Genomic DNA, 72089 nt, shown 5'->3' on the forward strand with positions numbered 1-72089 from the left:
CACCAAATAAATGAATTATGATGATCACACCGAAGATTTGGTAGTGCAGCTCCCAGAAGTAATTGGAATAGATTACTTGCAGAAATAGTTTTAAAAGGACAGAGAGTGCAAAACCAAAATCTAAATATTTGTTATAGGTTTATTAACCAGTAAAAAACAATTCGAATATGCATTTGTAAATATATACAATAAAATACATTTATTACTCACTGGTGCCCATCTATTTAAGAGTGTGACTCTGTTAAATAAAATAAATAATGTATTTTATTGTATATATTTACAAATGCATATTTTAATTGTTTTTTTACTGGTTAATAAACCTATAACAAATATTCAGATTTCGGTTTTGCACTCTCTTTCATTTTAAAAATATTGTTGGTAACTTAATAACCTGAATATTTAAACCCAGGCAACGCTGGCTACTTCAGCTAGTGCAGTGATTCCCAACAGTGGTTCCCTTGAGTGCCACCTGACTCCTGCAGGGGTGTCGTCTTGCAGTAGGTTGGTGGTCAAGTTCCAAATCTAATTATTCATGGTTAAAACTATTGGCAAAACCAGCGCTAGTGGCTGCCAATGATAAAACATGTGGACAAAAAGATGCACAACTATCAACCACAACAGAACTAAATAATGACAGGTAGGCAAAATTTACTTCATTTAATATTTTTCCCAAATTTGTCAATAAAAACAGCTTTTATCCTAGGGATGCCATAAACAAAAGTGCTGATTCTCTAGGGTACAGTGATTCAAGTAAGTTTGGCAACCATTGAGCTAGTTTAATATATGTGCTGGCTGTCATACCCAATGAACAGCAGCACCGCTCTGCTTCGCTGACCTTGCCACAGCATAGGACACCGCGCTCAGCTTGCCTGTCTTCTATAAGCCCACCCCCAGATTCCGGTAGGCTACTTTCCCTGGAATCTGAGGGTGGGTTTATAAAAGATAGACAAGCTGAGCGCTGTGTTCCGTGCTACAGCAGGTCAGTGAAACACGGTTACGGTATAGATGATAGACAATGTCTAGGTTGGCAGTCACTAGGTCGACACAAGCTTATGGTCGACATAGGCAAGGTCAATAGTTAAAAGGCTGGTACTGTATAAGGTCTTACATGATTTTTTTGGTGTCTATGTAATCATACATCGACATGGAGACCATATATGTACCGCTTTGCTCGCCATACTATTATATTCCCACTTTATGCCACTTGGATAGTAAAGTATGAAAATCCACCTTTTTTTCTGAAAAAAATCATGAAAACCTCATGTCGACCATAAGTCACTAATCACTGTCCAAGGTGTCCATCTAGTCACTGTCGAACCATTAGTGGTCAACCTAGTGACCGTTGACCTAGACATTGTCTATCCACTGACCGGATACCCTGAAAAACACGGTGCTGCGGATCACTGGGTATGGTTGTCAGCACATATATATATATATATATATATAAAACATACAACATTACATGTACATATGCTAACTGGCTCCCCCATGCAATGTGTGGTCGGTACTCCAAATCAGGGACAGCAGCAGCCACTGCTCCTCGATCACCTTCCCCTGTAAGCTCATGACCCACCTGCTGCCTCTGCACCAAATGCATCTCCCTCCATTAGCCATTCTTGCATACACTCCAGGAACAACCGGGAGGCTCCCGAAGGTTGGGTAGCCCTCCCAGCCCCTTGGGGCAATAGACAAGTTTCCTGGGTCATGCCGCACAGGCCCCACCCCCAGGTAGCCCCTGCACCTGGCCATCGAATATTAAAATGGATAGATGCAAAAAAAAAAAAACATGTAGTAGTCAGGGGCGCCTGTTGGCGCCCCTGACTATTACATACATAATAACACCTTTCCTACATCCACTCCTCCAAAATCTTATTTTCTATATGACATTAGTTTTATTATTTTATTGAAAAATGTTTCTTTTTATTCATAAGGATAAAATTATGAGATATACTGTTGCAGTAATGGAGATCCAAATAACAAGATATGAAAAGATCAAATATAAATCAAATTAAACCTTTATTCTATAACTTTTAGTGTAAAACAACGTAAACTTCATTAACTATATAAAGAGGGACAAACTGTCAGCAAGGCACTGGTAGAGTTCTCTCACAATAGCTTGTGATGTCACAATAGCTAGTGATGTCACGATGGAACTTGGAGGGTAAAAAAAAAAAGCAGCGCACTGCACAGAGAGCATTATTGTTGCAGAGTCACGGAACATAGAAGCAGCTCTGACAGATTTTGTCTTATTATCTTCTCAAACCATGGCGGAAATAACCTGCAACGTAGCGGTATACAGTACCTTATGTTTGGATGACCAAAAGATCGACTTGGTTTATTCAGTTTCAAAGCGAGTATGTGATGATGGTGAAATAATTCACCCAGGAGATCTACAAGAGGACCAACTGATGGTGACTATCAGGGATGGCTCTACAGAGATTGAAATGGTTGGTGCTCCAAAAGCATGGAGCTATGATCGTTATTTAGGCTGGATAGAAGAGGCACATAACTATAGTGCCATGTGGACGCTCACAGAAAGTCTACTGCCTCATACTGTCAGCACGGACGTGACTGGCGATGATAGGAGTGACAGAGAAAGGAGCGTACAGCTGGAGGAAAACATACAAGAGACTCCAAATGACGACATGATGGACGCATTACAGCTCAGAAGAGAAGTGGAGGAGGAAATAAAAAACAAAGAAGCTGAACTTAGAGAACTCCATCAAGTGAAGGAAAGTTTAAATGACATTCTAAAAGAAAAGACCCCACGCTCAGGCTGGCGAGGCTTCGTCAGCAGCATTAGAGGGTCAGTGCGCAATATATTCAGAAGACGCAGCAGCACTTATTTCCTCACTACAGAGGGTGAAGCAGGCCCACAGGCTGAGACAGACATTAATCAATGTCTGGGAATGACATATTCCCAGCTCCTATACTAGATCAGATTTGTCCGTGGGATAGGCTGAGCTCATCTAGGTGCAGACATTCCACACCTGAGAGATGAGCATTGAAGTCGCAAGGCTGAGCTCATCTAGGTGCAGACATTCCACACCTGAGAGATGAGCATTGAAGTCGCAAGGCTGAGCTCATCTAGGTGCAGACATTCCACACCTGAGAGATGAGCATTGAAGCCCCTGCCCCTTACACACCCTCTGCTGCACCACATTATCCTGGAACAGAGATTCAACACCTGAGATCATCACATACAGCACCTGGGGATTAGGGCTACTGGCGAAACCCCATTAAAAAAAACGACACAGTGCAGCCACCTCATGGGTGTGTTGGAAGAGCTGCTAATTATTTATAAAATGTTGACAGTTACATCTAACTTGTTGATAACTTATAATACCAAAAAATCAGTCGCAGTTCCGATATGTCAATTAGTACCAAAATTAAAACAATAACACCAAATAAATGAATTATGATGATCACACCGAAGATTTGGTAGTGCAGCTCCCAGAAGTAATTGGAATAGATTACTTGCAGAAATAGTTTTAAAAGGACAGAGAGTGCAAAACCAAAATCTAAATATTTGTTATAGGTTTATTAACCAGTAAAAAACAATTCGAATATGCATTTGTAAATATATACAATAAAATACATTTATTACACACTGGTGCCCATCTATTTAAGAGTGTGACTCTGTTAAATAAAATAAATAATGTATTTTATTGTATATATTTACAAATGCATATTTTAATTGTTTTTTTACTGGTTAATAAACCTATAACAAATATTCAGATTTCGGTTTTGCGCTCTCTTTCATTTTAAAAATATTGTTGGTAACTTAATAACCTGAATATTTAAACCCAGGCAACGCTGGCTACTTCAGCTAGTGCAGTGATTCCCAACAGTGGTTCCCTTGAGTGCCACCTGACTCCTGCAGGGGTGTCGTCTTGCAGTAGGTTGGTGGTCAAGTTCCAAATCTAATTATTCATGGTTAAAACTATTGGCAAAACCAGCGCTAGTGGCTGCCAATGATAAAACATGTGGACAAAAAGATGCACAACTATCAACCACAACAGAACTAAATAATGACAGGTAGGCAAAATTTACTTCATTTAATATTTTTCCCAAATTTGTCAATAAAAACAGCTTTTATCCTAGGGATGCCATAAACAAAAGTGCTGATTCTCTAGGGTACAGTGATTCAAGTAAGTTTGGCAACCATTGAGCTAGTTTAATATATGTGCTGGCTGTCATACCCAATGAACAGCAGCACCGCTCTGCTTCGCTGACCTTGCCACAGCATAGGACACCGCGCTCAGCTTGCCTGTCTTCTATAAGCCCACCCCCAGATTCCGGTAGGCTACTTTCCCTGGAATCTGAGGGTGGGTTTATAAAAGATAGACAAGCTGAGCGCTGTGTTCCGTGCTACAGCAGGTCAGTGAAACACGGTTACGGTATAGATGATAGACAATGTCTAGGTTGGCAGTCACTAGGTCGACACAAGCTTATGGTCGACATAGGCAAGGTCAATAGTTAAAAGGCTGGTACTGTATAAGGGTTACATGATTTTTTTGGTGTCTATGTAATCATACATCGACATGGAGACCATATATGTACCGCTTTGCTCGCCATACTATTATATTTCCACTTGGATAGTAAAGTATGAAAATCCACCTTTTTTTCTGAAAAAAATCATGAAAACCTCATGTCGACCATAAGTCACTAGTCACTGTCCAAGGTGTCCATCTAGTCACTGTCGAACCATTAGTGGTCAACCTAGTGACCGTTGACCTAGACATTGTCTATCCACTGACCGGATACCCTGAAAAACACGGTGCTGCGGATCACTGGGTATGGTTGTCAGCACATATATATATATATATAAAACATACAACATTACATGTACATATGCTAACTGGCTCCCCCATGCAATGTGTGGTCGGTACTCCAAATCAGCAGCCACTGCTCCTCGATCACCTTCCCCTGTAAGCTCATGACCCACCTGCTGCCTCTGCACCAAATGCATCTCCCTCCATTAGCCATTCTTGCATACACTCCAGGAACAACCGGGAGGCTCCCGAAGGTTGGGTAGCCCTCCCAGCCCCTTGGGGCAATAGACAAGTTTCCTGGGTCATGCCGCACAGGCCCCACCCCCAGGTAGCCCCTGCACCTGGCCATCGAATATTAAAATGGATAGATACAAAAAAAAAAAAAACATGTAGTAGTCAGGGGCGCCTGTTGGCGCCCCTGACTATTACATACATAATAACACCTTTCCTACATCCACTCCTCCAAAATCTTATTTTCTATATGACATTAGTTTTATTATTTTATTGAAAAATGTTTCTTTTTATTCATAAGGATAAAATTATGAGATATACTGTTGCAGTAATGGAGATCCAAATAACAAGATATGAAAAGATCAAATATAAATCAAATTAAACCTTTATTCTATAACTTTTAGTGTAAAACAACGTAAACTTCATTAACTATATAAAGAGGGACAAACTGTCAGCAAGGCACTGGTAGAGTTCTCTCACAATAGCTTGTGATGTCACAATAGCTAGTGATGTCACAACAGCTAGTGATGTCACGATGGAACTTGGAGGGTAAAAAAAAAAGCAGTGCACTGCACTGAGAGCATTATTGTTGCAGAGTCACGGGACATAGAAGCAGCTCTGACAGATTTTGTCTTATTATCTTCTCAAACCATGGCGGAAATACCCTGCAACGTAGCGGTATACAGTACCTTATGTTTGGATGACCAAAAGATCGACTTGGTTTATTCATTTTCAAAGCGAGTATGTGATGATGGTGAAATAATTCACCCAGGAGATCTACAAGAGGACCAACTGATGGTGACTATCAGGGATGGCTCTACAGAGATTGAGATGGTTGGTGCTCCAAAAGCATGGAGCTATGATCGTTATTTAGGCTGGATAGAAGAGGCACATAACTATAGTGCCATGTGGACGCTCACAGAAAGTCTACTGCCTCATACTGTCAGCACGGACGTGACTGGCGATGATAGGAGTGACAGAGAAAGGAGCGTACAGCTGGAGGAAAACATACAAGAGACTCCAAATGACGACATGATGGACGCATTACAGCTCAGAAGAGAAGTGGAGGAGGAAATAAAAAACAAAGAAGCTGAACTTAGAGAACTCCATCAAGTGAAGGAAAGTTTAAATGACATTCTAAAAGAAAAGACCCCACGCTCAGGCTGGCGAGGCTTCGTCAGCAGCATTAGAGGGTCAGTGCGCAATATATTCAGAAGACGCAGCAGCACTTATTTCCTCACTACAGAGGGTGAAGCAGGCCCACAGGCTGAGACAGACATTAATCAATGTCTGGGAATGACATATTCCCAGCTCCTATACTAGATCAGATTTGTCCGTGGGATAGGCTGAGCTCATCTAGGTGCAGACATTCCACACTTGAGAGATGAGCATTGAAGTCGCAAGGCTGAGCTCATCTAGGTGCAGACATTCCACACCTGAGAGATGAGCATTGAAGTCGCAAGGCTGAGCTCATCTAGGTGCAGACATTCCACACCTGAGAGATGAGCATTGAAGCCCCTGCCCCTTACACACCCTCTGCTGCACCACATTATCCTGGAACAGAGATTCAACACCTGAGATCATCACATACAGCACCTGGGGATTAGGGCTACTGGCGAAACCCCATTAAAAAAAACGACACAGTGCAGCCACCTCATGGGTGTGTTGGAAGAGCTGCTAATTATTTATAAAATGTTGACAGTTACATCTAACTTGTTGATAACTTATAATACCAAAAAATCAGTCGCAGTTCCGATATGTCAATTAGTACCAAAATTAAAACAATAACACCAAATAAATGAATTATGATGATCACACCGAAGATTTGGTAGTGCAGCTCCCAGAAGTAATTGGAATAGATTACTTGCAGAAATAGTTTTAAAAGGACAGAGAGTGCAAAACCAAAATCTAAATATTTGTTATAGGTTTATTAACCAGTAAAAAACAATTCGAATATGCATTTGTAAATATATACAATAAAATACATTTATTACACACTGGTGCCCATCTATTTAAGAGTGTGACTCTGTTAAATAAAATAAATAATGTATTTTATTGTATATATTTACAAATGCATATTTTAATTGTTTTTTTACTGGTTAATAAACCTATAACAAATATTCAGATTTCGGTTTTGCGCTCTCTTTCATTTTAAAAATATTGTTGGTAACTTAATAACCTGAATATTTAAACCCAGGCAACGCTGGCTACTTCAGCTAGTGCAGTGATTCCCAACAGTGGTTCCCTTGAGTGCCACCTGACTCCTGCAGGGGTGTCGTCTTGCAGTAGGTTGGTGGTCAAGTTCCAAATCTAATTATTCATGGTTAAAACTATTGGCAAAACCAGCGCTAGTGGCTGCCAATGATAAAACATGTGGACAAAAAGATGCACAACTATCAACCACAACAGAACTAAATAATGACAGGTAGGCAAAATTTACTTCATTTAATATTTTTCCCAAATTTGTCAATAAAAACAGCTTTTATCCTAGGGATGCCATAAACAAAAGTGCTGATTCTCTAGGGTACAGTGATTCAAGTAAGTTTGGCAACCATTGAGCTAGTTTAATATATGTGCTGGCTGTCATACCCAATGAACAGCAGCACCGCTCTGCTTCGCTGACCTTGCCACAGCATAGGACACCGCGCTCAGCTTGCCTGTCTTCTATAAGCCCACCCCCAGATTCCGGTAGGCTACTTTCCCTGGAATCTGAGGGTGGGTTTATAAAAGATAGACAAGCTGAGCGCTGTGTTCCGTGCTACAGCAGGTCAGTGAAACACGGTTACGGTATAGATGATAGACAATGTCTAGGTTGGCAGTCACTAGGTCGACACAAGCTTATGGTCGACATAGGCAAGGTCAATAGTTAAAAGGCTGGTACTGTATAAGGGTTACATGATTTTTTTGGTGTCTATGTAATCATACATCGACATGGAGACCATATATGTACCGCTTTGCTCGCCATACTATTATATTTCCACTTGGATAGTAAAGTATGAAAATCCACCTTTTTTTCTGAAAAAAATCATGAAAACCTCATGTCGACCATAAGTCACTAGTCACTGTCCAAGGTGTCCATCTAGTCACTGTCGAACCATTAGTGGTCAACCTAGTGACCGTTGACCTAGACATTGTCTATCCACTGACCGGATACCCTGAAAAACACGGTGCTGCGGATCACTGGGTATGGTTGTCAGCACATATATATATATATATAAAACATACAACATTACATGTACATATGCTAACTGGCTCCCCCATGCAATGTGTGGTCGGTACTCCAAATCAGCAGCCACTGCTCCTCGATCACCTTCCCCTGTAAGCTCATGACCCACCTGCTGCCTCTGCACCAAATGCATCTCCCTCCATTAGCCATTCTTGCATACACTCCAGGAACAACCGGGAGGCTCCCGAAGGTTGGGTAGCCCTCCCAGCCCCTTGGGGCAATAGACAAGTTTCCTGGGTCATGCCGCACAGGCCCCACCCCCAGGTAGCCCCTGCACCTGGCCATCGAATATTAAAATGGATAGATACAAAAAAAAAAAAAACATGTAGTAGTCAGGGGCGCCTGTTGGCGCCCCTGACTATTACATACATAATAACACCTTTCCTACATCCACTCCTCCAAAATCTTATTTTCTATATGACATTAGTTTTATTATTTTATTGAAAAATGTTTCTTTTTATTCATAAGGATAAAATTATGAGATATACTGTTGCAGTAATGGAGATCCAAATAACAAGATATGAAAAGATCAAATATAAATCAAATTAAACCTTTATTCTATAACTTTTAGTGTAAAACAACGTAAACTTCATTAACTATATAAAGAGGGACAAACTGTCAGCAAGGCACTGGTAGAGTTCTCTCACAATAGCTTGTGATGTCACAATAGCTAGTGATGTCACAACAGCTAGTGATGTCACGATGGAACTTGGAGGGTAAAAAAAAAAGCAGTGCACTGCACTGAGAGCATTATTGTTGCAGAGTCACGGGACATAGAAGCAGCTCTGACAGATTTTGTCTTATTATCTTCTCAAACCATGGCGGAAATACCCTGCAACGTAGCGGTATACAGTACCTTATGTTTGGATGACCAAAAGATCGACTTGGTTTATTCATTTTCAAAGCGAGTATGTGATGATGGTGAAATAATTCACCCAGGAGATCTACAAGAGGACCAACTGATGGTGACTATCAGGGATGGCTCTACAGAGATTGAGATGGTTGGTGCTCCAAAAGCATGGAGCTATGATCGTTATTTAGGCTGGATAGAAGAGGCACATAACTATAGTGCCATGTGGACGCTCACAGAAAGTCTACTGCCTCATACTGTCAGCACGGACGTGACTGGCGATGATAGGAGTGACAGAGAAAGGAGCGTACAGCTGGAGGAAAACATACAAGAGACTCCAAATGACGACATGATGGACGCATTACAGCTCAGAAGAGAAGTGGAGGAGGAAATAAAAAACAAAGAAGCTGAACTTAGAGAACTCCATCAAGTGAAGGAAAGTTTAAATGACATTCTAAAAGAAAAGACCCCACGCTCAGGCTGGCGAGGCTTCGTCAGCAGCATTAGAGGGTCAGTGCGCAATATATTCAGAAGACGCAGCAGCACTTATTTCCTCACTACAGAGGGTGAAGCAGGCCCACAGGCTGAGACAGACATTAATCAATGTCTGGGAATGACATATTCCCAGCTCCTATACTAGATCAGATTTGTCCGTGGGATAGGCTGAGCTCATCTAGGTGCAGACATTCCACACTTGAGAGATGAGCATTGAAGTCGCAAGGCTGAGCTCATCTAGGTGCAGACATTCCACACCTGAGAGATGAGCATTGAAGTCGCAAGGCTGAGCTCATCTAGGTGCAGACATTCCACACCTGAGAGATGAGCATTGAAGCCCCTGCCCCTTACACACCCTCTGCTGCACCACATTATCCTGGAACAGAGATTCAACACCTGAGATCATCACATACAGCACCTGGGGATTAGGGCTACTGGCGAAACCCCATTAAAAAAAACGACACAGTGCAGCCACCTCATGGGTGTGTTGGAAGAGCTGCTAATTATTTATAAAATGTTGACAGTTACATCTAACTTGTTGATAACTTATAATACCAAAAAATCAGTCGCAGTTCCGATATGTCAATTAGTACCAAAATTAAAACAATAACACCAAATAAATGAATTATGATGATCACACCGAAGATTTGGTAGTGCAGCTCCCAGAAGTAATTGGAATAGATTACTTGCAGAAATAGTTTTAAAAGGACAGAGAGTGCAAAACCAAAATCTAAATATTTGTTATAGGTTTATTAACCAGTAAAAAACAATTCGAATATGCATTTGTAAATATATACAATAAAATACATTTATTACACACTGGTGCCCATCTATTTAAGAGTGTGACTCTGTTAACCCCTTCCCGACATTTGACGTACATTTACGTCATGGTCGGGAAGCACTTCCCGACACATGGCGTAAATGTACGTCATGGATTTAAACTGTCACCGCGTCTATAGACGCGGTGACAGTTTCAACATGTCTGCTGTCCCTGACAGCAGACATGTCCGTGCATGCCCAGGGGGGGCTGCGATGCCGCCCCCCCGTCGGCGATCGCTGTGATTGGCTGTTCAGTGTGAACAGCCATTCACAGCGTTTTCCTGTGTCACCGGCGAATAACGTTCGCCGGTGACACGGGATCAGAGGTGATTGGTGCTGTAAAGTACAGCACCAATCACCGCGGGGTGTAAGGGTGACACTGGTGTCACCCCACCTCACCCCGCCCGCCCCCAAAGGCCGTGATTGGTCCGTCGGACCGACGGACCAATCACAGCCAAGGAGGGGGATTTAAACTAACGGTGACTGCACTGCAGACGCCATTCCGGTCTGGAATAGCGTGCAGTGCGGTCACCGTACCCCCCTGCCGCCATATACTGACCAGAACCTTGCTCCATACTTACCTGATCGCTGCTTCATCACTGCTTGATCACTGCTTGATCTGTGCTTGTAGTGTGCTGGATGCTTCCTGGATCCTGTTGCTACTTGTGCCTTCCTGTGCTGTGAAATTGTGCTGCTGCAGTGTAATAGCTAGATAGAGAGATAGATAGAGAGAGATAGAGAGATAGAGAGAGATAGAGAGAGATAGAGAGAGAGATAGTGTCAGAGAGTGCTATATTTTGTGCTGCTGCAGTGTGATATAGTTATAGATAGAGAGAGAGAGATAGAGAGATATAGAGAGAGAGAGATAGATAGAGAGGCCTAGTGACAGAGTGCTATATTTTGTGCTGCTGCAGTGTGATAGTTATAGAGAGATAGAGAGAGATAGAGAGAGAGAGATATAGAGAGATAGTGACAGATTGTGCTATATATTTTTTATATAACTGACTGCTGCCCCCTCCTTTTGTGCTGATCAGTATAAATTAACTGATCAGCAACTTTTTGGGGGCGCAGGTTTTTTTTATATATAGATATACCTGTCAGTGCTGCTGCTGCAGTGTCATAGAGTGATAGATAGTGAGAGATAGAGAGATAGAGAGAGATAGTGACAGAGAGTGATAGAGAGTGCTAAATTTTGTGTCTGCTGCCCCCGCCTTTTGTGCTGATCACTATATCTGAGGTGATCAGCAACTTTTTTGGGGGGTACAGAGGTTTTTTTTTTTTTATATATATACCTGTCAGTTGCACTGTCAGTTGCACCAAAGGTTGTGCACCTGCTGCACCTCACTGGTAATCAGTGTCGCATCACTGATCACCTTTTTTTTTTGTGTGTGTGCTGTGGGGTCTTTTTTTAATTTTTTTTTTACACACACTGTGATTTTGTGGGTGTCCTGTGGCCGCTGTGCGCTGATCAGTGACGTACATCACTGATCATCTTTTTCGGCACAGGGTTGATCTATTTTTTTTTTTTTTTGATCAAATTCCTGTTGCCTTTGAGCGCTGTTCAGTGACAGACGTTACTGACCAACATCTGTGCTCAATTTTTGGCGCAGGACCTTTTTTTTTTTTTTTTTTTAACCCCTTCAATTTTTTATTTTTAACCCCTTCATTTTTTTTTTTTTTTATTGGTATAAAGTATTTTTTTTTTTTTCTGCACTACATACACACTACACACTACATACCCCCCGGGTTGAAATAAAGTTTGTACCCCCCCCTACACTATACACGTGTTGAAACATTTCACTACCAGTAACACAAAAATAAAAATGGCATCCCAAATGTCCTCCCAAATGTCCTCCCAGTCATCCAGGAGAATGTATTCAGTGGAGGAGGCATATGCCATGCTTGCCTCTGACTCAGACACAGCCAGTGATGCAAGCGGGGAATTTGAAGGATTCGTCTTAAGCTCCTCTTCCTCCTCTGGTGATGAGGGACCCCCTCAAAGACGCCCCCGTAGAGCAGCTGAGACCCCCCCCCAACAATTGATCTCGTATGGACCCCACCACCAGACAATTTTGAGCCCCAGGTTCCTGAGTTTTTGGCCATGCCAGGAATCCAATTTGATTCCACAGGTCTCAGAGAAATTGACTTTTTCAAATTATTTTTCTCTGATGATTTTATAAATTTAATGGTGGACCAAACTAATTTATATGCCCAGCAGTTTATTGCTCAAAACCCCACGTCATCATTTGCTAGGTGGACCCCTGTAGATGCAGTAGAGATGATGACGTTTTGGGGTCTGGTGTTTCATATGGGCATAGTAAAAAAGCCAGAAATTAGGCAATATTGGAGTACAGATGTTCTGTACAGTACTCCATTTTACCGTATGGCCATGACCCGGACTCGATTTGAGACAATTCTTAAATTTATACATTACACCGATAATGCACAGTGCCCACCCAGAGATGATCCCACCTTTGACCGGCTATTCAAAGTCAGGCCGGTCATTGATCATTTCAGTGCCAAATTTGAAGAGGTGTACATCCCTGAAAAATTTATTTGTATCGACGAGTCCCTTATACATTTTAAAGGAAGGGTTAAATTCCGCCAGTACCTTCCCAGTAAGAGGGCAAGGTATGGCATAAAAATGTATAAACTGTGTGAAAGCACCTCAGGGTACACCCACAGGTTTAGGGTTTATGAAGGGAAGGATTCAAGAATTGAACCGCCAGAATGCCCCCCCTCCCTCGTAGGTGTTAGTGGGAAAATTGTCTGGGATTTAGTGCACCCCTTCCTGGATAAAGGTTATCACCTCTATGTGGATAACTTTTACACTAGCATCCCCCTGTTTAAGGCCCTTGGTTCAAGAGGTACAGCAGCTTGCGGTACTGTGCGCAAGAACCAAAGAGGCCTCCCAAAAACGCACATTGCCCAAGTAATGAGAAGGGGTGAAAGCAGGGGAATATGCAACGAAAATATGTTGTTGGTCAAATATAAGGACAAGAGGGATGTCCTTATACTGACAACAATTCACGGAGACAGTACCACCTCCGTCCCTGTACGAGGTACCAGTACCCACACCTCCAAACCTAATTGTATCCTGGATTACAATAGGTACATGGGCGGAGTGGATCTTTCAGATCAGGTACTGAAGCCGTACAGTGCCCTGCGGAAAACAAAAATCTGGTACAAGAAGGTGGCCGTGTATATCATCCAGATGGCACTGTATAACGCTTACGTGCTATTCCGTTCTACCGGCCAGAGGGGGACATTTATGCACTTTCAAGAGGAAGTCATAAAGGGCCTAATATTTGGGAACCAGCAGGCAGAGGGCCCCAGTACTTCTAGTACTGGCCCCCGTATTGTACCAGGGCAGCATTTTCCTGATGAAATCCCCTCCACTGGAAAAAAGGGCAGGACACAAAAAAGGTGCAAAGTTTGCTATAAAAAGGGAATAAGAAAGCAAACTATTTTCCAGTGTGACACTTGCCCCGACAAACCCGGCCTATGTATAAAGGAGTGTTTTAAAATATACCACACATCTATGGAATATTAGGTTCATAATTTCACCGTGCTTCGGGGGTCTTGCTAATGCCACATAGCACCCACCATTCATTCCACCAGAATCTGAGCCGCAAAATCCAAAAATCACTCCTTCCCTTCTGAGTCCTGCCATGCACCCAACTGGTATTTTTTGGTCACATGTGAGGCATTGCCGTACTTGGGAGATATTGGGGCACAGATTTTGGGGTGCTTTTTCTCCTTCATTCCTTGTGAAAATGAAAAATTTTGAGCCAGAACTGCATTTTTGTGTAAAAAAATGTAATTTTTCATGTTCACTGCCCAGTTTTATCAAAATTGGTGAAACCCCTGGGGGTTTGAAATGTACACTATACCCCTAGATGAATTCCCTGAGGGGTGTAGTTTGCAAAATGGGGTCAATTGTGGGGGGGTTCCACTGTATTGGTGCTTTGGGGGTCTTGCTAATGCGACATAGCACCCACCATCATTCCACCAGAATTTGTGCTGCAAACTCCAAATATCACTCCTTCCCTTCTGAGTCCTGCCACTTTTTGGTCACACATGAGGAATTGCCGTACTCGGGAGAAATTGGGGCACAGATTTTGGGGTGCTTTGTCTCCTTCATTCCTTCTGAAAATGAAAAATTTTGAGCCAGAACTGCATTTTTGTGTAAAAAAATGTAATTTTTCATTTTCACTGCCCACTTGTATCAAAATTGGTGAAACCCCTGGGGGTTTGAAATGTACACTATATCCCTAGATGAATTCCCTGAGGGGTGTACTTCGCAAAATGGGGTGACTTGTGGGGGGGTTCCACTGTATTGGTGCAACATAGCACCCACCATTCATTCCACCAAAATCTGTGCTGCAAAATCCAAAAATCACTCCTTCCCTTCTGAGTCCTGCCATGCACCCAACTGGTATTTTTTGGTCACATGTGAGGCATTGCCGTACTTGGGAGATATTGGGGCACAGATTTTGGGGTGCTTTTTCTCCTTCATTCCTTGTGAAAATGAAAAATTTTGAGCCAGAACTGCATTTTTGTGTAAAAAAATGTAATTTTTCATGTTCACTGCCCAGTTTTATCAAAATTGGTGAAACCCCTGGGGGTTTGAAATGTACACTATACCCCTAGATGAATTCCCTGAGGGGTGTAGTTTGCAAAATGGGGTCACTTGTGGGGGGGTTCCACTGTCTTGGTGCTTGGGGGGTCTTGCTAATGCGACATAGCACCCACCAAAATTCCACCAGAATCTGAGCTGCAAAATCCAAAAATCACTCCTTCCCTTCTGAGTCCTGCCATGCACCCAACTGGTATTTTTTGGTCACATGTGAGGCATTGCCGTACTCGGGAGAAATTGGGGCACAGATTTTGGGGTGCTTTCTCTCCTTCATACCTTCTGAAAATGAAAAATTTTGAGCCAGAACTGCATTTTTGTGTAAAAAAATGTAATTTTTCATGTTCACTGCCCACTTGTATCAAAATTGGTGAAACCCCTGGGGGTTTGAAATGTACACTATACCCCTAGATGAATTCCCTGAGGGGTGTAGTTTGCAAAATGGGGTCACTTGTGGGGGGGTTCCACTGTCTTGGTGCTTGGGGGGTCTTGCTAATGCGACATAGCACCCACCAAAATTCCACCAGAATCTGAGCTGCAAAATCCAAAAATCACTCCTTCCCTTCTGAGTCCTGCCATGCACCCAACTGGTATTTTTTGGTCACATGTGAGGCATTGCCGTACTCGGGAGAAATTGGGGCACAGATTTTGGGGTGCTTTTTCTCCTTCATACCTTCTTAAAATGAAAAATTTTGAGCCAGAACTGCATTTTTGTGTAAAAAAATGTAATTTTTCATTTTCACTGCCCACTTGTATCAAAATTGGTGAAACCCCTGGGGGTTTGAAATGTACACTATACCCCTAGATGAATTCCCTGAGGGGTGTACTTTGCAAAATGGGGTCACTTGTGGGGGGGTTCCACTGTATTGGTGCTTGGGGGGTCTTGCTAATGCGACATAGCACCCACCAAAATTCCACCAGAATCTGAGCTGCAAAATCCAAAAATCACTCCTTCCCTTCTGAGTCCTGCCATGCACCCAACTGGTATTTTTTGTTCACATGTGAGGCATTGCCGTACTCGGGAGAAATTGGGGCACAGATTTTGGGGTGCTTTTTCTCCTTCATACCTTCTGAAAATGAAAAATTTTGAGCCAGAACTGCATTTTTGTGTAAAAAAATGTAATTTTTCATTTTCACTGCCCACTTGTATCAAAATTGGTGAAACCCCTGGGGGTTTGAAATGTACACTATACCCCTAGATGAATTCCCTGAGGGGTGTACTTTGCAAAATGGGGTGACTTGTGGGGGGGTTCCACTGTATTGGTGCAACATAGCACCCACCATTCATTCCACCAAAATCTGTGCTGCAAAATCCAAAAATCACTCCTTCCCTTCTGAGTCCTGCCATGCACCCAACTGGTATTTTTTGTTCACATGTGAGGCATTGCCGTACTCGGGAGAAATTGGGGCACAGATTTTGGGGTGCTTTTTCTCCTTCATACCTTCTGAAAATGAAAAATTTTGAGCCAGAACTGCATTTTTGTGTAAAAAAATGTAATTTTTCATTTTCACTGCCCACTTGTATCAAAATTGGTGAAACCCCTGGGGGTTTGAAATGTACACTATAGCCCTAGATGAATTCCCTGAGGGGTGTAGTTTGCAAAATGGGGTCACTTGTGGGGGGGTTCCACTGTATTGGTGCTTGGGGGGTCTTGCTAATGCGACATAGCACCCACCAAAATTCCACCAGAATCTGAGCTGCAAAATCCAAAAATCACTCCTTCCCTTCTGAGTCCTGCCATGCACCCAACTGGTATTTTTTGGTCACATGTGAGGCATTGCGGTACTCGGGAGAAATTGGGGCACAGATTTTGGGGTGCTTTGTCTCCTTCATTCCTTGTGAAAATGAAAAATTTTGAGCCAGAACTGCATTTTTGTGTAAAAAATGTAATTTTTCATTTTCACTGCCCAGTTGTACCACAATTGGTGAAACCCCTGGGGGTTTGAAATGTACACTATACCCCTAGATGAATTCCCTGAGGGGTGTAGTTTGCAAAATGGGGTAACTTGTGGGGGGGTTCCTAAATTTTAGCATCTTATGGTGCCTAGAAACCTACATGGTGCCTAAAAAATAATCTCATAAAAAGGAGGCTCCAAAATCAAGTAGGTGCTCCTTCTATTATGAAGCCAGTGGTTTGGTCAACGTGCACACTAGGGCCACATATAGGATATTTTTGAAAACAAAAGAATTGGGGGAATCAATTTTTAGTCACATTTCTCTAGTAAAATGTACTGTGTTCCTTAGAAAAATGTATTAAAATTGCAAATCTGCAAAAAAAATGAAATTTTTAAATTTCACCTACACTTTGTTTTAATTCCTGTAAAACACCTAAAGGGTTAACAAACTTCCAAAATGCTGTTTTGAATACTGTGAGGGGTGCAGTTTTTGAAATGGCATCATTTATGGGGGTGTCTCACATACAAGTCCCTCAAAGTCATATCAGAACTGAACTGGTCCCTAAAAAAATCAGTGTTTGAAATTTTCTTGAAAATTTGAGAATTTGCTATTCATATTGTAAGCCTCCTAGTGTCCAAAAAAATTAAAAGGAAGTTGAAATAATGATGGAAACATAAAGTAGACATATGGTCTATGTTAGTTATTAACTATTTTGAGTGGTATGATTATTTGTCTCACAAGCAGAAAATTTAACATTTTGCAAATCGCTAAATTTTCCATTTTTTCACGACATCTTGGTATTTTTCACAAAAAAACACAGACTGTATCGACCCAAATTTACCACTAATTTGAAGTACAATGTGTCACGAAAAAACAATCTCAAAATCACTGGGATAAGTAAAAGCAAAAAAAAGTTATCCCCACTTAAGTGAGACATGTCAGATTTGAAAAAAATGGCTCTGTCAGGAACGCAAAAACTAGCTCTGTCAGGAAGGGGTTAAATAAAATAAATAATGTATTTTATTGTATATATTTACAAATGCATATTTTAATTGTTTTTTTACTGGTTAATAAACCTATAACAAATATTCAGATTTCGGTTTTGCGCTCTCTTTCATTTTAAAAATATTGTTGGTAACTTAATAACCTGAATATTTAAACCCAGGCAACGCTGGCTACTTCAGCTAGTGCAGTGATTCCCAACAGTGGTTCCCTTGAGTGCCACCTGACTCCTGCAGGGGTGTCGTCTTGCAGTAGGTTGGTGGTCAAGTTCCAAATCTAATTATTCATGGTTAAAACTATTGGCAAAACCAGCGCTAGTGGCTGCCAATGATAAAACATGTGGACAAAAAGATGCACAACTATCAACCACAACAGAACTAAATAATGACAGGTAGGCAAAATTTACTTCATTTAATATTTTTCCCAAATTTGTCAATAAAAACAGCTTTTATCCTAGGGATGCCATAAACAAAAGTGCTGATTCTCTAGGGTACAGTGATTCAAGTAAGTTTGGCAACCATTGAGCTAGTTTAATATATGTGCTGGCTGTCATACCCAATGAACAGCAGCACCGCTCTGCTTCGCTGACCTTGCCACAGCATAGGACACCGCGCTCAGCTTGCCTGTCTTCTATAAGCCCACCCCCAGATTCCGGTAGGCTACTTTCCCTGGAATCTGAGGGTGGGTTTATAAAAGATAGACAAGCTGAGCGCTGTGTTCCGTGCTACAGCAGGTCAGTGAAACACGGTTACGGTATAGATGATAGACAATGTCTAGGTTGGCAGTCACTAGGTCGACACAAGCTTATGGTCGACATAGGCAAGGTCAATAGTTAAAAGGCTGGTACTGTATAAGGGTTACATGATTTTTTTGGTGTCTATGTAATCATACATCGACATGGAGACCATATATGTACCGCTTTGCTCGCCATACTATTATATTCCCACTTTATGCCCACTTGGATAGTAAAGTATGAAAATCCACCTTTTTTTCTGAAAAAAATCATGAAAACCTCATGTCGACCATAAGTCACTAGTCACTGTCCAAGGTGTCCATCTAGTCACTGTCGAACCATTAGTGGTCAACCTAGTGACCGTTGACCTAGACATTGTCTATCCACTGACCGGATACCCTGAAAAACACGGTGCTGCGGATCACTGGGTATGGTTGTCAGCACATATATATATATATATATATATATATATAAAACATACAACATTACATGTACATATGCTAACTGGCTCCCCCATGCAATGTGTGGTCGGTACTCCAAATCAGGGACAGCAGCAGCCACTGCTCCTCGATCACCTTCCCCTGTAAGCTCATGACCCACCTGCTGCCTCTGCACCAAATGCATCTCCCTCCATTAGCCATTCTTGCATACACTCCAGGAACAACCAGGAGGCTCCCGAAGGTTGGGTAGCCCTCCCAGCCCCTTGGGGCAATAGACAAGTTTCCTGGGTCATGCCGCACAGGCCCCACCCCCAGGTAGCCCCTGCACCTGGCCATCGAATATTAAAATGGATAGATGCATAAAAAAAAAACATGTAGTAGTCAGGGGCGCCTGTTGGCGCCCCTGACTATTACATACATAATAACACCTTTCCTACATCCACTCCTCCAAAATCTTATTTTCTATATGACATTAGTTTTATTATTTTATTGAAAAATGTTTCTTTTTATTCATAAGGATAAAGTTATGAGATATACTGTTGCAGTAATGGAGATCCAAATAACAAGATATGAAAAGATCAAATATAAATCAAATTAAACCTTTATTCTATAACTTTTAGTGTAAAACAACGTAAACTTCATTAACTATATAAAGAGGGACAAACTGTCAGCAAGGCACTGGTAGAGTTCTCTCACAATAGCTTGTGATGTCACAATAGCTAGTGATGTCACAACAGCTAGTGATGTCACGATGGAACTTGGAGGGTAAAAAAAAAAGCAGCGCACTGCACAGAGAGCATTATTGTTGCAGAGTCACGGGACATAGAAGCAGCTCTGACAGATTTTGTCTTATTATCTTCTCAAACCATGGCGGAAATACCCTGCAACGTAGCGGTATACAGTACCTTATGTTTGGATGACCAAAAGATTGACTTGGTTTATTCAGTTTCAAAGCGAGTATGTGATGATGGTGAAATAATTCACCCAGGAGATCTACAAGAGGACCAACTGATGGTGACTATCAGGGATGGCTCTACAGAGATTGAGATGGTTGGTGCTCCAAAAGCATGGAGCTATGATCGTTATTTAGGCTGGATAGAAGAGGCACATAACTATAGTGCCATGTGGACGCTCACAGAAAGTGTACTGCCTCATACTGTCAGCACAGACGTGACTGGCGATGATAGGAGTGACAGAGAAAGGAGCGTACAGCTGGAGGAAAACATACAAGAGACTCCAAATGACGACATGATGGACGCATTACAGCTCAGAAGAGAAGTGGAGGAGGAAATAAAAAACAAAGAAGCTGAACTTAGAGAACTCCATCAAGTGAAGGAAAGTTTAAATGACATTCTAAAAGAAAAGACCCCACGCTCAGGCTGGCGAGGCTTCGTCAGCAGCATTAGAGGGTCAGTGCGCAATATATTCAGAAGACGCAGCAGCACTTATTTCCTCACTACAGAGGGTGAAGCAGGCCCACAGGCTGAGACAGACATTAATCAATGTCTGGGAATGACATATTCCCAGCTCCTATACTAGATCAGATTTGTCCGTGGGATAGGCTGAGCTCATCTAGGTGCACACATTCCACACCTGAGAGATGAGCATTGAAGTCGCAAGGCTGAGCTCATCTAGGTGCAGACATTCCACACCTGAGAGATGAGCATTGAAGTCGCAAGGCTGAGCTCATCTAGGTGCAGACATTCCACACCTGAGAGATGAGCATTGAAGCCCCTGCCCCTTACACACCCTCTGCTGCACCACATTATCCTGGAACAGAGATTCAACACCTGAGATCATCACATACAGCACCTGGGGATTAGGGCTACTGGCGAAACCCCATTAAAAAAAACGACACAGTGCAGCCACCTCATGGGTGTGTTGGAAGAGCTGCTAATTATTTATAAAATGTTGACAGTTACATCTAACTTGTTGATAACTTATAATACCAAAAAATCAGTCGCAGTTCCGATATGTCAATTAGTACCAAAATTAAAACAATAACACCAAATAAATGAATTATGATGATCACACCGAAGATTTGGTAGTGCAGCTCCCAGAAGTAATTGGAATAGATTACTTGCAGAAATAGTTTTAAAAGGACAGAGAGTGCAAAACCAAAATCTAAATATTTGTTATAGGTTTATTAACCAGTAAAAAACAATTTGAATATGCATTTGTAAATATATACAATAAAATATATTTATTACTCACTGGTGCCCATCTATTTAAGAGTGTGACTCTGTTAAATAAAATAAATAATGTATTTTATTGTATATATTTACAAATGCATATTTTAATTGTTTTTTACTGGTTAATAAACCTATAACAAATATTCAGATTTCGGTTTTGCGCTCTCTTTCTTTTTAAAAATATTGTTGGTAACTTAATAACCTGAATATTTAAACCCAGGCAACGCTGGCTACTTCAGCTAGTGCAGTGATTCCCAACAGTGGTTCCCTTGAGTGCCACCTGACTCCTGCAGGGGTGTCGTCTTGCAGTAGGTTGGTGGTCAAGTTCCAAATCTAATTATTCATGGTTAAAACTATTGGCAAAACCAGCGCTAGTGGCTGCCAATGATAAAACATGTGGACAAAAAGATGCACAACTATCAACCACAACAGAACTAAATAATGACAGGTAGGCAAAATTTACTTCATTTAATATTTTTCCCAAATTTGTCAATAAAAACAGCTTTTATCCTAGGGATGCCATAAACAAAAGTGCTGATTCTCTAGGGTACAGTGATTCAAGTAAGTTTGACAACCATTGAGCTAGTTTAATATATGTGCTGGCTGTCATACCCAATGAACAGCAGCACCGCTCTGCTTCGCTGACCTTGCCACAGCATAGGACACTGCGCTCAGCTTGCCTGTCTTCTATAAGCCCACCCCCAGATTCCGGTAGGCTACTTTCCCTGGAATCTGAGGGTGGGTTTATAAAAGATAGACAAACTGAGTGCTGTGTACCGTGCTACAGCAGGTCAGTGAAACACGGTTACGGTATAGATGATAGACAATGTCTAGGTTGGCAGTCACTAGGTCGACACAAGCTTATGGTCGACATAGGCAAGGTCAATAGTTAAAAGGCTGGTACTGTATAAGGGTTACATGATTTTTTTGGTGTCTATGTAATCATACATCGACATGGAGACCATATATGTACCGCTTTGCTCGCCATACTATTATATTCCCACTTTATGCCCACTTGGATAGTAAAGTATGAAAATCCACCCTTTTTCTGAAAAAAATCATGAAAACCTCATGTCGACCATAAGTCACTAGTCACTGGCCAAGGTGTCCATCTAGTCACTGTCAAACCATTAGTGGTCAACCTAGTGACCGTTGACCTAGACATTGTCTATCCACTGACCGGATACCCTTAAAAACACGGTGCTGCGGATCACTGGGTATGGTTGTCAGCACATATATATATATATATATATATAAAACATACAACATTACATGTACATATGCTAACTGGCTCCCCCATGCAATGTGTGGTCGGTACTCCAAATCAGGGACAGCAGCAGCCACTGCTCCTCGATCACCTTCCCCTGTAAGCTCATGACCCACCTGCTGCCTCTGCACCAAATGCATCTCCCTCCATTAGCCATTCTTGCATACACTCCAGGAACAACCGGGAGGCTCCTGAAGGTTGGGTAGCCCTCCCAGCCCCTTGGGGCAATAGACAAGTTTCCTGGGTCATGCCGCACAGGCCCCACCCCCAGGTAGCCCCTGCACCTGGCCATCGAATATTAAAATGGATAGATTAAAAAAAAAAAAAAACATGTAGTAGTCAGGGGCGCCTGTTGGCGCCCCTGACTATTACATACATAATAACACCTTTCCTACATCCACTCCTCCAAAATCTTATTTTCTATATGACATTAGTTTTATTATTTTATTGAAAAATGTTTCTTTTTATTCATAAGGATAAAATTATGAGATATACTGTTGCAGTAATGGAGATCCAAATAACAAGATATGAAAAGATCAAATATAAATCAAATTAAACCTTTATTCTATAACTTTTAGTGTAAAACAACGTAAACTTCATTAACTATATAAAGAGGGACAAACTGTCAGCAAGGCACTGGTAGAGTTATCTCACAATAGCTTGTGATGTCACAATAGCTAGTGATGTCACAACAGCTAGTGATGTCACGATGGAACTTGGAGGGTAAAAAAAATAGCAGCGCACTGCACAGAGAGCATTATTGTTGCAGAGTCACGGGACATAGAAGCAGCTCTGACAGATTTATTCTTATTATCTTCTCAAACCATGGCAGAAATACCCTGCAACGTAGCGGTATACAGTACCTTATGTTTGGATGACCAAAAGATCGACTTGGTTTATTCAGTTTCAAAGCGAGTATGTGATGATGGTGAAATAATTCACCCAGGAGATCTACAAGAGGACCAACTGATGGTGACTATCAGGGATGGCTCTACAGAGATTGAGATGGTTGGTGCTCCAAAAGCATGGAGCTATGATCGTTATTTAGGCTGGATAGAAGAGGCACATAACTATAGTGCCATGTGGACGCTCACAGAAAGTCTACTGCCTCATACTGTCAGCACGGACGTGACTGGCGATGATAGGAGTGACAGAGAAAGGAGCGTACAGCTGGAGGAAAACATACAAGAGACTCCAAATGACGACATGATGGACGCATTACAGCTCAGAAGAGAAGTGGAGGAGGAAATAAAAAACAAAGAAGCTGAACTTAGAGAACTCCATCAAGTGAAGGAAAGTTTAAATGACATTCTAAAAGAAAAGACCCCACGCTCAGGCTGGCGAGGCTTCGTCAGCAGCATTAGAGGGTCAGTGCGCAATATATTCAGAAGACGCAGCAGCACTTATTTCCTCACTACAGAGGGTGAAGCAGGCCCACAGGCTGAGACAGACATTAATCAATGTCTGGGAATGACATATTCCCAGCTCCTATACTAGATCAGATTTGTCCGTGGGATAGGCTGAGCTCATCTAGGTGCACACATTCCACACCTGAGAGATGAGCATTGAAGTCGCAAGGCTGAGCTCATCTAGGTGCAGACATTCCACACCTGAGAGATGAGCATTGAAGTCGCAAGGCTGAGCTCATCTAGGTGCAGACATTCCACACCTGAGAGATGAGCATTGAAGCCCCTGCCCCTTACACACCCTCTGCTGCACCACATTATCCTGGAACAGAGATTCAACACCTGAGATCATCACATACAGCACCTGGGGATTAGGGCTACTGGCGAAACCCCATTAAAAAAAACGACACAGTGCAGCCACCTCATGGGTGTGTTGGAAGAGCTGCTAATTATTTATAAAATGTTGACAGTTACATCTAACTTGTTGATAACTTATAATACCAAAAAATCAGTCGCAGTTCCGATATGTCAATTAGTACCAAAATTAAAACAATAACACCAAATAAATGAATTATGATGATCACACCGAAGATTTGGTAGTGCAGCTCCCAGAAGTAATTGGAATAGATTACTTGCAGAAATAGTTTTAAAAGGACAGAGAGTGCAAAACCAAAATCTAAATATTTGTTATAGGTTTATTAACCAGTAAAAAACAATTCGAATATGCATTTGTAAATATATACAATAAAATACATTTATTACTCACTGGTGCCCATCTATTTAAGAGTGTGACTCTGTTAAATAAAATAAATAATGTATTTTATTGTATATATTTACAAATGCATATTTTAATTGTTTTTTACTGGTTAATAAACCTATAACAAATATTCAGATTTCGGTTTTGCGCTCTCTTTCTTTTTGAAAATATTGTTGGTAACTTAATAACCTGAATATTTAAACCCAGGCAATGCTGGCTACTTCAGCTAGTGCAGTGATTCCCAACAGTGGTTCCCTTGAGTGCCACCTGACTCCTGCAGTAGGTTGGTGGTCAAGTTCCAAATCTAATTATTCATGGTTAAAACTATTGGCAAAACCTGCGCTAGTGGCTGCCAATGATAAAACATGTGGACAAAAAGATGCACAACTATCAACCACAACAGAACTAAATAATGACAGGTAGGCAAAATTTACTTCATTTAATATTTTTCCCAAATTTGTCAATAAAAACAGCTTTTATCCTAGGGATGCCATAAACAAAAGTGCTGATTCTCTAGGGTACCAGGGACGTGCAGTCAGGGGAGGCAGTGCCTACCCTGTCATTAGTGATAGCCATAATAAAATAATACAAAGAATATACTTATGACACATGTTATGTGTCATAAGTATCTGCTTTATTTTAATCTATTAATTTTAACACCATAATGTGCTGCTTTATTGTTATGAAGGCACCTAGAGCAGTGCCTCCAGCTGTTCATGTTAAGGTTCAAGAACAAGGGGCGGGCAGGGGGCTGGGCTAAGCACCAGGTTGCAAAATCCCATTAAAAAACCCTCTATAGGCGGCACCTATAGCGGTGCCTCGGGGACAGGGACATGCTTTAAAAGCACGCCCCTGTCAGTGAAGCAGCTGCGATTGGTTAGCGCAGCAGAAGAAACCCAGCTGCACTGTGTACAAACATAGCCCCCCCTTCCCCACACGGCGGGTGCACGGACCTCCACATTCCCCCTTCCCCCGCTGGCTGCATGGACACCCACACCTCTCCCTTCTCCCCTGGCTTGCGCATGATGAAAACTCCCCCCCCACCTCCTTCCCCATCCGGCGGGTGAACAGACCTCCGCGCCCCCCTCTTCATCACCCGGCAGCTGCGTGGACACCCGCACCTCTCCCGGTGTACACATAACGAAAGTAACTCCCGCACCCCCTACCCTACCCGCCGGCTGAACGGACACCTCTGCTGTGTGCTGCACCCAGCATGGGGGCCGTTGTCAGCAGCTACACGCAGGGGACATCCAGCGCTGGAGAACTGAGGAGCCATCCATGCCCGGAGCCTGAGATGTAAGTGACAGCCCCAAGACAGGCACTGACCAGACAGGACAAAGCCAGAGACGGGATTTTAGCAGCAGGTACCGGTGAGTGGGAGCGAGGTGGTGGTGGTGGGGGGGTGGTGGGGGGGAAGGGGGTGGCAGTCAATGTGGGCAGGGGGGGCCAGTGACGTGCGGTGAGATCAGTGGTTGGTGAGGCACTAGCAGCAGCATGACGGTGCAATGGAGCGGCGGGTCCTACACACATCAAGGGTGCCATAGCAGCCACATCCCCTGCACCTGTGGTAGTTATGCCACTGCGCTCAACCTCCACAGTCGTACCCTTATACGCAGTATGCAGCAGTAATACACCATATGCAGAGAATGTCACACACTAGTAATGTCCTTATACATATATTGCTTTACAATAAAGGCCCTTACACATATGGCACACCTTATTAATGCATTTTACACATTATGCCATACTACAAATACAATAATAATTCCCCTGTTTGCTACACATTATTAATGCTCTTTCTCCCATAATGCCCGTTATACTTACTGTATGACCCACATTATTAATGCCCTTATACACAACACATAATGCCCCATACATATATGCCCCACATTTATTAATGCCCTAAAACACATGACAAATAATGCCCCATACACATATGACCAACATTATTAATGCCCTTATACACATATGCTCCACATTATTAAATTCACATATATACACATAGTTCCCTTTACATATGCCCCACATGATCAAAGGTCGTTCTACGCAGAATGCCCCTTACACATATCCCCAGGCCCCCACATTTTATCCCTTCCCAGAACAATACAACAGTGGGATCAGTGACAGCACCGGTGGGGCTGACACCTTCACCGTGCAGTGATCTGCGCTGCCAACAGCAAGCATTTGCTCTTCTGCCCCACACATAGAACACACTCTGAATAAAACTGGCCGAGTGTTTTATTCGCACCCCAAATTATGTGCGGAAGCAAAGCATAAATATATGCAAATTTTAACCAACTTATGGGACGATCAAACGTGTTTTCTTAATTGGTGACGTTATTGATTATATTGCTAACCTAAGAACATTATCTGCGTGCAAGGGATGGGTGGGGGGGATTTATGTGAGGAGGGTGTATTCATAAATGAAAGGACTAATCAAGGGGAACGGGAGAGAAAAAAGGTTGGGAACCGCTAATCTAAAATACTAATTTGGATTTAAAATAGCTCTATCTGTTTATAATGGCCGTTGGTTTTCAGCTAGGATTCATGTCCTTGGTGGCATAAGTCTTTTTGCCCAGTCCCTAACAACAGGTGGCCAGACCTCCTAATTTGCACAGGCCTGAACGTCTTATAGATACAGTAGGCCTAATGCCTACAAAACCCTGCACATTGGGGGTTATTCATTAAGGATCTCAAAAGCAAAAATATTTTTCTAATGGGCAAAACCATGCTGCAGTGCAGGTGGGGCTGATGTAACATGTGCAGAGAGAGTTACATTTGGATGAGTTATATTGTTTCTGTGCAGGGAAAATACTGGCTGCATTATTTTTACACTGCAATTTAGATATTAGTTTGAACACACCGCAGCCAAATCTAACTCTGTCTGCACATGTTACATTTGTCCCACCCGCAGTGCTCATGGTTTTGCCCATTAGAGAAAGATTTTGTTTTGAGATCATTACTGAATAACCCCCAATATGCAGTAACATAATGTCTACTTCCTTCTGGGGGCTCTCCATCCTCTTCTGCTGGGTTCTGCTCCTGTAACCACGCTCGCCACCATCACCTCTTTGGGGCACATCTAGAAACTGTCAACAGCGTAATTGCATTTTGACCAAAGCTCTGTAAGATCACTGTCACATTAGACCACTGTGAGTATGAGCATCTCCAATGCATGCAGATCACTATTACATTTCTCCTAAACGTTAAGTAAAGTGATTGTGATTCAGTGCATTTATTGTGCAGATCTCCATATAAATGCATACATATACTGTATATACAGGATGCATAAATAGGTCTTAAACATGATGGAAAAAAATAAAATAGAATAAATTAACCACTGGAGTGGTATGCCCGGAAATTTCTCGGGCTCAGCTGCGCTGCCGCAGCGGGCTGTCCCGGAAGATTTCCGGGCATACCACTAAAATTAAGGTGTGCACCACTGGCGCATGCCCTTTCCGGGCAACCCCCCCCCCCCCCAGTGGCCACTCCGATGTCCCTTCGACCCCCCTCACCTCTCAGCTCCGGCGATTGTACGCCAGAGCTCCCCTGCACCCACCGCCATTAGTTGTAATGATTGACAGGCGTCAGGCTCGGGGATGTTCGCGGCAGCTCGGGGGGGACTCAGGAGAGTTCAGGCACCCGAGTCCTCCCGAGCCACCGCAAAACATCCCTGAGCCTGCCGCCTGTCTGATGAATGACAGGCAGCTGGGGCAGCGGCAGCATGGGAGCTCCGGCGTACTAATGCCGGAGCCGAGGGGAGGGGGAACGGCGGCTTCTGATAATCTGTGGTGGGTTTTGCTGGGGCAGGACAAACCTGCCCTGGTAGGTTTGTCCTGCCCCAGCAAAACCCACCACTCAAGGGGTTAAAGCAGGGCTGGGCAACACCGGCCCTCCAGATGTTGATGAACTATACATCCAAGGATGCTTTGCATTAGTATTGCGATGTGGCCATGCTGAAACTGATGCAAGGCATGCTGGGATGTGTAGTTCATCAACATCTGGAGGGCCAGTGTTGCCCAGCCCTGGGTTAAAGGACTCCACAGAGGGAGCAGATCATGGGAAGTTAGTCAAAATAAGCTGTTTAGGATTTGGTCTGGATATTCATATCACTCAGGGTCCCCACGTTCCAACCTACTTCTGTGGTCTAGATGGTTCAGATGAACACGTTGCAATCACTGATGATCTATGTCCATGTTGAAGAAGGCCCCATCAACAAAAAGATAAGGGTGAGTTCTTGATTGATGATTGTATTATATGCATGGCCTAGTGTAATTAATTGTAATGTTACTAGTGCTTATTGTTTAATTATTGCATTGACGTTGATACTTTTTTTATGGTTTAGAGCAGGCATGTCCAAACTGTGGCCCTCCAGCTGTTGTGAAACTACACATCCCAGCATGCCTTGCCATAGTTTTAACATTCCCTAATAGCAAAACTGTGGCAAGGCTCCTGTCCCTGCATGTGTATATTTGTATGTTTGGGTGATTATAAAAAAAATTAATTGATATATATGCCCCTCTGTGCCATTACTTCTCTCCTTTATGTAAGTGCTGTGGTGTTTGCTGGCCAGAAGTGGAATTGCAAAGACATTCTGATCTTGGGTGATCCTAAACCACTGACAGCTGTCAATTTACAGTACAATAGTCAAGGGCAGGTGGGAAAACCACCATTTCATTAGTCTGCATTGGTTTCCTTCTGACTGGTTACACCCCATTCTCACTGCAGGCAAATTCCTGGGTCTGGCATGTCGACCGGGAAATTTGCCTTTTAACACAGATTTTTTTGCAGTGTGAACGGGTCGCATACCCGGATCTCATACACGGGTAAAACCCTTCTTTTGGTGGACCCGTCACTGTCATGAGTGACATTTCCTAATCCACCTTAGACCCCTGTAATACTGCCATTACAAAGTTGTTCCCAGTGTACCACACACAGGTGAAAACCTGTGGTACTATAGAATTAATTAAACCAGTAGGAGACGGGATGCAGTTAAAATCCCGGCGTTCAGAATCCCGACGACGGAATCCCGACCGCCGAAATTCCGACACTTTCTCCCTCCGTGGGAGAAAAGATTAGCGTGCCGAGCGTAGCGAGGCACCGGGCCCACTGCGTGGCAAGCGCAGCGAGCCCGCAAGGGGGGAAATCCACGTCCCCCCCTTGTCGGGATTTCGGCGGTCGGGATTTTGCGCCACAATTTTGAACGCCGGGATCCCACCCGCTGGGATTTCATACTGAATCCGTAGGAGACATTTATGAAAATCTCTCACTATTTCGGTAGTTTTTAAGAACCAATTTTAATATAAATTCTCCAACCCCATACACTTTAGTGTTGCTTTAATAAAATTTAAATAATCACCGGCAAAACCAAAATTTGATAAATATCCACCTACATTTACTACAATACAGTCATATAATGGCTAAGCTCTACTTACAGCCCATTATTCTGCTAGTACAGGGGGCTGCAGTGCATGATGGGAACACAGTAGTAGTTGAACACATAAGCAGGAGGAGATTAAAGGTGGCCATACATCAGAAAGATATTGTACCCAATCATACAATTTCAATTGATTGTAAGATGCATTGTATGCAGATTGTGTGCACATTGTGTGTCCAAAAACCACCAATGACTGCCAGGGAGTTGCAGGGAAATTGGACACAATCATGAGCACAATCGATCTTAAGATCGATCTTTCTGATGTATGGCCACCTTAAGTCTGTCTGTTCATGTGAAAGTGTAGCTCCACCTACCTCAGCACTTACGTGGCTCCAAGTTAAGGTTTTGAACCATGTCTTGCAACTAAAATTACATTATAATAAGAATGTTACTAAGGAAATACACAGAAAATATACAATAAAAAAAATAAAAGTCATTTTATGGCTTATTTGGTCACAGAAGGCATATAACAACAAAACATATAAAAAGTGGTTTTACCTGGCCTTTATAGATGCCTTACAATAGTACATTCACTTCAGACATGTCGCCAGGTGTGGTGACATCTGCATTTAACACACATAAGACCAAAAGGGGATGTGGGCTTATGTAAAGGGGCGTGGCCTCACAGGGATCTCTGTTCTGTCACTTCGGGAACATCTCCAGTATGCTGCCTTCCCCCGGAGACAGGGCTGTGGTGCTGGCTCTTCATCTGTTATAGGAGCAGAGTGCGGCAGTAAAATATCACACTGCAGCTCCTGGAAATTTGGTATCACCCCTTCCAAGGGAGATACCTGGGTTTGGGATGCACCCCTACACCCGGCTTGTGACATCACTGATTCCCTGTATAATCTGTTACACTAATTTTGAAAGTAAATCCTTAGCCTTTTAGCTCTGTATTATCTATACCACGAGTTCTCAGTCTTGGTCCTCAGATCCCCACACAGATCATGTTTGCCTGTTCCCTGTGGATTTTTAAAATGTGGACGTCTGTGCCGATAGACCTGGAAAACATGAACTGTGTGGTGTCCTGTGGACCAGGTTGGAGAACCACTGAGATTATATATATATATATATATATATATATATATATATATATACACATATATATACACATATATATAGCCGTCTCACTGATTATCTATAAAACAGTATGTGCTACTGTACATGGGTGACATTTAAACAACTGATATATACCAGGGGTATTCCACATATTAGCCCTCCAGCTGTTGTGAAACTACACATCCCAGCATGCCTTGTCAAAGTTTTGCTATTAGGGCATTTTGAATACCCCGCTATTGGCGCAGTATGGATGGTGTAATGCAGGCATGTCCAAAGTCAGGCCCGGGGGGCCAATTGCGGCCCGTGCTGTCATTTCAAGCGGCCCGCAGCCTCCAGCTGGAAGTGGGCAGAGCATCAGTTGTGGGAAGCACAGCACAGGACACTAAAGGTGGGGCCCCGGTGAGCGCGCCTTTACCTTGCTGTCTGCTGCAGTGAGGAGGTGCTGGCCGCCACAATCAGATGTGTTTGGCATCCTACCCCTGCTGCTGCAATCGTATATCACCCTACTCCACAATCACAGTGACAGCAGGGTGCAGGGAGGGGAGGCAGCAAGGGGGAATCTTGCTCCCGTAACATACAGAGCGGAGGAGGGAAGCAGTGGGAGCCCAAGCATCTCCTGTCCTTGCAGTGCCTGCTTTGCCTCTCCTTCCTCTGGCTCACACAAGGGGCTGGGAAACATACAGAGAAAGGAGGGGGCAGAGTGGGGGACATACAGTGAAGGAGGGTCAGGCTGGGGGACATACAGTGAATGGAGGCAGTGATGGCCATTCAGAGAAGGGGGAGCAGAGGCAGGCTGGGGGACATACAGTGAATGGGGGCAGAGTGGGGTACATAGTGAATGGGAGTCATACAGTGAAAGAGGGTCAGACTGGGGGACATACAATGAATGGAGGCACTGATGGACATTAAGAGAAGGGGGGCAGGCTGGGGGACATACAGTGAATGAAGGGCAGGCTGGGGGACATAGCGTGAATGGGGGCAGAGTGGGGGAAATACAGTGAATGGGGCAGGCTGGGGGACATAGAGTGAATGGGGGCAGGCTGGGGTACATAGTGGAGGCACTGATGAGCCTAAGAGAAGGGGGGCAGGCTGTGGGACGGAGTGAATGGGTGCAAAGTGGGTAACATACAGTGAATGGGGGCAGGCTGGGGGACATAGAGTGAATGGGGGCAGAGTGGGGGAAATACAGTGAATGGGGGCAGGCTGGGGTACATAGTGGAGGCACTGATGAGCCTAAGAGAAGGGGGGCAGGCTGTGGGACGGAGTGAATGGGTGCAAAGTGGGTAACATACAGTGAATGGGGGACATACAGTGAAGGAGGGGCAGGCTGGGGGACATAGAGTGAATGGGGGCAGAGTGGGGGAAATACAGTGAATGGGGCACGCTGGGGACATAGGGGTTTATTCTAGTTCATTCTTTCTGACAAAATCCTTCTTAGATGGACAAAACCATGTGCACTGCAGGGGGGCAGATGTAACATGTGCAGAGAGAATTAGATTTGGGTGAGTTATTTTGTTTCTGTGCAGGGAATATACTGACTGCATGATTTTACACTTCAATATAGATCTCACTTTGAAGAAAAACCCCACCCAAATCGAATTATCTCTGCACAAGTAACATCTGCCCCACCCGCAGTGCACATGGTTTTGTCCATCTAAGAAGGATTTTGTCAGAAAGAATGGACTAGAATAACCCCCATAGAGTGAATGGGGGCAGAGTGGGGGACTATTCTGATGTGATTAATGATGCAAAGAATGTCAGGCTGAATGATCGGCCCCCACACATTTACACTTCACCAAATCTGGCTCTCGTCGCAAAAAGTTTGGACAACCCTGGTGTAATGGTTATCATTACTGCCTCACATCGCTGAGGTCATGGGTTCGATTCCCACCATGGCTCTAACTGTGCGGAGTTTGTATATTCTCCCCGTACTTGCGTGGGTTTCCTCCGGGTACTCCGGTTTCCTGCCACAATCCAAAAATATACTGGTAGGTTAATTGGCTCCTAACAAAATTAACCCTAGAATGTCTGTGTGTGCGTGTACATGTGGTAGGGAACATAGGGGCAGATGGATCATAGCAGCGCTTATCGCGCCGCTATGATACTTCCTGCTTCGCCTCAATAGCGAGGCGAAGCAGGAAGGGACATCGACAAGATGTATTAACATCTTGTCTGCCGAAGCGGGGGAGCGTTAACTCCCCCCTCCGGCGATGTCCCTTTCTGGAGATAGCGCATCAGTTAATACTGATGCGCTATCTCCTGTCCCCCGGCCGGCCGCACTGGGCATGCGCGGGATCTCGCTGTTCACGCAAGATCCCCAGCGCAGCCCACAGCTGACAGCAGGGACAGCGCTGTCCCTGCTGTTTAGATAGGGCTTCGCCAGCCTGATGCTGGTGAAGCCAAAGCAGGCTTCGTGCGGAACGGTCAGCGATGCTGACCGTTCATACATTCGGCCTGCTATCATTTTGATAGCAGCGCCGATTTGGACAGGGGCGCATAGCGCCCCTGTCCATTACCGCACGCTGGCTGCTTCATACATGGGGGAGAAGCGGTATCAGCGCACATAACGTGCGCTAATACCCCTTCTCCCCCATACCGACTGTTCATACATCTGCCCCATTGATTGTAAACTCTACTGGGGCAGAGACTGATGTGAATGTTCATATATTCTATGCAAAGCGCTGCGGAATATGTGTGCGCTATATAAGAAACTGTTAATAAAGAAATATACTATCATTTTATTCTGCTATCACCACTCATACTTACAATAATGTTTCATGTAACGTATGCACGCTTTTTGTTCTTTAAAATCATATTAACATTTGAAATACAAATAATGGCATAACGCTCTTATTGATACTGCACATGTAGAATCTTTTCCACTAGATAAAACATCTTTCATATTTTATATCACTTTTTTCTAATAAAACAATGCATTTAGAACCATTTACCAACATAAAAATCAGCGTTATATACAGAAACCTTCAAAAGAAAAAAAATGAATAACTCCCACATACATAAATATTGCTTAGGTGCTGAATCTACAGCACTTTAATCAGCCACTCCGACTCCGTCCTTCCATGTTCTAGATTGCAAGAAAAAGCTCTTTGATTTAGAGAAACATTTGTAGACTTGTTTCTTAAGCTTCTTTTGCATTGAAACAGTATTCAGAAGGCACCAGGGAATTTAATAAGAACTAGTGACATCACTAGGACCCAAAGAGCAGTGTTCTCATGATTATTTGTGTCGCCCAAATTAGCTGCCTTCCACTATGTGTAGGCAGTGAGCGGACCTTATTACCATCACAATCTGCGCCTTATGCTGGGTACATACCTATATAGTCATTGGCCCATTACCCTGATATCAGGTGATGGTATAGGTGTGAATGCTTTGTAGAGACGTGTAGAGATTGTTTGCCGATAAGCACTTTATAACACTCTGGGATTGTGTGGTCACATTTTATGTGCTGCACAGCTGACCTCACAATCCCCGTAGAGGAGCCACCTCACCTTCACTTCCGGCTCTGTTGCTGTCCCTCGGCATGCTGGGTACAGCGCTCGGATGATCAGGAGCATCTTACCGGATCAGCCGAGGATTGGAAATGTGTGTACCCAGCTCAAGTCCTTATTGTTTTTTACATTGGTCCTGGAATACTGTCCAGCATACTCCTCATCTTTACATGTACCCATTTCTATATACTCTCCCTTTTGTCATCTCGCATTTGGCATGTTTGCCAGTCTGTACATTCAGCCATCTCCACCTTAGTAGGGAGTCTGTAATAGCTGGTACCACCCACATCCCAAGGCAGGCCTGTAGTTCTGTTCTGCTACACCTTCTTCTTTGGTTGTTTGGTCAGGAACTGACTATGTATGAAATTTGTAAGTTTTCTTTCTGACAAGACAAGAGCGGCTAAAGAGAGGAAGAGACAGAAGGCTCCGACCAAGATGTGAGCGAGCCGGAACGGCCAGCCCATGTCACAGCACAGCTGCATCTGTAAGCAGAATGGTGACATTGTTAATCCAGCCTCAGGATACATCTAGGAATTCTGAAACATCTCATGTGTCACATAACAAGGGGAACAATGCCATACTTCCAATGCAGCCTGTGGCTTCCCACAATATTTAAATAAGCCACTTATTCAGGTGAGCAGTCATCCGGGTACTGCCACCCTTGTGTTCTTAGAGATTGAAACAAGTTGACTATACTATTACAGACACAGATGGGCTCATAGCATTGTATTGCAAATAAATTGTTTATCTGCACAGTCAACTAAAAGAACCTACTGTTTCACATGGAGTGTTTTCCTATACTGTACATTTCATGGCGTTCTCTCTGCTCTTAATGTACATTTTGCCCTTCTCAGTGCACCAGGTCCCTGTGCTACTCGGATTGCTGAGAATATAATTTTTCTGGAATGTGAATATTAATCACAATGCGGTGAGACAATCCCACTGCACGGATTAGTTGCATATAAGACACTTGTGGGTGTGTGTGAAATGGAGTCTGAATCTGTAGAAGATGCAGCCATTACAGCTTTTTTCAACTCTTGAGTTCCATTGTGCTTCATAAACAGATTTAGACTCAGTCGCACACAGATATACAAGTGTTGCATATCGCTCAGGAAGCAGTTCTGTTGCATCGCATTGTGATTAAGATGCACATTCAAAGGGAAAAGAGGCTACCATGATCTGCACTGCTTACTCAATCAAGGGGCAGGGGGGGGGGGGGGGGGATTTGCTATGGGCAGCCAATCAGAATAAGGAGATTTTTGGTTCCTACCTGTAAAATCCTTTGTTTTGTAGGCCAAGATGGATGCTGGGATTGTGGGTATTCAGGGGCCGGAGGACTGGGCACCAAGGAGATGAATCTTCTTTGGGATAGTGCAGCCCATAGCTCCACCACCCTAATACCCCTTCCTGTCCTCAGAGACCAGTGATTTCTTTGGGGCTCTGAGGAACAGGGTGACTTTTTCAGGAGAGGGCTATTTCAGGCCTGGTTTTACTTTTTTTTTTCATTGCTTACTTCATATTTATGTAGCACCTACTGGAAGATACTAGATAGTATCTGATTGGTTGCCGATACCAAAATCCCATGTGAAATAGAACTCCCATCTTAGTAAATGTCCCCGAATGTGTCTTGCACTGGATGACTTATTGAGGCTGGGTGTAGGAGAATACATCTGTATGGAGCAGTAGTGGAACTTGTGAGTGCTAGGCCCAGGTGCAAAAATATAATTTGGGCCCCCCTCCTCCTCTACCCCTACCCAAGATGTCATTGCTGTACTAGGTAGCAATGGGCCACTTATTCAATGCTGCCCTTTCTGACAGCATTGAAGGCAGATTCTGACAAAACAGATTGGGCTTTAAATCAGATTTGTTTTGTCGGAAACGGCCGTGGATTGTAGACTTCACAGCTGTTTTTTGACAATCTATGGCCGTTTTTGCCAACAAGCCCACTTTCCGACGCTCAACAGCCAGAACAGTGAATTCTGGCTGTAGAGTTTCTGTTGGGCTGAGTGGCAGAATCCCGGATTGAGTAATAAGATGCTCTTATGGTACTTAGATGGCTGCTCAATGGGGCCTGCAAATTTTATCAAGTTACCCGTTACTGTTCTTTAACTAATAAATGCAAACCCAGCCAGCTTGCATCCCAGCGCACAATGCTGCTGAGGCACTCATAACGGAACAGCAGTGTATGGAAAATAAACAAAATATGAAGTTTAAATCCCTCATCTTTTATTCCTTCCATCTCACGTTTTATTTATTATCAATTTTATAGTTGACATGCTGACAAAACTAAATGAATCAAGTTACCTTTCATATCCATTTTGATTACATGTAACAATATTAGGTACTCTTTACCTAGAACGGCGCCCACGATTGAAATCGCGGGCATCGCGGGTAAAATCGCGGTAATCGCGGGCATCGCGGGTAAATCGCGGGTAAATCGCGGGTACATCAAAATCGGGTACCCGCGATGACCGCGATTTTCCCATAGGGAACAATGTTAAAAAGGCTGATTGACCGCGATTTGACTGTTAAATGCCTCAATGCCCGCGATTTTCCCATAGGAATCAATGTTAAATGGGCTACAGAGCCCAAATAGCCCCAATTAACCCTTAAATGTCCCCCCAATTTTTGTACGCCACCCCACGATCCACGCCAACCCGAAGCGTGGCGAGCGCAGCGAGCCCGCGAGGGGCGGCGGTACGCGTCCTCCGACCTTTTCATGCCCTACTATCCACGTCGGCGTGGAGTTGAGAATAGAATAGTGTGGCGAGCGCAGCGAGCCACCGAGCCCGAAGCGTGGCGAGCGCAGCGAGCCCCGCGAGGGGACGCGGATACCTTCACAGTTATACGCGTCCCCTCGCGGGCTTCACAGGTGTCCGCGTGGCCACGGACACCTGTGAAGCCCGCGAGGGGACGCGTTTACCTGTGAAGGTATCCGCGTCCCCTCGCGGGGCTCGCTGCGCTCGCCACGCTTCGGGCTCGGTGGCTCGCTGCGCTCGCCACACTATTCTATTCTCAACTCCACGCCGACGTGGATAGTAGGGCATGAAAAGGTCGGAGGACGCGTACCGCCGCCCCTCGCGGGCTCGCTGCGCTCGCCACGCTTCGGGTTGGCGTGGATCGTGGGGTGGCGTAAAAAAATTTGGGGGACATTTAAGGGTTAATGGGCTCTGTGGCCCATTTAACATTGATTTCTATGGCCAAATCGGGTGGATTGAGGCATTTAACACTAAAATCGGGTCCATCGCGGCTTTTAACATTGCTTCCTATGGGAAATCGGGAGCATCGCGTCGCGGGCATCGCGGGTACATTTATGGCCGGCCGCGACGCGACCGACGCGATTTTTCAGGTTTAACATGGTTTTCAATGGGAAAATCGCGGGCATCGCGTCGGTCGCGTCGCGGGCAGGCATAAATGTACCCGCGATGCCCGCGACGGGCGCCGTTCTAGGTAAAGAGTACCCAATATTATTTAGATGTAAGCCAAGTGACAGTTACTATGCCAACACAAGTTTTTATCAATTAAAAAAAAAAAAAATCACAAAAACGTTAGATCAAGAACTCTAAAAATATAAGATAAAGTTTGTTACCTCTGAGTATCCAGTCACCACAACACTGACAGCCAGAACACAGAGAACTGCTGGGGATGGGACGAGTCCGGAGAGAGGGCGGTAGGGGCTCTCCTTGTAATATCTCCTAATGTAGAGGATACTGTGAGTAATCCGCATGCCCATATTAAAGCAATTTGCCAGGATGAATCCAATACTGCCCAGCCAAAGAGTCATGTAGTAGGAGAGGCAGAGAAAACTCAGCGAGAGACCCAACATGACGTAGTTAAACCTGGTAAAGGGGTAATGGAGAGTAAGATACAGAGGCAGAGACCAACAATAGGAGTACATTAGGGTTGTGTATGAGATAACATAAAAGCACAACTATTTCACTTGGATTGTGGTGTATTATGAAGTAGGCATGGTCTTTCATCACACCTTGCTCTAAAGAAAAAAGTGCTAACTGCACCCAGTTCACTAATATCAGTATGAAGGAGTTTGCTTACACAGTGCTAAGAGTCTAGGCCTAATTCAGGTTAGTTTGCTAAGCAGCGGCCGTTTGCTGCCTAGAGAGCCCATAAACGCCGCCCAGCAGGATGCCCACCCCCCCAATCCCCTCGCTACCAGGGGATGTGTACGTGAAAACATTCCCTCACATGCAGCCAAATTGGAGAGAAATCATTTGAAATTTGAAAGATTCCTCTCCCCTTCGGTAATAATAGTTGGTCTAAACTGACTTATTTCCACCGGAGTCTGCCGAAGAGGGGGCAAGGGCTGACGTCATGTGATGTCATCAGCCCCCCGCGAGCATGCATCAGCCCGCCTGTGTTCCCAAGGGCTCTTGGACACAATCTACTGTAAAATTCCCAGTACAAATCAAGATCTCTGATGACTTTTATAGCCTAGGCCAGTGGTTCCCAAACTTTTTTGACTCACGGCACCCTAGAGTATCAGTATTTTTTCAGGGCACCCCTATGCCAAAAGTTTCTGATGGAGGAATTCATAAAAATGTAAGTAATTGAAGTATATTGTCTTTATATGTCATCCTTATGGTGAGATATGTGGTGCTAGACTAGATTTGCTTTGGATTATTCACATATTTTAGCATTGGAAGACACAAACAGTGGTTTTGCCTATTTAAATTGACCATGAATAATTTAAAATTGGTCCTGCAGCACCAATCCAGGGCACCCCTGCAGGTGTCCTGAGGCACCCCAGGGTGCCACGGCACACAGTTTGGGAACCACTGGCCTAGGCGATAGCCGATCTGTTCAAGGGGCATACACCGTGAGCTGTTCAGTTGCACTTAAGTTAATTTGTTTTAACACATAATTTAATTTTCTGTAAACAGGTTTCTCTACTAGAATTGTATACTACTCTAGGTTTTAAGATGATTCTGGTTGTTTTTGGTCAGTGCTTTGCTGTCGGTACAATGCATACTACCCTTTTCCAGAACTTTAATTGGGAAAAATTGTGACTTCCCAAAGTATTTTATTCCTTAAGGCTCATAAACACTGGGTGATTTTGAGTTTAAAGCCGCTCAAAACACCAAGTTTGAGCGGCTTTCAGATCAAAGCCGCCCAGTGTGTATGCCCCAGCGCTGCTGCACGCTCCCGCATCATCACCGGGAAAGCTGCTCATCTGCTGGTATTACCAACAGATGAGCGGCTTTGTGCTATGCAAAGCCTTCTGCCCCCCACTGACAGTGCCAGGCTGGGGGCAAGCGGCTCAGTGTGTATGCATTGAGCGGCTTTCCCCCCGCGATGACAGTGGTCATCGCTGTCCATACACGCTGGGCATAATTGCCCAGCGTGTATGGACCTTTAAGCTGGGTACACACACTATACAAATATCTGCCAAATCTGTCTGGTTGGAATCAAAATCTGGTAAGGAAAATGGACAATTCCTGTTATTTATTTGCCCATTTTCAAGTGTTCTGATGCGAATGGTCGATCCATTACCAGGTTTTCATTCCAAATAGATCAGATAATTGTATAGTGTGTGCCCAGCTTTACTTCTGCAGTGATATTTGATACACAGGGTAAATGTAATAGCAGACTTTGCCAGATCTACTCTGTCTGATATTGCCTGACGCAGACCAAAGTCTTTTACAATGGCTAATTAACCCTCTGCAATTGTAATAATCATAAAAAAAAAATTGGTTCTAAATGTAATAGGGTGTAAACACGGTTAGATGTCATCTATTTGATTTTGCTTACACAGTATAAGCAAAATCAAATGAAAATCAGACGCATTGGAAATCAAACAGAAAAATAGACAGTGCATGCAAAACTATATAGTAGAGATCTGTACTACATAGTTTCAATTGAATGTGTACACTGCACCGTGCAATTAGATCCCGATTGAATAGAAAAGGAATCGCACCGTGTGTACACCCCTTTAGCAGTCTCTAAAAGGTCTACTAAGAAGAGTAATGCACATAGGCGCCGATTCTGTGGGCTTGAGCAACCACAAAAATTCATGAGCACCCACGGGCCACCCGAGTCCCGCTGGCCCGCCGTATTGCTGCTGCTCAATCTCATAATACCCGCCGCTATAGTAAGCACACTACCGCCCCGCAGTGCACGCCCAGCACAGCGCGCACTCTTATGTGTACTAATGGAGTCACGCACACCCGCCGGGCGCCGGCACCAACCTCCCCCTCCCTCTCTCTCCACCGTGCGCCATCACACAGCGCATCCGTCACAGTGCGAGGAGGCAGCTTTTCCAAAAAGCTGAGTAGGCTGGCGGGAGCGGGACCGCCCGGTGAGTCCTGTCAGGCTGCCGCTTGTCAACTTTTAATATCTGCTCAGGTCCAAAAATATCTTTAGCGACAGTTATCTATGCATCATTTCTCATCCTGAGCCTCAGGATGAGAAATGATACACAGATAACTGTTGCAAAAGATATGTTTGTTCTACAGAATCTGGCTTTATTAGTCCTGTCCAAAGCAGAAATGCACTTATTAACAATGCAGTACTATTAATTAATTAAATAAGACACTTGTTATGATTGGCTGAACAGTTAAACATTGATTTATTACATAAACCTGATGTTTATTCAATGGCTGATTTAGCCCTCTCCTCATCTGTTTAATACAACATTAATTCACAGTTGATGCATCCACATACCTCCTGGTATTATTTTGTTGCCACGCCCTTTCCCCATGAAACCAATCCCTATATATTTTTAATCATTGCTTAATTAATTGCTTAACTAAGCGATTAAGGAGAGGGGAGAGAGAAGCACACAATGATATATTCTGAGACTTTGGGTGAGTGTCACTGTGGTGTCTGGAAGGAGTAGGCTCAGAGAAGAACATAGCCCTTGAATTCAGCTGAACCATAAACAGAATCCTGAATGCACCCACCTGTCTACTTCCTCCTTACTCATTGCAGCAAAGGTGAAACATTCTGTGACTCCATTGATGGCGAGCAGAAGAACATAAAGGCAGTAGCAGCGCAGGAGAACAGGACCTGGAAGATAATACAGTCAGCTGGTAAAGCAAGATGGCAAATAAATGAATAACAACCTAAACTAGTAACAGAGGGCCGGAATCAGATGGTGTCTTTTCACACAGTGCAAATGCAAATTTATGCTAATGCCGCAATGGATGGAACTGGTACAGAGAGGTCAACTGGATACTTCACTAATATACCACTTTGTGTAAAAAGTCCCAGCACTGGCACCGACAATCACACATCCGGCACACCATCGGGTGCTACAGAGGCCCTATGGCTGCTCACAATCTCCATCTGAACATGGCAGTTGAAATCACGGCAATAGCGAAAAAAGTTTGTGACACGTCCTCTTCTAAATAGTCATCTCCCTGTTACCATTCAGAAATGCCCATTGAAGTTCCACTTCTCTGCATCCAACCTCTCTCTGTGTCCTTTGTGGGAATCATAGAGACAAATACGCAGTACAAAACCCATCAACCACCTGCACATACATAGATACTGCGGCCACCTCTGAATCAGGCCCTATCTGATATTTATCTAAACAACATCTCAAAGAGATTTCGTTCACCAGGGACCACAAACTAACAATCTGTGGCCAGTAGCACAGTAGTCCCTTTTCTAAAACGCATGCGCATAAGGAAAACATCGCTCCCCCCCGTGCAAACGTGCGGCGGAGCATGTAAACCAGAATAAGGCCCTATATGTGTCATGTCTAGTTGAGGAGCTTACCATGCACTAGAAAACTAGTGTTATAATATCTGCCCCCATAAACCCCTTACATCCCCAAAATCCCTAGAGCAAAGGTGAAACAAATAATTTACTAAGGATACTGGTGGGAGCCAGATTGGAAATAGCAGAAAGAAATGGTGATATAGGTAGATAAAAAAGTAAATATAATATGGTGCGATAAGATGGAGATGTGCGAGTTCATCCAAGAAGGGCCATATTTTTAAACAGAATTCAAAATAAATGAAATCAAATGTAAACGATTGGCACTTTAAATAAATTTCCCTTTAATCTGGATGTACCCCCCACCTTTCCCTGAATTTTTTCTATACCTCTTTCAAAATTGTATAATTTTGGCTGCTTGCACCCTATTACATTTACCCCAATCTTTGATTGATCATAGCCAGCGATTATCCCGGGGGTGGAGGACTTTCCATAGCAGGAACCTATGGAAAGCCATTCACCCCATCGCTCATCTGCTGGTTATACCAGCAGATGAGGGGAGGTGGCCGGTGATGATGCAGGAGCTGCTCCTCACCCGGCTGTACACACCGGAGCGGCTTCTAAGCTGAAAGCAGCTCAAACAGCAAAACTTAACTACTTTCATCTAAATATCGCCCAGTGTGTATGGGCTTTAACACCCATCTTTTAGCTTCCACCCCGCTCCTGCTTACCAGAGCCTCCACTCAGCATAGACCCGCCATAGATATCCAATGCCAGCTGTGAATAGGCATAACCAAACGTAATGATAATTAGACCGATCAGCGACACCAGCTTCAGCAGTGACTGCAGGACCTCGGAAGCAGCAGAGATCTCCTCCTTTATGAAACACAAAAAGTGATATTAAGAATAATCTTCCAGTTAGACAAGTCCGTCTCATCTTCAGCCACTTACTAACATTGCTACTATAGTAATTGAAGATATGCAAGTATATATTCACTGAAATCCCAATTACAGGGGATTCAGTATGGAATCCCGGCGGTCGGAATCCCGGCAGTTGGAATCCCGGCAAGGGGGAGGTGGATCGCCCCCCCCCCTTACGGGCTTGCTGCACTCGCCACGCAGCGGGCCCGGTGCCTCGCTACGCTAATTTATTCTCCCTCTATGGGTGTCGTGGACACCCACAGAGGGAGAAAGTTTCGGGATTTCGGTGGTTGGGATTCCGGCATCGGGATTTTGACTGCCGGGATTCCGACCGCCGGGAAATTGACCGCATCCCATTACAGAATCACATCTTCGGTCCACAAGCTATATAGCTAGTACAGGGGTTCCAAATCTTTTTCGAATCACGGCACCCTAGAGTATCAGAATATTTCCACGGCACCCCTAGGCCTCAAAAAATATATAAAATGAAGTAGATTGTGTTTATGTGTGTTTCTTAGGGTCAGTTATGTGGTAAAGGGCAGGATTTGGTTCTGATTGTACACATTTTATGATTGGCAGCCACCAGCACTGGTTTTGTCCACAAATAATTGATCATAAATAATTTGAATTGGTCCTGGACGACCAACCCGAGGCACCCCTGCAAGTGTCACGAGACACCCCAGGGAGCCTAGGCGCACAGTTGGGGAACCACTGAGCTAGTGCACAATCTGACTTTTTTCATTGACAACAGATCCTTGTTGTTGGTGTAGTGCAAAACATTACCGACCTTTAACTAAAATGACTGCAGAGATAGATGATTTGTGTGCACTGGCACATACCTTTCTTTGACTCCCGACATTTTTCCCTCTCTCCAGGACCTTGGAGAAGTACACATAGAAACTCTCTTCTATGGGCAGGAAGATGAAGCGTGCTACCAGGGAGCCCAGGTTATTTATAATATCATACACTCCTGTGGAGCAGCAGCAGAGTGAGAGAGGTGTGAGGTCAGCATCCAAGACGTTTCCAATGTAAAAGGTTATCAAAATACCTAAACATTATCCACCACTATCTCATCCCAATCACTGGGGTTTCTTGTTGTGTTTTAATCTATGGAATCAATGCAATGAACAGTCCATGTCCATGGTGCTGGTGTCACACTTACCCTGATCCTCAAATGTCAGTACATGTAGGAAGGTCATCACATAGCGTTCACCTGTGTGACAGACACAGACATATTCCATTAGAATTAGCTATTACTCCACTATTCCTACATGCCGGCACCACAGACACCCTGTATAAAACATGAAACGTTGGGCCTAATTCAGCACACAGCCGCTGCATATTTGTACACAGCAGCTGTGCGGGGATATGTTGCAGATGATGTAAAGTAACAGCTCCATCTGGTTTCTGTGATCCGATGTTGCACCTGAGGATGCAGGATTGGATCATCACAGTGACCCTCAGGTTACTTGGGATACTTGGCGATTACACAATGCTGAAGCCACGTGCCCCTTTTCCTGGGATGCCTGTCACAGACTGGACACACATAATAGAGCTACACTTCCAGATGCCTATCACATGCATTCTCAGTCCAAGCATCTAATCCATGGCACTGCCCCAGCTATTATTACTAGTAATCACTTTTCATGCTCAATACATCACCAGTTACACCCAGTAAAGCCCATCCAGCCAAGGTAGATGCTAAACTGTAGTGGGTTTAAGGACCTTCCACGCCCAGGGGAGGAGCAAGGCCGGGGGGGCTTGCTCCTTCACTATCCACGCCACCACTGGTTGCCATTAGTAACCGTGCCCGAAGCGTGGCGAGTGAAGCGAGCCCGTGAGGGTCCGTTTGGGACCCTTCTTCCGACCTTGCTCCTCCACTCTCCACCCCCTCTCCTCCCCTGTAACGTCAGGAGGTCCTTTAGCCCACTACAATTTAGACCTAACCATCCAGCCAATGGTGAGGAGCTACTGAGATACATCGGACTTGCTTATAGCAGCTCTATGCGGCATATGCATCTGTTAAAACACACACATGTATTTTTCTGAAATTTGCGAGTCACGATCACATTTAGGGGTAAATTTACTAAGATGGGAGTTTATTTATTTAGCACCTTCTAGACCAGGCATGTCCAAACTGTGGCCCTCCAGCTGTTTTGAAACTACACAACCCAGCATGCCTTGCCATAGTTTTAGCATTCCCTAATAGCAAAACGGTACTTATATGTTAGTTGGGCGCCCACTATAGTTAGTACGCTCATACCCCCACTATCCATGTCGGCGTGGAGTTGATTTTATATAGTGTGGCAAGGGCAGCGAGCCACCGAGCCCGAAGTGTGGCGAGCGTAGCGAGTGGGCGCCCAACTACCATATAAGTACCAGCAAAACTAACAAGGAATGATGGGAACCTTTTATAAGCTATACATTCACCTTCTGTAAGGATCTGCTTCAGAAATGACTGCTTGAAGAAGCTCCATGCTAACCAGGCCTGTTTCCAATCCAGGAAGTCCTGTTGAATAGACAGCGAGCAAATCAAATGGAAGACTGTGCTATATAAGAAACTGTTAATAAATAAATAAATAAAGTGTGATAAAAAAAACAGCCAATCAGCTCTTATCTGTCATTTTTCAAACCCAGACTGTAGCATGGCAGTTAGGAGCCAATTGGCTGGCTGTTTATCACTCTTCACTTTATGACTTTTGAAACTTGATACATCTGTCCCTCAATCTTGAAAGGAATCTATTCTTATGTAACGCACTACAACCAGGCCTCAGGATTTATGGAATACGCAATAATAAAAATCCATTAAAGGTTTAGAAAAGCTACACAAACAGCCTAATAATTTCTGGTTCTCCATTTGAAAATAACAATTAGGGGCCTGGATCACATGGAGATGTGGCAAAACTGAGACCCCCACTGTATGTATGCAAAAAGTCGGCTTGGCGTATCTTTTGATGCACAATTAAACTTGGACAACTCAATGGGAAGTGCAGTTTCTCTGTCTGAACATGGAATCTTGTGCAAACAACTGAGTCTTTGACTGAAGCTGCTGTCAGTGACACGTCTGCATCTGCCTATGCACCCCCCTGTAGCTTACCAGGTACAGCAACTAAAATCACCACTTCCTGCACCCACGTTTTTAGATGTCTGACTGCAGAGATGTGCAGTCAGGTGAGGCAGTGCCTGTCATTTTGGTTTTAAATGATACAAAGAATATACCTATGACACATATTCTGTGTCAGAAGTATTTTCTTTATATTATTTTAGCATTTTGTACAATTTAAAACAATTGGGAGGCACCGATAAGTGTGCATCCCAAACAAATGTTTAAGGGGATGCAGTGCCGGGGGGCGGGGCTAAGTCATGGGCTAAAAAAGCCCAATAAAATAAATGTAAATGTGGCACCTCTAGAAGTGCTTCAATGACAGGTGATTGGACAGCAGATCCAGAAGCCTCTGGACACAGCCACCACCGCACTGTCTTACTGTGATAAACTAGATGCATACGTAGTGCGACTCAGACACATGCACAACCACATGAACATCAGAATTGCATTCAGCTAGCATGACTCGGAAACAAGCCCTAAATTAGTAACAAAATTAAACTAACGCCAGCCAAGCAATTATACTGTAATGGATTAAAGCAGCTTCCAGTCTTTGGATTGGGTACCTGAGATGCCGAGTATCGGGGTAAAAATTCCATCATGCTGCGGAGAGGGAAAGATTTCTTCTTTGCTTCCTCAGAGCCCAGGAACATTGTAAAGTACAGTATGTAGCACAGGGTGAGCAGGCTGGTGTACAGGATCTGCGGTATACAAAGCCAGTTTGAGGTAAGGCAGGTGCAACATTAAAAAAATAATAATAATAACAACAACAACAACAACAACAACAACAACAACAACAACTACTTTATGCATTTTAATTTTACATTATGTTTAAAAATATGGTGTGCAGTCCAGTCCCCCCCTCTTTCCCAAATATTTGTGTATATATTGTACACTGAAGGTAAGGCTCCTTCATTCTGGCACTGGCACCCCTCCCATCTACCCTCAGGTGTTTTAATTAGCACAGGTTCCTACATTGCTGACTGCATGTTAATATGGGCTCTATTTGAAGGTAAGACCTAGATAAATTAATATAATGTGTTAGTATTAGAAATGTTAGGGACCCATCTAATGAAGTTCACCTGGACGCGGTGGATGGGCCCACATATTTGCGCAAATGTGTGCTAAGAACTTCAATTATACTCCATGTTAATTGTAAGAGTTATCAAAATTATTTTTACTATCAGGGTTCTTAGCACCTAGAGTGTGCATCAGTATTGTTCTTTGTTCCTGCATTTTAATATTTAGCAGGGTATCTGTGTAAAATAACATTATACAGGTGTATAAAAATTCCTATTACCTGTATCCTTGTATTGGGAGAGAAGTAAGTTAATATCACTTGAGTCACATGACTCATTAGAAGCATTCCGTATAATGGAATGTACAATGGACATCACCTGGATGCATAAACTTGTCTACTGTATGGAATAATGCACTCCGCATTTTTGTTATATATTAAAATGAATATAAAAAAAAACACAGGATTTATATGACATGCAGAAATTCATTTCTAGGTGACAGAAATCCTTGAATTGTCAAGTTCTTCTACCCATTAATTATTTTAAACAGTAGGAGATACAGACCTGCAATAGTCATACCCGTCAAGATTCCAGATTTCCCTAATTCAACTGGGACGTAGTCTACCGGGGAGTGGATGTAGAATCGCCCACAATGAGCGCGGAAAGTATAGATCAAAGCCATGGTCAATGTCAGTGGTTCCATCCCCGGTCCTAAAGGACCCCAGCAGTGCATGTTTTTCAGATCTCACAAATTTACAAGCAAAATAATTAGCTCCACCTGTGGCTCATTTAAAATGTGTCAGTGAGGAAGCCGCATACCTGTGCATCTGCCTGGTGACCTGGAAAACATGCACTGGCGGGGGTCACTAAGGACAGCGTTTTGGAAGCACTGGTCTAGTTTTCCTGATTGTCCAGGAAATAATGCCAATAGCATGCAGCGAGATAATCACAATGAGCAATAAAAGCATCAAATAACCTTGTGAGAGGGAACTCTGTAACACTGTTGTGTTTCTACAGTAGTTCAGTGATCTCTATGCAGACTAGGTTAAAAGGGGTAAGGATGGTTAGGTCGACCCAAGAAAGGTGGACAGGCAAAAGGTCGACAGGGACTGAAGGTTGACACGATCCTTAGGTCGACTGGCGGAAGGTCTACAATGCAGAAGGTCGACACATTTTTTTTTTATAGGCATCTAGTTCTAGACGTCTAGTTCTGGACACTGTCTAAGTGTATGGCAGCCCGTTGTATCACTCATAATGCTTCGGGCACACTATTTTATTCTCCTTCCATGCGCTAGCGGATGGTAGGGCATGAAATACCGCCTGTACCAAAGCGGTAAAACAATGAAAAAAAACTATGTCGACCTTGTGCATTGTCAACATTCCGCCGGTCGACCTAAGGACACTGTCGACCTGCCTGTCAACCTTTCTTGGGCCGACCTAATGACTGTATCCCATTAAGTGTATAGTCAGTAGCAAAGACAGTCCGACAGAAGGCAGAAATACAAGAAGACAAGCTCTTGGTCTTTACGTACATTACATAAGCTTGTCATTGGTTTCAGATGTCAGTGCAGCTGACCTTGGAAGAACTCCTATGTAGGTAACATGCACTTTTACAGTATTGAGAAAAACTCAATACTGCAAAACCAATAAAGTGCTGGAAACAGCTTTAAAGCTTTGTAAAAATGCCTTCAGGCCATGAAATGTGTTACTGTTGTTATTAGACTCCACGTGGAGCCCTGCTCATGGTACTGCTCCATAGATGTGTGTGGTGCACCTACTGTATGTAGGGGAACATAGTCCTCATATCTACTGTAACTCATTTCCATGATGTGCAGATTGGTAGCACATAAGGAGCAGATTATTATGAACCAAATACTTCTCATTTGTCTCAGTTTCTAATGATTCAGATATATTTTGCCTTGAAGATATATTGTTTTATTGTTTTTTTCACAATATAAAAAGAACATACTGGTAAATGTATTGGCTTTGGTCATAAATGAACACCAGTGTGTATGTGCATCCTAGAAATCTAGCTGTATAGTCCACTGGGACTGATGTGAGTGACTGACTATTCTCTGTAAAGCGTTGCATAACCGGCTATATCAATAACTTCATAATTAACAAACAATATGGGGCCAATTCAGATGTGAACGCTCAAGTCTCTATACTCGGGGTTTGTGCAAGCGCGAATATGCGCATGTGCAAATCCCTGGAGCAACCGCCTTCGGTGAGTTTCACACTTGCTGGGGCATTCGCTCACTGGGGGCGGGCAGGGGACGGAGCGTTTTATGGGTGCACCAATGAAAATGCTGGGCGGATACCTGTGAATGCTGGCGTGTCTATGCCTACTTGGGGCGGAAGCCTGTTGTCAGCGCTCGCCTCCTATTCGGCAGATATTAGGTGCTGCAAAAGTTAGTCCCGGCTGTTTTTCCTTAGTGAACAGTGGCGTTCGGTGGGGTGACGTCTACCTGACCGCTAGGCTGCACATATAAGCAGTTTAGCGAATAGGTCTGAATCAGGCCCAATATATGTAACACATTTTGAGCAGAAAATTGCAGAGCATTGGAGGCAAACGTCATGGGATGGACCAGCAGTTGTTGCTCTATCCTCGCTTCCGCTAGCAAGAATAAATGCAAGCATACATGCCTTTTATAGGGAGGTGACCCGGTCACAATGCCCTTTGTAAGGTCACATAGACCGGATCGAGTAAAGCTCAGGGTCTTGCTGCTTACACATATTACACATGTCTTACCTGAGCCAGTGAGAAGATGAGGAGGCCCCAATGAGGATGAAGAAGAACCAGAATAACGGTGATGGAGCAACGCAGAATTATTGCAAGACTCTCAGCAATCACCTACAAGCCACAACATTAGAAAGATTATGGGCCAGATGCACTAAGCTTTAAAAGTGATAAAATAGAAAGCGATAGACGACCAACCAATCAGCTCCTGCCTGACATTTTTCAAACACAGTCTGTGACATGGCAGGTAGGAGCTGATTGGTTGGTTGTTTATCACTCTCTCTTTTATCACTTTTGAAGCTTAGTGCATCTGGCCCTATATATGAAATAAAGATACACTCAAAGGCAGCACATATTTTAGGCATTCAATGTGTCTTTATTACCTACATGTATTAATCTATCCCCATAGTGGACAGTTTTGTGATAGGTTTTTTTATTATTATTATGCGCAAATATTGTCTATATATTTTTTTTTTAATACAATCTATCTATCTATTCATCGGCTTGATACACTCTAAAGAATATTATAACTAACGGATTACTTTAATTGGTGTCATCATCAGGGGCTGGGCATATGCAATGTGCAATATTACTGGATTTTAACTGAATAAGAGGCTTTTTGGACACTTTATCATTGAATCATTTCATCTGAAGCAGGCAGGTGTACACTGGACTATGGGGTTGCAGGTTGGCTGGAAGAGTTGGTACTTTTAAACTAAACTCTAAGCACCTCCCCCCTGTAACTGCATAAGTCCCGTAAGGAGTAGCAGTGACCCAGTGAAATGGTTAGAACAAAACAAATAGTTGGGAAATGGCGGACAGAACCAAACCTTGCAGGACTGAGGGCCCGAATTAGATCTCATTGCTGAGCTGCGAATTTGCAGCCAGAGCGATTATTGAAGCAGTGCACATGTGCACGGATCCTAGTGCGCAAGAGCCAGTACTCCCTGCAAGCAAAGCCAGCACCAGCTTTTTAACGCTGACCATTCGTGGGGTCATTCACAGGCAGCCGGCGATTGGAGACGGGGACCCAGATGTTTCCTGGGAGTGCTCGGGAAAAACGTAGACGGGAGCTAAGCGTTTGAAGGGAGGCTTACTCCGGCTCTGTAAGTCTGTGGCTGCACACAAGGGGGGTACATAAATCAATAAAGTTAATGCATATGCATTTCTTTGCAGGGCTGTGATGCCATTCACAGGGGTGGGATTACACTCTGGCAGGGGGGGTGTATACCCGATTCCTGGGGCCAAAAATGCAGCAGCCCAGCAGTCAGGTCCGAATTAAACCCCAACTTGCTTCAGCAAAAATAATTCAGCAGTAAGGGGGAGATTTAATAAGCTCGGTGAAGTGATCAAGTGTCTTTTTTTTTAATCACCTGCCAATCAGCTCCTACCTGTCATTTTTCAAACCAAGCCCGTAACTTCACAGTTAGGAGCTGATTGTCCGGTGATAAGAACCAGAAACTTTATCACTTCACCGAGTTTAATAAATCTGCCCCAAGTTACCAAAAGTCCTCTTTTCTTTTTTAGCAAGGCAGGAAAATATAATAATATACTGTATGTGAAAGTCTTGTTGTCCAAGTAAATTTCCAGAGCTCAAACTATACTTAAGTAGAGCCAGGTCATCTCAGTAAGTTGCCAAAGGAGGAAAGTTGCCAAAGGAGGAAAAAGTGTAAGACACTGTTTCTGATTAAAGTGAAGAACTGAAACAATGTAGGAACAGTACAGCATAAAGTGGTATGCGCATGCCTACTGGCCAAGAATAATGAACTGCTCTGGTCTGCAGTTAGCCCAGAGGTGACAAACACAGTTGAGTCCATAATCAGCCTGCGCTGATCCAGTGGAAGATCATCAATGATGGGCGAGTCTGAGCAACAGAACTCGTGGACAGATAAAACTTTGTACATCCAATGAAACAGTGTGTTATATCACATACATACCTTCAGCCTGACAAAGAGATGAGCCTGTGCAAGCACCCAGAACGGTTCCGCTAGGAGCTCAATCACTGCAGAAATTCCAAACGCCACAACTGCTGTGCCATAGTGTGGAATCCTGTCTGGGTCTGGGACCTCCAGTATTCTCAGCCATATCCACCCTAAGACTAACGACCAGCAGATTCCTAATGGCACCCTACAAACATTACACAACACAATGTCAGGCTATAGTACAGAAGAAAAACACACTACGTATTATTAATAATATGGAGTGTGCATCTGTACCATGTGTTTCTCTTTGCAGAACTACAAGTCCCAGCATGATAGCACCTCATGTATATAGGGTGTGCATTCTAAGATCCCCCCCATATAGTACAGAAGACACTAGATTTTTGTACTTTGAGAAAAGTTGCGTAGTCAGACAATGCAATGGACAGCACACTACTACAGTGTAAGGCTGGGTACACACAGAATGTATTTGGGCTCAATTCCCCCTATTTCGACAGAATTGTACCTGTTTTCTGTACGATTCCGATCCGATGTGGCCACCGGTCGTTTGTTGGATTGGAGATTTTACCTGCTGCACTAAAGATTTGTCGTCTTCATTGGGTTGGGTACTGATCGTGTGCAGATCCTGCACTTTAATCCATTGTACGACCATCGTATGATTTCAAGGAAATAGTTTCTCGATCATGGTACGATCACGGTCGTTCTGGTGTGTACCCTACATTAGGCTACGCTCAGGACAGTGGCGTAGCTACATATGTGGCAGACCCTGCGGTGGCTTGGGGGAGAAGCGCCAGCAGGGTCTGTGGTGGGTGCCGCTGGCTGAACTGACAGGTGACCCAGGCAGCAGTGAGCCCTGAGCTGGTCCCGCCCTGTACATATCTAATGAGCGGGGACCAAGTGCAGTGCATATTAAATGAGCGGGTCCCCGCCCCGTGCATATGTAACTATGGCACCCGTAGTCCATCGCATCTCCTCTTCTGGGGGGGTAGGGGGGCGCCGGAATTTTTTTGGGCAGGGGGGAGAAAAATTTCTAGCTACGCCACTGGCTCAGAAGCTGCTATAGTGCAGGTGACCTGTCAGTGTAATTCATCATGTTGGTAAAGATAACCACCATTGTTCATGCTGAAACACATTACGTGAAGCCAGAAATAGGCTGGTCTTCTACAGTATGACCACGTATGGTCACAATGGACACAATGGACACTGATGATGGACACAGCAATGAAGTTTAGCAGTACACAGAAACAATAATTAAATATATGTTAATCAGTGTATTTAAAGTTTCAAATACAGTATATTATGAGCTCTCCAGTTACTGGTAATTTCACCTTATATTGGAACAAAATTAAGTTTAGTTTCAATTTTCTTTCAGTCAAAAGCTGCTTCTTGAGGCTAATATAAGGTCTGTACTGTTTGTCTCCTGCAATGTTTTGTGTAGTACCAGGCTCTCTGCACAGCACTTAGGGCCTTATTCTAGTTCACTCTTTCTGACAAAATCCTTCTTAGATGGACAAAACCATGTGCACTGCAGGGGGGCAGATGTAAAATGTGCAGAGAAAATTAGATTTGGGTGAGTTATTTTGTTTCTGTGCAGGGTAAATACTGCTTTATTTTTACACTGCAATATAGATCTCACTTTGAAGAAAAACCCCACCCAAATCTAATTCTCTCTGCACAAGTAACATCTACCCCACCTGCAGTGCACATGGTTTTGTCCATCTAAGAAGGATTTTGTCAGAAAGAGTGAACTAGAATAAGGCCCTTAATGACAGGATGAGCAGGGAAATGTACGAGGGGCCCGATACAGACTCACTCGGATAGCTGCAAATTCGAAGCTTATCCAATAATCGAAATACTGCATGTGCAACTGATCCCCAGTGCACATGCGTGGGATCCCCTTGTATATGAACCATGCAAAAGCTAGCCTTTGCTTGCCATACGCCAGGTGATTGACAGGCGCTGGGCATTTGGGGGCGGAACATAGGTGAGTTTCTGGGAGTGCCCCAGACAATGCACACGTTGTCCAGCCCAGCAGCGGCCTCCTCCTTCTAACAGCCTGCAATCAGGGGGGAAATTATTCAATGATTTCCCCCCCTGTGTGCACGGCTGCAAACGCATTCGCAGCCGTGCACTGGGGTGGAGGAGCTTGGTGGTGCAGCATTAATCTGTTCGCTGGGCTCCGAACACTTGCAGCCAGCGTGCAGGTCTGAATCGGTCCCCATATTTTTAAAATTGGCAATCGTTTACAAGGAAAAACCAACCTGGTTCTGCCATGTAGATGGTTGCCTCTTTAAAAATACAGGCAATCGCAGCCAAAATTCCAGACCTTTGCAATATTTAGGCTTTAATAGGTGTCCCCGCATGTCTTCTGTGCTCAGGTAAGTAACTCTCTGCACATTCTCCCCTCTCCAGCAACCAAATGAAGAGTGTGAGTGGCCAGCTTTAGTAACTGCGGAACAGGAGGACACTGCAGACTTATACTGTGTGAAATACTCACGCCAACCAGGTGAGATGTATGGTGTGCCTCCACCTCTGCTGTGCCGAGTGGCTCAGACAAGCTCTCCTAAAGGCTTCCCGGGCAAGGAACACTATAGTGGTGTAAAAGAGGGTCAGCCTGCAAAAGAAGCACATAAGATGGTCAGTAATACATAGCTTAACACTCAAGCAGGATTTAGAACATTCTACAATATTTATCATTTTCATTATGTGCAGAAATTAGAGGCAGACATGTTGTAGCCTGAACTGACAGGACAGTAACTATCAGTGTGCCAATGGGGCCTTGCCCACTGCACATTTAGCACTGTGGGTGCACCATTTGGGAGCAACACCTGCATTGCGCTGCCGCTCTGTATTTGGTCAGCAGTGCTGGGGAGAGCCAGCTACCCCCTGGGCCTGTATAGTTTTTTAATCAATCAGGGCCGGCTGGCGCTGTAGCTGCACTGTGTGTAAGCCATTCCCCTATTGTGACAAAGTCTATAAATCCTGCTAAATAACAGTGAAGAAAATCTATAGTGTGGTCGCTGTGGATTGTTCATCACGTGAATATATATACGGAATATATGGAAATACATGTAACCAAAATCTTTGAATTAGATTATCATGTCGATTTAAATCTGGTTATACCCCTTTCACACTTGCAAAACTATCCTGGGTTTTTTGCACATGAACGCGCATCAACCCGGGATTTAGCTCAGTGTGAACGGGTCTCTGACCTGGGTAGATTACGGAATCGACCGGGGATGCGGTCAGTGTGAATGGTCCCGTACCCGGTATTAGGTACACAGGACTTTAAAAAAGCTGCTGATGAAGCTTTCTTGGGCTCAAAAATGCTGATGTCATCTTTCAGAGCCGTGGAGTCCATTTCTAATGACATGCATATGTATTTGCAGGGATTTCCCGGGATCAGTGTGAATGGGGCTGTCCCGGGTTGATCCCAGGTCTGAGTGCAGTGTGAAAGGGTACATTTCCGCGAAGCATCCTGGAACACATTCCCGGGTATGACCCGGCTCTGCCAGTGTGAAAGGGGTATTACTGATATCACACAATGTGCTGGTGGAAACCAAGTGTGCTTTACTTTACTTAGATTACCTCACACTTGCAAGCACTTTTGTGATTTATCTAATTGAGCATCTGCCAGTACTGTATATGTCTGTTAGAGGCAGAAGGAAGCTAGCATTGGGAGGAGATGCTAGCCCTACATGCCACATGGAGCATTGTGGGGTTGCTCTGGGAAGGCAGCTTTCAGTTAAAGTATGTTTAGTTAGAGCCACATATTAGGGTTAAGATGGGTTTGGTGTGGCTGGATGGCTCTGAGGTGGTGCGCTATTACATTCTAATAACAATTATCTCTTACGCATAAATTCGCTAACACAATTCCTTTAATATTTTAATTTCATTCATCACTTTTGTATCACTTTCTGTACATAGCTCCGGCTTTTTTACACTAATGGTCAGATAAACAACCAGCCAATCAGCTACTAACTGTAATGTTGCAGGCTGGGTTTAAAAAATAACAGGTAGGAGCTGATTGGCTGGTTGTTTATCACGCTCCATGTTATCACTTTTTCAAGCTCGTTTGAAAAAAATCAGCTTATGCTGATTTGTGGGGTGCCGCACCATGAATGGATATAGCATACGGACCTCCCAATACTGAGAGGCCTTGATGATTGGCTTGGGGGTTTCCTGTGTATTTGCAAATATATGTAACCAAGATCCTTGAATTATAAAACGTACAAAAGTATACACACTTTTTTTTTTTTTTTTTGCTAAAAACCTACTGGGTACATCTGTAACAGCACTACTGGGGAAATAACATGTAACTGGCACTAAATATGTGTATACACAACATAAATGCAATATACCTCATTCAAATATAAAAATATTCCAAAACATGGAATAATCAGTTATCCAAAATTCTTCTGGTCCCGAGCATTTTGGATATAGGATCCTCAACCTCTATTTTGATAGAAGTGTTAAATGAAGCTTTTACTAAAGGTATAAACTTACCGAACATTTACGATGCCAATTATTTCCTTGGAGACATAGCGCAGTGTGAAGGCATTTAAGGCAAAAGTGAGGATTCTGAAGAAAACCTGTAAAATCAAGAACACACTGTATACTGAATAAGGACATCATAAAGCCAGGTCTGCACCTGTCTCCATGTGATGAGAGACCATCCAATCAGACTCCAACTATATTTTATGCTATGTAATAATTATCTGAAAAAAATAAAATATACCCGAGCGCAGCGAGGCACCGTGCCCGAAGCATCGCGAGCTGCGGTTGACTTCCAACTGTGTCCATGTCGACTGTGTCGACATTCGGATAAAAAACAGTGAAAAAAACCCATGTCGATAAAACGATCCACACCACACATTTCCCTCATAGTATTTTATTTTGAAGCACAATATGAAGGAATAAAGCTGGGTACACACTTAGCAATATAGTGCATACACTATGACCGATATCTTAGGTGAGGTCCAATCCGCCCCCTCCCCCCCCCAGCTATAAATGAAGTCGCTGACGATATTGTCCGATTAAGCTGCATGTACTGATTAATCGGGGGGGGGGGGGGGTAATGACTGCTATTCAACATACATGCTGGACAATATGCACACGATATCACTTACGATATAGATATTGTCTATGCCATTAATGATATATTGCACAGTGTGTAATCACACCTTAAATTAACAGCAGTTTTGCAAGAAAACATGATTCTTGTTGATCCATTTTTTTTTTGTTAAATAAATTGTATTTACATGTCACAATTAAGGGAAGTTACTGTATGTGGTGGTGGTGTACATAGTTGTGGTTTTAATTGTCCACGTTTTATAATTTGCAGCCACTAAAACAGTTTTTTCTTAGGACTTTGACCATAAATAATTTTTTGTGGTCATGGACCACCAACCCAAGGCACCCCTGCCAGTGTCTCACAGTACCCCCAGGTGCCTAGACAGTGACACACAATTTGGGGTATGGGTAAAAACCGGACCAGGACAAAACCCCCGGACCGCTGGACCAGACATCAAACTCTGCATTTTGGAGCTTGTAGCGTCCGGTCCGGGGGGTGTCCTGTCTGGGGGTTCTGCCTGTGACACCTGTCACCAGGTAGAGGAGGAGGGGTAGAATAAAGTCTCCCTGTATGGTCCGGGCATGTAGCAAAAACCGGACGGTCCTGACCAAAGGGGGAGGCTGTAATCTCCTCTTCCCCATGTCCCTGATGATAGCTATCACAGGGACACCCCCACAAGACACCCCCCCGAACAGGACACCCCCCGGACCGGACCCTATAAGCTCCGGACTGCAGATTTTGATGTCCTGTCCGGCGGTCCGGAGTCTAGTCCGGTCCGGTTTTTACATAGTCCCCACAATTTGATTCCAATACTGATATAAAAACATGATATATACCCCCCCCCCCTCCCCTTTGCACTTTATTTCTGTTACCCCCTCCCCCCCACGCCCCATGTTGGTTCTTATGATTCTGTATAACCTGAAAATGTTTCAATAAAAATCTATTGAGTTAAAAAAAAAAAAAACATGATATACCAAGCAGTATATTAAAAGTAACAGTTAAATGTTAACAGGACATTACTACATCTGGACGTTCTATATAAACTAGCACTTACATGCAGGCTAAGGGAACTCAGTGTTACCTGCTGATTACATGTGAGCTCAGCCCTCCCAATACAGAGTCACACAACACTGCATTACTGTACGTGGAGCAGACTGTACCTGCAGGATCATCGTATAGGAAGCCAGCTTGGTTGTATCTGTAAGCACATCTTGTTGGGATCCCATCCTGATGACAAGCTGACAGCCTTGAAAAGAGAAGAAGAACCGGCAATGCCACCACTTCCAGAATCCACTCCTCCCCCTGCAGCGATACTTGTCATGCGAATCTGAGGTAGCCATCTTTACTATGGGCACATCCAGTACTAAATATACAGGACTGACTCATCGCTACAATGCTCCCTATGCCACCGACACGGAACATAAAAAAACAAGCCTACATCACTTTCTATTATGTATAATAGACGTGGCGTCCCGGCCCCGGGCTCAGCCACAGCCTGCGAAAGTCTGAGGTGTCACTTCAGCCATAACTGAAGAAATTCCTCTCCTTAGACTTTCTGCTGACACCCACTGCTCGGAGGACCGCACTGCTCTCATACTGTATGTATGTAGCGCATCATCAGCAATAAGTTCAAGTTAACGGGAATTAAGTAATTAACTTTAAAATGTATATAACTACATTGGCAGTTAATATACAAGTTGTTTTCCCCAATATGTGTCGTTGTTATTATTATTATTATTATTATTATTACAGTATGAGTAACTCAATAACATTATAAAACTCATGGCTAGTGTCTCAGGGGATGCAGTTTAAATCCCGGCGGTCGGGATCCCGGCGTTCAAAATCCCAACGCCGGAATCCCGAACGCCGAAATCCCGACACTTTCTCCCCCCGTGGGTGTCCGCGGAGGGAGAATAAATTTAGCGTGCCAAGCGTAGCGAGTGCAGCGAGCCCGCAAGGGAGCGCGATCCACATCCCCCCTTGTTCGGGATTTCGGCGTTCGGGATTCCGGCTTCGGGATTTTGAACGCCGGGATCCCGACCGCCGGCTTTTCATACCAAATCCTGTCTCAGGACTGAGTCAGTCTCTCCATTATTTTCCGTTATTTTTGTATTGCTTATCCTTTGTACTTTTGAGATCTGTATGTAATTTTTTTATTCATTGTATGGCACTGGCACAATATAAAAAAAGAGTGACAATAAATATAACATATTGTTGCCTATGGGGATATTCAATGCTGCCAGCGAGGGGGTTTGTTTGTAAGGCGGGCGTGGCATTTCCTCGCCAAAAACAAGCCATCCTCGCCATCAAACCCCCTTGCCTTTAATATAAGGCCCAAAATGCAGCGGACTCATTGCATTTTTTTTCTGGGAACAGGTGAGGTGGAAACAGAGAGTGAAGGGGAGTGAGTTGAATACACTGATGGTGAGCTATCGCAGGGTTGCCGACCCTCCCGGAATTTGCGGGAGTCTCCCGAAAATCGGGTCCCCCCTCCCGGCCCCCGGAAGGGTGGGCAACCCTCCCGGAATCAGGGGGACCCCCACTGAGCCCCCCCGATCGCGGCATTTAAATGCCGCAATCTGCGGGTCTCAGAGGAGGGGGCGGAGCTAAAATGGCACAATCGTGTCATTTTAGCCCCGCCCCCTCCATGGAGATCTCCCGGAGAGGATTTTTTGCAAGTCGGCAACCCTGAGCTATGGGCACTTCTCGCCATCCATAGCTTGCCATCAGGGCATTGAATATACCCCTGTATTTGTGTCATCACTAAAAAGGAATAAACTACTGCAATTACATTATATGTTACTTTTTTTGGGTCTGGATCTCCGGCCGTGTTTTGGATCTGGATCTGTTTTGAAACACCACCCTTCCGTGATTTTTTGTTTTATGTTCTGGATCTGGATTTTTTGTAAAAAATATATAAAAAACGCTAAAATCCAGTTTGGGTTTTATTTGCTCCTACGCTATTAGAATTTCATTTCATTGCATGCCCGGCTGTGTGTGTGTTACAGTACTGTAGTGTACAAGGACCTGACACAGTGCAGTGCGTCAGGCCCTTGTGTATAACATGCATCCCTGCGTGATGCCCAGGCCCTGCCTCCAAGTCCACCCGCTTCTTCAGTAGAGTTGACTAGTTTCTGCGCCATCTTGGCAGCATGCAGTCTGTACTGCCACTGTAGCACCAAGTATCTTTGCCTGGTTAAAGGCTCCTGTCAGGGTATACCCATCTCTAGTCTAGGGAAAATATTTTTTCACAGTCACTATATCATCTTGAAATACTGACACTAATAGTTGTCTGGGCATCACATTATCAATGGCTATACCACACACAGCCTGGCTGATGATGATGATGATTACCATGTATGGCTGTGTGGTACAAATTTTGTACCACGCACAGCCATACATGGTAATCATCATCATCATCAATTGCTGCCAGTAGGGTGGCCAATCCCGGGATCGGGATCGGCGGGATCCCGGGATTTGGCCCCCAAAACGCCGGGATTTCAATCCCGGGATTGGAGTTTCCAATCCCGGGATTTCGGGATTAGACTGCGCATGCGCGCAGTCTAATGCCGGGCAGCGTCTGAGCATCGCTCAGACGCTGCCCGACTTCTCCCGGCAGCACTGTGTGCAGCGTGACCTCTCAGCGTGAGATCAGGGGTCACGCTGCGCAGGCAGAGGACGCGCCCGGCATTGTAATGCCGTGCCGGACAGCGCGCCCACCCACCCGCCCAGCCCAAGCACCCACCCGCCCAGCCCAAGCACCCACCCAGCGCGCCCACTCGCCCAGCCCAAGCGCCCACAGCCAGCGCGAAGCCAGCACGCCAGCGGCATGGACGACCCGTCCCCCCACAACCGGCAACCCGGCAACCATCAAATGTAAGTTTGTGGGGCAGTCTTTTAATTAGGAAAGCCAATCCCGGGATCCCGGGAATCCCGGGATTGAGCATTTTTCAATCCCGAATCCCGGGATTGAAAAAATGCCCCGGGATTGGCTTCCCTAGCTGCCAGGCTGTGTGCTGTACTAAAAGGATATATCATTAATTTCTGTGGCTACAGTGTGTATTACAATTATATGATTTCCTTCATTTCAAATTAAAGGGTTGACATCGGCGTATCTAAATATATTTTGGAGTAAAAGGTAAAAAAGTTCTCTGACCCTTGATATAAAGTGTATAAAGTGTATTTTAAAAAAAGGTGGAAATCATAGTAAGTGCAAAAACCATTAAGTAAGTCGGTAATCATTGTAAATACATTAAATAAGCCGGAAATCATGTAAAGGGTACTAATAAAAGCCAGAACTCATAGCAAATGCATTTAAAAAATATGAAAATCATGTAAATTTACATTGAAAAAGATGGAAACAGTATATAAGTGTATTGAAAAAAAAGCATTTTGTCCACCCTGGAATGGGTCATGTTGGGAGGTATGCTATGGGGTTTATTTAATGGTATCCAATTTTTATATATCCCCCATTTTTGTATTTTTGCCATTGGATTAAAGATGAGTTTTCTATAATGGCGGACGTTTGGTTGGAAACTGAGACTTTTCCTGTACAAAAAGTAAAATGACCACAAATCAGCAATGGCCAATCACACCTGATCCGATATACTAGTCACCTACTGTCAGTACGAGCCATGGTCTGTATTCCATGGTGGGCAATCTTATTACTGTAAATGTGTGTAACTACGCATTGCCCCATTGTAATGTTATTTATGTAAGACACAGAGAGATAAGTCGGGTGACATTAGATACGGTTCAGGGCGCAATATACCATTAATCTAGATTGGGAAATACTTTTTACCTCTACTAATGAGACATCCGATATAGATAGCATAACTGGCATTTACATTGAAGACTTATGTCCCATCCAAGAGAAAAAAAAAATACTACTAGAAAAACTAATTTCTCTATTACCATCTGTGTAATTCCTCAGGTATAGGTCATACTTGCCGACCTTTTAAAGTGCCTCTCCGGGAGAAGCCCCCAATCCACGCAAATGCGGAGATTCGCGAGTAAAGGGCGGGGCTAAAATGACACGAAATGATGCGATTTGCGTCATTTTAGTCCCTCCCCCAGACCCACATTTTCCGGGACTTCTTTCACCAGCTCCGGGGGGGAGCGGGGCTCTCGGGGGAATGCGGGAGACTTAGAGTCCCTTCTAGGGTGGAGTAGGTTAGTCCAATCCTCAGCAGATGCTGGCGAGGTGGCTTTCCTCTTTAGAGATGAGTTGTATGGTGTCAGCAAGCTCCTTTTCTTGATGCCAGTAATAGAAAAGATGTGGCTCCTGGACAATTTCTCCACAGCGGTAAACATCTTTGCCTTCAAGACAATAGCTTCTTGATCTTGTGATCAACAGGAATATAACACAAGTAGTTCCGTTCTCCTCCCGTCTTGGTTCGAACCAGTGTTTTCAGGCTCCGCCCTCTGCCAGCTACCATTGCACAGGCCTGGTCAGTGACCAGTGGGGAATTAGTTGTTGCGAGTCAGAAAATATGTCAGCAGCGTGTCAAAGCATTACACAGCAGCAAGCGGTATTCAGGTCCCGGTGATATGAGTGATAACCGGGTTCCAGATGCCATGTGGGAGGAGCCTGGCGGTGGCAGCATTATACTCACCCACTACACAGAGGGTGGAGTAAGTAACAGACAGTTGCTGATGGTAAGAGGGAATCCCCTATTGGCCAGGTCCCGTAAGAGCCAAGGGGTGATGGCTCATCCCATCACAAAAGTTATTTATGATGAGATTTTGGTCATTCTTGAAAAATGGCGACAGAATATTTTTTTTTTGATTGACATGGCAATAAAAAAATCTGCTGATTTTATGTAAAATAATGTAAAATAATCAAAATTTATGTAATGAAGGCAACGAATAGATAGCAATGGGACCATTTTTCTGGCAACACAGAGATGCCACCATGATAGCTATTCCTTTGCGCCCTATGGAAGAATGCAGGAGACCTGCAGTTTTAGATATACCATTGCTGAGACCTGGTGCACTTCCATAGAATAGTAGTTCTCCGTCATGCTGTTCATGGTTGTACCACTAGATGTCCTCCTAATACAGATGTGTCATCCTACAGTGCATTCTTGCTGCAGTTATATTAAACATCCCTTTATAATGTGACTCTGTAGTGCCAAGTGCCTTTTGGTGGAACTTTTAGTGTTAAAATGTGTCCTATTAGCATCGCCTATGTCCTGTGTATAACCATGACTGTATCTGCATACGAAATGGAAAACACTGTAATGTAGCATTTCATATACAGATACAGCCGCAGTCACACACAGAATATAGGCATGTCCCATAAGGTTTCATTGGGTATGGGTCATTGGGTTGACAAAATTAAGGTCGACATGCATTGGGTAGACCACTGAGGGTCAACCTTTTTCAAGTAGACACATGAAAAAGGTTGACATGGTTATGTTCGACAGGGTCAAATGTTCCACACAAGCATTATGTCAACAATGGGAAGGTCGACACAGTTGACATGGTCCCCGAAAAAGTACACCGCATAAAGCTTGCCATACATCAGAACGATTACAGGCCCGATTGCACGATTTTGATTGGGTCATGCAATGCAGTGTGTTTTTTTGGTGCACATCATGAGGTGCAAAAAGAGGAATTTATAAAACCAGAAGCGCTATCTCTTGTTTCGTACAATTAAACATTAAAATAAATCAAATGAATACATAACTCAATCGGTATAAGTCCAAAATGTATCATTGATCCAAGAATTCAAAATTAGGTTATCTGCAAAGAAATTCTCCAATCCCCCCTCCACAACAGGGTATTTTTACCGTAGTGGGATGATCGGAGAAAGAAAAGAAATACAATTGGTGCGATAGATCGGCGATGTAGCCACTGATGCTAAATAGGCATAAACAAGTTCATTTTGCTTTTTAAATAAGTGCCCCTTTAAAATATTTGGAAGACTCCACCAGGGACTCAATAATTCCGGCAATTTACAGGCTATTACATTTACCCCTGCAACTGTGTGTGTTCCTAACCTGAAAGCTGTATGTTACATTGGAATATTATATGTTTTGTTTCATCTGTGTCTTCTGGGACATAGCGTGCCTATTAGCTGACATGATTACCCTCACACATCTGCTAGATTGTATTATGTAACAATAGAAGATATGTGAATCGTGATCTGCGGCTGGTTCATGTATCCTGAGAATTATTAGCTGGGAAGTCTTCCATCCTTACATTTTATGTTTGTTCCAGTAACAACTGCTTCTACAATGGAAAATCTTCAAATTTATACGTGGTTATATTGTTCAAAGTAACAGAATCTGCTCCTGCTTCACATTTTGATTACTCCATGAGTCATTTGACTCCCACACTATAACTTTCATACTACAGAAGCCTAAAGGCCCATACACACTGGTGGATTTTGAGTTGAAAGAAGCTGCCCAGTGTGTACGGGGCAGCGATTTTTATTTATTTTTATTTATTAACAAATATAGCGCACACATATTCTGCAGCGCTTTACAGAGAATGGTACTTGTGTATTATAACGGCGCCCGATTTCATCCAAATCGCATCCGATTTCATCCAAATCGCATCCGATATCGCATTTATCGGCCGATTTGCGTCCGATTTTCTGCCGATTTTTGGCCGATTTGATCTGCGATGCGATTTTGCGTCCGATTTGCGTCCGATTTTCGGCCGATTTTTTGACGATTTTCGGCCATTTCCTGAAGGTACTATGCGATGGTATGCGATGTGATTTTCGGGAAAATGCCCCTGATTGTACAATTAAATATCGCATAGCAACGCATGCCAGCAAGTGGCATGCGATGCGATTTGCAATGTTAAATGCACCCCCATTGTTAACGCCACCTCCACTATCAACGCCAACCCGAAGCGTGGCGAGCGCAGCTACACTATCTAAAATCAACTCCACGCCGAAATGGATAGTGGGGGTATGAAAAGGTCGGAGGACGCGTACCGCCGCCCCTCGCGGGCTCGCTACGCTCGCCACGCTCGCCATGCTTCGGGTTGGCGTTAACAATGGCGGTGCATTTAACATTGTAAGCACCCATCAGGGTGATTGTACAATTACAAATCGAATCGCTTCACATGCATCGCATGGCATGCATCACATGCCACTATATTGCATGCGATGCACTACGATGGAAATCGGGGGTGTGCAAGGTGTGCAATAATGGAACAGCATGCAAATTGGGCGGAAAAAGTGAAAAATCGGTCGAAAATCGGCCGAAAATCGGCCAAAAATCAGCCGCAAAATCGCATCCGATTTTTCCATGCGATTTGCGGACGATTTTCGGCCGATTTCGTGGGCGCCGTGATAATACACAAGTACCCAGAGAATATTTGCAGGCAAATGTGATAGATAGATGCTGGAAAATGTGATAGATACATACCGGCAAATGTGATAGATACATGCCGGCAAATGTGATAGATACATGCCGGCAAATGTGATAGATACATGCTGGCAAATATGATAGATACATTCCGGCAAATTCCGCTCAGCGTGTACGCATGGAGTGATTTTCAGCCCAGGTGATGGTCCATTGCCTACTTGGAGCACCTTTAAGATGAAAGAGTACATAGTGGCTAATTCAGAAAGCCTCGCAGTTGTGCAAAAATCACTAATTGCCACTTTTTTGCTCAATTGTGCATGCGCGGCCACCGCAACTCAGCGCACACGTGTTTGGACCATTTTCAGAGGCGCCCCAAGACAAGGAGGTCCTGCATCTGCCTTTGCAGCTAGGCTGCGCAGGAAGGGGGCTACAGTAGGTATAAAATAATGGCAAATGCACGGTGACAAAGGTCTCAGCATGCTTGGCAGTATTCCCCTTATCAAAATAGCAAATTAAACTGAATCAGGCCCAGAGGCCATAAAGTCAACACTTTTACCTACAGTCTCCTGATTACAGTGTTTTACATCTAAGACCTGTGAACATGATGTATTTATTTCACGTGTATTCCTTTTGGCAGAATCTTCCTCTTTGTTCTACTTCATATGTTTACTGTTTTTAATCCACTAATTATTTTATTTTGACTATTTAGAGAAATGTAAATGAAGATACTGTATATAAGAAGACGTGATCCATCTTGGGCTCCAAAAATCTGTTCAACAGTGTATGGAATTTAGCAGCTGAATATTGTGTATATAAAACCAAATATATACTGCTGATATATTCTGGAAGAGCCTGGAAAAGTCTGTAATGCAGTATATGGTTGCATAACTGTATAACCCCTGCACCAGGAGCAGCTTAACAATGGGGCAGGTGGAGCTGCAGCTACAGGCCTCCACATAATATAGGCCCATGATCACCAGCTGGCCACATGGTTGGTCATAATCCAAAGTATTAAGTATTTCTGCAATTGTTGTACTTTTATATATTTAGGGAGACATTGGGGTATATAGCATATAGGTTCTACATGGCATTGCCATCGCCTTCTCCACTTTTCATAATAGGCCCTTGAATATTTTCAGGTCCAGACCCCTGACTCTCTTAACCCTGTCCTGAGTGCACATTTGCCCACATGTATACTGACACATAAGCACCCGACTTCTGGATCGCCAGCGTACTTGGTCTACTATTCTTGGTCTTGCGGGACTTCAGTCATCCACCTGATTCAAGCCTTGTTCTGGCATCTGGGCACTGAGCATGTAGCCAGTATTTACCCTGCACAGAAACAAAATAACTCACACAAATAACTAACTCTCTCTATACATGTTACATCTGCCCCACCTGCAGCGCACATGGTTTTGCCCTTTTCCCAAACAAATATGTACTGAGCTCAAATCTGAATAAGGCCCTGTGTGTGGACACAGTGTGGGGCCCCCTACGGTTCCCTCACACTGCTACTCCAGTAGCAGATTTACTTACCAGACTGTGCCGGCCATCTGCACATGTATGACCTAAGGTAACGCATATGCACAGCTATAGGTCCTGCTGTGCTACTACAGGAACCTCTCGGATACCTCTACACAAACTCCTTTTCCACCAGATAGAGCAGGGCGCCGGGAATCAGCACCATCTAAAGATGCAGTTTAGTCTCGGAAGCAAATTCAGAAAAGTTTGCTGAGAATTAGGCAGCGCTATGCGGTTCCTAATAATAAACAAACCTTATATGTGTGTAACGGGTCCATTATTGATAATGAATATGCCCCATAATGCTGGATGAATTTAGCTACTTTTGGCATAAATGAGTCAGGGGAGAATGAGACAGCAATTATTACATGCGCCAAGTTTTTGTGCGTTAAACTTTGACTATAATGATCTGGACAGGGATAAGTGATAATTCTTTCCTCTGCTGAAGTGCAACATGAAGGTGTAGAAGGGATTCTATTAAACGTTTAGAGAACCAAAGTTCCAAGGTGATGCAAAACAAACTGATGTATATATTATTATTATTATTAGATTATAGAATGGAATTCTGGGTAACCCTCTCTGCACTCCAGGAGACACACACACATCTTTACCTTACACCAATAACCTTGCTCTTCACTTTACCAGGGACATCTCTACTCTGCTCAACCTTCCCCTACTTAGGGGGGTATTCAATGGTAGTCGTGCTCCCGCAGCCATCTCCCGACGGGGGAGATGGCTGCGGGGCCCTATTCAATGCTGTCTTCCCCGACAGCATTGAACAGGGGTTCTCCGCAGAACTGGCCCGACATCACAAGCTGTCGGGCTCATTCTGCCGAGAAAAGCCAGAAATAGGTGAGCTCCCGGCCGGAGCTCGTCTATTTCCGTCCTCAGCTCACGGCCACGCCCCCTTCTCGCCGCTCGGACATTGAATCCTGACAGCCGAGCTCAAGTCGAGCAAAGTGAGAACAAAGCAAAGTGAGAACGGGGCAGGGGCACGGCTGTCGAGCTTGCTCGACAGCCGTTCCCCTGACATTGAATACCCCCCTTACTGTGCAGCTTTCGCTCCTCTACAAATGCCGCCATCATCCCTGGAAATGTATTTAGCTTGGCAGAGATCTGTTCCCGTATTAGCCACGGCAGCTTCAATTGCAATTTCCTCCTCGAAATTTTCCACTATCAAAACCAAGAAGAATCCTATTAAAAGATAAATTCTAGACATTTCCATATTTATGTATTTGTGCCTGTATTTCTCTTCTGCATTTCACCATATTTAATTTCTATATTTAATGACCTTACTACAAATATCACAGAGACAGGAATTATATTATAGGGAATGTAATTAATTCATACTAAATTTACAATATATTTGTATCCCGTGTCCTCTTCATTAAAACTAATCCCAGCATGTTACCTGCTGTCACTTAAATCCTATGACCCATCTGTACGGCTGAGCATCCCTCTCAAAGACAGGGGGAGGATGCAGAAATACTGTACGTAGTAATAAACACAGCTGTTTAGACTGCTGAGATAAACAGGAAAAAATGAGTAGTCTGTGTCTGTTTATTCAGTACATTAAAGAAATGTGAGCAACTCCATTAAATCCAGCTCATTGCAGGTCATTACATTACTAAAGCCATAGGGAAAGTCTGTTCTTTGTCAACATTGCGTTGATATACTGTATACAGTGTCAGGGGCTCCTCATAACCCTGTGAATGCCAACTTCTCTGTGAGAGATGTTCATAATATCCACAAAAAATGCAAGTGTCACTCACATTTGTTATTTAAATTCAAATTAAAAATGTTGTGTAAAAAAGATTATATTTCCTATATAAGGCAATCATTACAGGTCATTATGATGAATAACAATGTTTGCTTGGTAATTTTCACACCTATTTTGACAAATTCACGTCACACTCAAAGGATTAAACAGATGCCATTAGGCATACATTATATACCTATATAACATATAAAGATGCCCTGTAAGTCCGCACAATGGGGGTTATTCAGACCTAATTGCATGGTCTAAATAACTCTTAATGATGTTGTGCGTACACTACACACTGGATGATATTTCGATTTTGTCATTCAGACCTGGCAAAATTAGTATGAATATTGACCAATGTCAGTGGCGTAAGTTCGTTCCAGTTACCTGGAGGCAAGATATATATTGGTGCCCCCCCCCCCTTCCCCACACACACACACACACACACACACATACATACAACCCTTTATAATCTTATATAAAATATTTATTTCTGTTTAGATAGATAGATAGATAGATAGATAGATAGATAGATAGATAGATAGATAGATAGATAGATAACACATATATTTCAGAACTCAGCCACAGAAGCAATAGTGTTGGCTTTTAAATAACTTCCAGGGGGAGGAGAGGTGCCCCCTTGGAAACAGGAGCCTGGCAGCAGATGACTCCATGGCCTCCCAGAGTTCTGCCTCTAACCAATGTTTACCCAGCTTAAGTTGCTGCACTTCACAGTCATCTAGTCAGCTTTGGTGATCACCTTTCACTGCTTGTCGCTGTTTCAATTTTTAACATCTTCCTGTATGTGACCCCCAAAGTATCCCAGGAATAAAGGGATCTGAATAGGCTGTTCAGAGACACATTGCCTGACACTGTCTGGGACACAGGACAATCACAAAAAGGGGGTTATTTTGGTTCACTCAATCTGACAAATTCCTTCTTGGAATGGACAAAACCATGTGCACTGCAGGGGGGCAGATATAAAAGGTACAGAGAGAATTAGATTTGGGTGAGTTATTTTGTTTCTGTGCAGGGAAAATACAGACTGCTTTATTTTTACACTGCAATATAGATCTCACTTTGAAGTAAAACCCCACCCAAATCTAATTCTCTCTGCACAAGTAACATCTGCCCCACCTGCAGTGCACATGGTTTTGTCCATCTACGAAGGAATTTGTCAGAAAGAGTGAACCAAAATAACCCCCAAAATCATGACTGTTCGGCGAGAATTGGGACACTAGGGAGGTATGCATTCCTAGTAGTGCAGGTACTGCAAATATTTGCAGGAACATTGGGATCAATTCAGACCTGATTATCTGATTACATACGGCCCATAGAACACACACAGAAGGGCATTCTGCCATGAAAGCCTGCTACTTTTTCTATACGCATGCCGTTCGCAAGGTGATTGTCATGGTGTAAGTGTCTGGGGATGGAAACTGCCCATTAAGTGGGAGTGCTAAGAGAAATGCAGGCGTGCCTAGGAAAATGCTGGAAGTGTCTGGGAAAACATTAGGGGAGGGTGTGTGTGACATCAGCTCCAGCCCAGATATGCCTTCATCCATCGCACCACCGAGTAAGTGCAGGGCTACGCAGCACCTGCGATGATTTGTGCCCAGTGGAAAAATCATTCATCGTTGAGTCTGTTATGATGGGTATTGGACATAGTCACACAGCTGGGCCCATTATCCATCTGATCCAGATAGGATCCAGTTAAGTGTCAACTGCAACCACTGACATATGTCCTATCTCGGACACTGTGGGGTAAATTTACTAAAGCTTCTAAAAATGTAAAGAGATGATGTTGCCCAATGCAACCAATAAGATTCTGTCTATCCTTTTCTAGGATTCAATAGAAAAATGGGTACTTGTTTCCTAGCACGGCCACAATCGCGGGCATCATGTACCTTAAAGTTAAGGTACATGATGCCCGCGATGGACCCGATTTCTTTTGAAATCAGGTCCATTTTGCTGGCAAAGGCGAAATCGCGGGCATCGCGTGGGTCGCGACCAGTAACATTGCCCCCGACGCGACCGACGCGATGCCCGAGATTTTTTCATAAGCTTCAATGTTAAAATAAATTTTAACATTGAAATCGGGAGCATTGCGTCGGTCTTGTGCCATTATAATGGCACAAGATGAGATGGGCTTGATTAAGCCCATCTCACATAGGAAACAATGTGAAATGGGCCAATATGACCCATTTCACATTATATAAGGCCCCGTCGTTAGCCCACGATTGAGGCGAACCCGAAGCGTGGCGAGCGCAGCGAGCCCGCGAGGGGCAACGGTGCGCGAGGGGCAACGGTGCGCGTCCTCCGACCTTTTCATTCCCCTACTATCCACGTCGGCGTGGAATTGAGAATATAAAGTGTGGCGAGCGCAGCAAGCCACTGAGCCCGAAGCGTGGCGAGCGCAGCGAGCCCCGCGAGGGGACGCGTATACCTGTGAAGTTATACGCGTCCCCTCGCGGGGCTCGCTACGTTCGCCACGCTTTGGGCTCGGTCGCTCGCTGCGCTCGCCACACTTTATATTCTCAACTCCACGCCGACGTGGATAGTAGGGGAATGAAAAGGTCGGAGGACGCACACCGCCACCCCTCGCGGGCTCGCTGCGCTCGCCACGCTTCGGGTTGGCGTCAATCGTGGCGTGGGGTTCAGGGTGTAAAATTGGGGGTCTAGGGAATATTTTACATTGAATCCAATGTAAAATCGGGTCCCAGGGACCCTATTCACATTTGATTCAATTTAAAAATCGGGTCGGTTGCATCGCATGCGATTTGGTCGCATGCGATGCGACCGACGCGATTTTTTCGACACGACCACCCCCATGGAAATCGGGGTGGCCGTGCTAGGAAACAAGTACCGAAAAATGATAAACAGAATCTAATTGGTTGCTATGAACACCATCACCACTTTTTATTTTTAGAAGCTTTAGTTAATTTACCCCTCAGTGTCTGAATCAGGAAGAGCTTTCCCATTGGCAGAATGGGAAAGTGGTTGGGGGGATCAGGCTTGTACAATGTGTAGACTGTTACACACTTTGGGCGGGATGTTCTAACATCCGCCGCCCCTTATTGCCCCCCTCCACCGGCTACTGCATCAATACTAATCGCATATGCTCCAACTTCTGCAATTAGTAATGCAAAGGACAACTCTTGCGTTAAGAGCCGGGTGTCCCTGTGTTCTTGCACAGTGACAGTGCCGGCCGCAGGGCATGCTGGGAGGGATCCATGATTGGGTTTTTACTGCATTTTCACTTTAGAGCATCTCC

At 44.0% G+C, this 72089-nt stretch overlaps 1 protein-coding gene across 1 annotated transcript; it reads right to left on the reverse strand.

Annotated features, from left to right (window-relative positions):
* Window positions 1-33940: 33940 nt before the first annotated feature.
* Window positions 33941-58712, reverse strand: RFT1 (RFT1 glycolipid translocator homolog). Its single transcript, XM_083156326.1, has 13 exons — window positions 58366-58712; window positions 56638-56723; window positions 54629-54745; window positions 52129-52318; window positions 50204-50305; window positions 46999-47133; window positions 45760-45838; window positions 44492-44542; window positions 44169-44299; window positions 43140-43284; window positions 41649-41754; window positions 38321-38570; window positions 33941-35213 (listed from the first exon to the last, which is right to left on the reverse strand). Exons 1-13 carry the CDS (start codon window positions 58543-58545, stop codon window positions 35049-35051), a joined length of 1737 nt encoding a protein of 578 aa, XP_083012452.1. The 5' UTR covers window positions 58546-58712; the 3' UTR covers window positions 33941-35048.
* Window positions 58713-72089: the final 13377 nt, after the last annotated feature.

This window comes from Crinia signifera, chromosome 8 (assembly GCF_055691185.1).
Source record: "Crinia signifera chromosome 8, ASM5569118v1, whole genome shotgun sequence".
Taxonomy (NCBI): domain Eukaryota; kingdom Metazoa; phylum Chordata; class Amphibia; order Anura; family Myobatrachidae; genus Crinia; species Crinia signifera.

What these genes read in the sequence shown, in the direction of transcription:
- RFT1 (XM_083156326.1), bottom strand. Translation starts at nt 58,545, where the DNA reads ATGGCTACCTCAGATTCGCATGACAAGTATCGCTGCAGGGGGAGGAGT. An exon ending in TCATCTTCTCACTGGCTCAG is followed by an intron (nt 47,134 to 50,203) that starts GTAAGACATGTG and finishes TGTATACCGCAG; the next exon opens with ATCCTGTACACCAGCCTGCT. An exon ending in ACTGACATTTGAGGATCAGG is followed by an intron (nt 44,300 to 44,491) that starts GTAAGTGTGACA and finishes GCTGCTCCACAG; the next exon opens with GAGTGTATGATATTATAAAT.